We start from the raw sequence: 72,089 nt of genomic DNA, 5'->3' as shown, positions 1-72,089 counted from the left end.
CCTTTGTTGGAATGCCCGGGTGCCTGTCCATGCCTGTCACTGTGTGAGAGAAGGCATTTTTCTGTGTATGGCCTTGTGATTATCGTCCCATGTCCTCCATCACTTGAGCCAAAGACATTATGAATAACCGGACACTGAAGAGGATTTACAGTTTATGATAAGCACGTGTATTTATTAATAACAAATGTGGGTTAGAGATGTCCTCGATTGTTGCTGATCACCTGTACAGGAAGGAACATGTATTAGGAGTACGAGTTGGGAGCGCCGGTAATTGGTGCGTCGCGGAAAGCTTTTGCTGTGCTTCGCCCGTTGTTATAACTCTTTATGTTTGCGTATTTACTGATCAAAAGTAACAAGTGCAATGTGATCATGTTTAACAATCAAAACTTTAAGGCAAAGCTGTAAAAATGTAAATGATTACCTTGTATTTCCCCGTTGATTGAAGCGGGTATCTTTTTTGCACGATTGGTTAGAGCCTGTAAGTAATTATTTCACTGTAAGGTCTACTACACCTGCTGTATTCGGCGCACGTGACAAATAAACTTTGATTTGATCTGTTCGAGTCTAGGTTGAAGATAATCTTTGGTTTCATCTAAAAAAAATGGATTATCTATTATACTAAGATAGTCGAGTGACTGCTCTTGCAATGTAAATACATGTCCTCAAAAGATGGAAGGCAGTGGGAGGAAGAGAAATCTGGAAAATATTTTGGGGTCTTTTTTGTGTGTGAAATATTTTAGAATATCGAACTAATTTCAAGCAATTCTATGTATTTTGCCATGGCTAATGCAGTGTTCCTCTGTTCATAACGCAATCAATGGGCATGTGCTCTGAAGCAACGCTGGCCGTTAGACCGCACTCAACGAGCTGTATAAAGGCCATAAGCAAACAAATAAATGCTCATCCAGAAGCGCTGCGCCGAGTGGCTGGGGACTTGAATGCAGGCAAACTTAAATCTGTTTTACCTAATTTCAACCAGTATGTCACATGTGCATATAGAGGGAAAAAAAGCTCTAGATCACCTTTACTCCACACAGAGACACATAAAAAGCTCTACCTCGCCCTCCATTTGGAAATCTGACCAGAATTCTATCCTCCCGATTCCTGCTTACAAGCAAAAACTGAAGCAGGAAGCACCAGTGACTCAGTAAGGAAGTGGTCAGATGACACGGATGCTACAGGACTGTTTTGCAAGCACAGGAATATGTTCCTGGATTCATCCAATGGCATTGAGTATACCACCTCAGTCATTGGCTTTATCAATAAGTGCATCAACAACCTCGTCACCACAGTGACGATACGTACATATCCCAGAAGCCATGGATTACAGGCAACATCCGCATCGTGCTAAAGACTAGAGCTGTCGCTTTCAAGGAGCAGGACACTAATACGGATGCTTATACGAAATCCCGCTGCCCCTCAGACGAACCATAAAACAGGAAAAGCGTCAATACAGGATTAAGATTGAATCCTACTACGCCGGCAGGGCTTGAAAACTATTATTTATATATAATAATGACAACAATAGTGAATTAACATTTTTATTTTAACCTAATATAATACATTAAATTAATTTGGTCTCAAATAAATAATGAAACATGCTCAATTTGGTTGAAATAATGCGAAAAACAGTGTTGGAGAATAAAGTAAAAGTGCAAAATGTGCCATGTAAAAAAGCTAACGTTTAAGTTCCTTGCTCAGAACATGAGAACAAATGAAAGCTGGTGGTTCAATATTCCCAGTAAAGAAATATTAGGTTGCAGTTATTATAGGAATTATGACGCGTCGACTATTTCTCTCTATACCATTTGTATTTTAAATACCTTTGACTATTGGATGTTCTAATAGGCACTAGTATTGCCAGCCTAATCTCAGGAGTTGATAGGCTGTGATCAAGCATTGCTAAGAGCTGCTGGCAAACGCAGTAAAGTTTGAATGAATGCTTACGAGCCGGCTGCTGCCTACCACCGCTCAGTCAGACTGCTCTATCCAATATCAGATCATAGACTTAATTACAATATAATTATCACAGAAATACGAGCCTTTGTCATTAAAATGGTCAAATCCGGAAACTATAATTTCGAAAACAAAACGTTTATTCTTTCAGTGAAATACGGAACCGTTACGTATTTTATCAAACGGGTGGCAACCCTAAATCTAAATATTGCTGTTACATTGCACAACCTTCAATGTTATGTCATAATTATGTAAAATTCTTGCAAATTAGTTCGCAACGAGCCAGGCAGCCCAAACTGTTGCATATACCCTGACTCTGCGTGCAATGAACGCAGAGAAGTGCCACGATTTCCCTAGTTAATATTACCTGCTAACATTAATTTCTTTTAACTAAATATCTAGGTTTAAAAAAAATATACTTATGTGTATTGATTTAAGAAAGGCAAAAGATGTTTATGGTTAGGTACATTCGTGCAACGATTGTGCTTTTTTCGCAAATGCGCCTTTGTTAAATCATCACCCGTTTGGCGAAGTAGGCTGTGATTCGATGATAAATTAACAGGCACCGCATTGATTATATGCAACGCAGGACAAGCTAGGTAACCTAGTAATATCCTCAACTACGTGTAGTTAACTAGTGATTATGTGAAGATTGATTGTTTATAAGATATGCTAGCTAGCAACTTACCTTGGCTCCTTGCTGCTCTCGCATAACAGGTGGTCAGCCTGCCACGCAGTATCCTAGTGGAATGCAATGTAATCGGCCATAATCGGTGTCCAAAAACGCTGTTTACCGATTGTTATGAAAACTTGAAATCGGCCCTAATTAAATCAGCCATGCCGATTAATTGGTTGACCTCTAATAGAGCTCCATTTTAATGGAATGGTCTGCCTATCCATGTGAGAGACGCAGATTCAGTCTCAACATTTGTCTTTATTGAAGACTCATCTCTTCAGTAGGTCTTATGATTGAGTGTAGTCTGGCCCAGTGGTGTGAAGGTGAACGGAAAGGCAATGGAGAGACGAACCGCCCTTGCGGTCTCTGCCTGGCTGGTTCCCCTCTCTCCACTGGGATTCTCTGCCTCTAACCCTATTATGGGGTCTGAGTCACTGGCTTACTGGTGCTGATGGTTGAAGATATCCCTCTAGTGGTGTGGGGGCTGTGCTTTGGCAAAGTGGGTGCGGTTATATCCTGCCTGGTTGGCACTGTCCGGGGGTATTGTCGGACGGGGCCAGTGACTCCCGACCCCTCCTGTCTCAGCCTCCAGTATTTATGCTGCAATAGTTTGTGTGTCAGGGGGCTATGGTCAGTGTTATATCTGGAGTATTTCTCCTTTCGTATCCGGTGGCCTGTGTGAATTTAAGTATGCTCTCTCTAATTATCTCCCTCTCTCGGAGGACCTGAGCCCTAAGACCATGCCTCAAGAGTACCTGGCCTGATGACTTCTTACTGTCCCCAGTCCAGCTAGTCGTGCTGCTGCTCCAGTTTCAACTGTTCTGCTTGCGGCTATGGAACCCTGCCCTGTTCACCGGACGTGCTACCTTGTCCCGGACCTGCTGTTTTCGACTCTGTCCCTCTACCGCACCTGCTGTCTCTAACTCTGAATGATCGGCTATGAGAAGCCAACTGACATTTACTCCTGAGGTGCTGACCTGTTGCACCCTCTACAACCACTGATTATTATTTGACCCTGCTGGTCATCTATGAACATTTATAACAGTACATGGCCAAGATGTTCAATCTCCACCCGGCACAGCCAGAAGAGGACCTGCCACCCCTCAGAGCCCGGTTCCTCTCTAGGTTCCTACCTAGATTCCTGCCTTCCTAGGGAGTTTTTCCTAGCCACCGTGCTTCTACATCTGCATTGCTTGGTGTTTTAGGCTAGGTTCTGTATAGCACTTTGTGACATCAGCTGATGTAAGAAGGGCTTTATAAATAAATGTGATTGAGTGAGTCCCGCACCTTGAAAGCGGGAGTGCTACCCTTTAGCTCAGTGTGGATGTTGCTTGTAATCCATGGCTTCTGGTTGGGGTATGCATGTACGGTGACTGTGGGGAGGACGTTAATCGATGCACTTATTGATGAAGTGACTGATGTGGTGTACTCCTCAATGCCATTGGAATAATCCCAGAACATATTCCAGTTTGTGCTAGCATAACAGTCCTGTAGCTTAGCATCTGCTTCATATGACCACTTTCTTATTGACCAAGTCACTGGTGCTTCCTGCTTTAGTTTTTGCTTGTAAGCAGGAATCAGCAGGATAGAATTAAGGTCTGATTTGCCAAATGGAGTGCGAGGGAGAGCTTTGTACGCATCTGTGTGTGTGGAGTAAAGGTGGTCTAGAGATTTTTTTCCCCTCTGGTTGTACATTTAACATGCTGATAGAAATGAGGTAAAACTGATTTGAGTTCCCCTGCAATAAAGTCCCTGGCCACTAGGAGCGCCACCTCTGGATGAACATTTTCCTGTTTGCTTATGGCCATATACAGCTCATTGAGTGCGGTCTTAGTGCCAGCGTCGGTCTGCGGTGGTATATCAACAGCTATGAAAACTATTGATGTAAACTCTCTTGGTAAATAGTGTGGTCTACAGCTTATCATGAGATACTCAAGCGAGCAAAACCTCGACTTCCTTAGATTTCGTGCATCAGCTGTTTTTTACAAATATGCATAGGCCGCCGCCCCTTGTCTTAACAGAGGCCGCTGTTCTATCCTGACGAAAAAGCTTAAAACCCGCCAGCTGTATGTTACTCATGTCGTTGTTCTGCCGACTCGGTGAATCATAAGATATTACAGTTAATGTCCCGTTGGTAGGATATACGTGCTCGAAGTTTGTCTATTTTATTACCGATTGATTGTAAATAGACTAATAGGACCTAAATCGGCGACGGATCCTTACAAGGCACCCGGACCTGTGTCCACGATACCTCCGTCTTTTCCTCCTGTGAATGACGGGGATGAGGGCCTTGTCGGGTGTCTGGAGTAAATCCTTCCCATCCGACGAAGAAGAATTCCTCCAGTATGGGGTGAGTAATCGCTGCCCTGATATCAAGAAGCTCTTTTCGGTCATAAGACATGGTGGCAGAAACATCGACAAGTTAAATAACGCAACAACAAAAAAATACAAAATAGCACAATTAGTTATTGGGTCGTAAAACAGCGGCCATCTCTTTCGGCACCATTATCATAAATTATTTATCATTATTATACAGCTCGTTGAGTGCGGTCTTAAGGCCAGCATTGGTTCAGAGCATATGCCATTGATTGTGTTATGAACAGAGGAACACAGCATTAGCCATGGAAAAATACATAGAACATTTCCAGCAATTCTTCAAAACAGCAAAATGTACTTTCAGCTTAATGAAAGTGTTGAATTGCATAAAATTTGCTTTAGAACAGCAAAATTCCCTACGCTGCCAAGATACCTTTCTAACTAATGGACTGTTAGTTTACACTTCATCTTTTAATGAACTGTGGGGAGGTCACAGTAATGAAATATTCTACCAAACCTATTAAATTTAAAATGCTGATTACTTCTACTAGCCATTATCATTCACATGATGACAGAGAAGGCACCACAGGTTCCAAAGTGGTGTGTCAATTTGTACGCATCTTCTGGAGCCTGGAGCTTTTCCTGAAAATCATGACCTGGTCAGGTAAAACTCAGTCCTAATTGTAAGCTTTAACAGGGTCCAACGTAACGTTTTACCTCTCACTGGCCTGGACATGGTGTAGTTTTTAAATGCATTGGGGTCATGCAGAGCCTATAGGATGCCTGCTTTCTCTCCATATGCAGCTATTAATAGGCAATGTTTGGTTATTATATGCATTAAAAAGCTATTTAATATAATTTAGCAATTAAGTCGTTACTATATTCTTTAGAATTGCATTGTATTAATTTCATTTATTTTAGTTTCTAACGTATGTCATTGAGAATTTAAAAAAATTACATCTCAAAATATCACGCTGCCCCTTTAAGACAATTGCTTCGAAATGACATCTACCTGGCTACAGCAGGCTAACCAAGACAAATGCTAGTGCATTTTTGTAGGTTTCTTTTTGCAGACTCAACAGTCACCAGCATATTGATAGAATGTTCACTATTGTAAGTTTACTTTCGTAAAGTCACTTTCCCTAAAATAAATAAGCGAGTAGATTGATGGGGACTTCTGTTTTGCTCAGGACAGCTCGTGTGCGTGCGCAGTGTGAACGTAGCTCTGCTCGAGAAGTTGTGATTTGCTGGAGCATATTGGTGCTTGAATGAACGACCAAAGTGGTGTGCAGATTGAAAAGTAGGTCTACTGGGGCAAATGCTGTCTCGCCACATGTTTTCCGGCGGCTCTGCCTGAATATAAGACAACGTTTGTTGTTTTTTGGTAACATATGATGGGAGAGGGACCCTGGCCAATAACGTTTAAAAACCCTTGCTTTAAAGCGTGTTAGTATTTATATTGTGCAGTCACAGGCTATTATCTTCACTTGCAAATAAAACGCCTCACCCTGGTCAAGAAAAATAAGTCAAGATCTCCTGTTGTCTCACTTGAAATGCAACTGCATGGTCAACTTCACTGGCCTCTAAACTATATTGAGGTAAAGAAAAATACCATGCATAATGTTCTGCAACTATACTGAATGGCCTTGACACTTTTGAAGGGAATCAAGTAGGGCTGGGCGATATCTAATTTAGATTAATTTGAATTCATGTTTTTGCGCAATGTTCCAAAATAATGCTGGTTTTATTATTTGTATGAGTATTTACGGCCGCTTGTTCTCGTGTTGTATTTTTAGTCTCATATCTTTAGCTCCTTCTGTGCTGTGTGCACCTCCACATTTACACCAGAGATCTATATATAAAGAAGAGATGCACATCTCTGCCCAAACAAAGGAAGTTGTTGTCCCAAAGCCGGGTAGGCAGGCGACAAGTTTAGGTCCAAAATAAGCCCATAGAAACACATTGGGCTTATTTTGGACCGATTTTAGCTTGAGGGAGACCTCTCGCTTCATCTTTTCCTCTATGGTTTACACACATCAAGCCCCTCCCCCTGCCTCTCATGCCAACAAAATTGAGAGATTACAATTTCCTCTCTGACAAGCAGTTTCAACTCGCCATCTGCATTTGATGTTCGGTCCAACAGGATCGGTCATATGGACAAACACATTGAGACATTATTTTACTCTAATAGAGAACTTAACTTTTCTAACAAAACCCTTTTTAATGTCTCAACTACTCAAATTGCGTGCAGAGCAGACAACTAAAACGAGAGTATAAATGAATATTCAATCTGGAAAATGAATGCTCAATTTGTCACGCACAGCATTTGGGTACTGCTAGGAGCATTTTAGCCAAAGACTTATACTAGTTGTCTAGTCTTTTATAAAATGTGCAATAAGCATAAAACAATTATATATGGAAATAGAAACTCTCTCATTCTGAGAAATAAGGTAGGCCACTTGATTTCGACATCTGAACAAAGTGGACAGGCTAAGATGCTTTTCAAACAGTTGGAGACAGATTGTTGAGACCTGTGTTAATTTTCTATAGCTTGATGCCTACTACAAGAAGTGAATCAATATTAGTGAATGTGCATTGTTTTACTTAAATTTGTAACAAAAACGGGCATTTTCATAGACTTGAAAGCCAGATCAGTGATTAAGAAAAGTGGATTAAACTATTTTGATAAAATGATTAGTGGGTCTTATGGTTGTGGAAGGCTTATAAACTCAGGAAAAAAGAGAAACGTTCTCACTGTCAACTGTGTTTATTTTCAGCAAACTTAACAGGTGTAAATATTTGTATGAACATAAGATTCAACAGACAAACTGAACAAGTTGTCAGACATCTTTGCTGAAGAAAGTCACCAGGGACAGGTGGCATAATGTCAAATTCGTCTTTGGAACCACTCGATATGATTGGTCATATAAAAACCTTGGGACCCAAATGCATAACGAGTGCTCTCACACCCCCTTGTGGTGGTCTGAAGCAATGAAGCTGTGACGCTGGGTACCTCTAAGTCCGGCGGCGTTAAGCGTGCAAGTTTTAAAGGAGGAACCACTAATATGGTGGTGAGCAACGATTCTTTTCTTAGGCTGTGTTTACACAGGCAGCCTAATTGTTTGTAAATGACTTGATTGTTCAAAAAACAAATAATTGGGGATTTACATTTACATTTACATTTAAGTCATTTAGCAGACGCTCTTATCCAGAGCGACTTACAAATTGACATCGCTACATTTAATAACTTTGCAGATATGAAACAAATAGTAGGCATCCTGTCTACAATATATGACAAAGTGGCACTTTGGTGAACATAAATGGGCTGTATGTTTATATGAATGAATGAAAATGTATTTTCATGTCAAATCACCAGCTGGCAACCTATCCCTTATGGGATTAATTGACACATAAACAAACATTACAATAATTCACTGTGATAATTCAGTGATGATTCTTCTTTGTATTTAATAATGCTCTGAAGTTTAGGCTAGGTTCTCTTCTGTGTTGTGTTTCCTGTGTGCTTGGTTCTGATTGTTGCGTACCACCTGGCTGATACAGTAGTCGCTATCCTGGCCCACCTCTGTCAGGCGGATATCACACTCCACCATGCTGCTGTTGTGACACATGCCCTCCTCCAACACTTTACCACCATCCATACCCAGCCTGTTACAGGACAGGTTGATGCTCCTCAGCGTATTATTCTGGACCAGGACTTGGGAAAGGACCGTGGCTGTGGGCTCTGTCATTTCGTTGCCTCCCAGGTGCAGCCATTTCAGGGTGCGGTTCTTCAGCAGGGCCTGGGCGATGGCCTGGCCCCCCTCGTCCCCCAGCCGGTTCAGACGCAGGTTGAGGGACAGCAGGCTGGAGTTCTTGGCCAGGGCGTAGGCTATAGCCTGGGCCCCCGGCCCCCGAATGTTGTTGTCGTAGACAGTGAGGCTCTCCAGCTTACTCCTGTTGAGCAGCTTGCCGATGGCCCGGGCTCCCCGGTCCCCGATGAGGTTGTGGGAGAGGTTGAGCTCCTTGAGGGACGGGTGGTCCAGGAGGTTGTTCACAAGCTGACGACACTTCTCGTCATCCACTTTGCTTTGGTGGATCCTCAGCACCCTCAAGGTCTTACAGGACTTCAAGGCCTTGGCCAGCGACTCGCAGTCGCGGAAGGTGAACTCAAAGAGGTTCCACTCAAAGTTCATGCCGCATCCCTTGACCCGGTAGACCACGTGAAACTCCTCCAGATGGCTCAGCTTGTCCAGCAGGATGCCAAAGTCAAAGTGGTCCATGGATGGCCCATCCATGCCCATGTCACTGGCCGAGTCAGAGTTGTCGTCGTCCTCTGACTTCTGGGGTTCCTTGATTGGCGGCATCAGCTGTGAGATGTCCAGCCTCTTCACGTAGTTCCGGCACAGAGGCACCATGCCCAGCACCGTCTTGGGGTCAGTGGCATCAGGAATGTAGAGCTCGATGATGTTCTCCAGGTGCCTCTCAAAGAACATGCGTTTCCAGCTGTGGCCATATGAGGAGACGTCACACAGGCCCCAGCGTTGTTTGCAGCAGCGCTTCCAGTAGCCGTCGTCGCTGATCAGGTTGGCAGTGACCTGCAGGGGCAGGGACGGAGAGAGCCTCTCCAGGACATAGTCTTTGTGCCTGGGAAGAAGTTCTTCCAGGATGGGCTTCTCCTCAAAGTTTCTCACTATGTGTTGCAGGCAAAGATTGGATAAAAGGGGCACTACAGTGAGGGACCACTCTGGATCTTCTGCAATGATCCTGCGCATCTTCCTGGGGTCTGCAGCCAAGTTGAGTTTTGCTATTGGGGGATACATGCCAGCCCCAAGAGACTTGGACATTGTTGCAGTCATGCTTGGGAATTTTGGGGGGAATTACCTTGTTTTGCCTTTGTTCGACCGACGTTGCCGGGGATAAGATCAGAATAGGGACGCCTGTGTAAACGCAGCCTTCGAGACAAGAGAAAGTTGTGTAGTTGTACATGGTAACAGGCGTTGTAGAGCGGACAGATATTGAAAGCCTACATTCTCTCCATTACGGTCTTCCCCCCATTTGTCTCATAGCCTAATGAATGTCAGCAGTCCATAAGTTAAATGTACAGTCAGGGGGCCTCCAGTATAGCTGTATTATTTACATTTACATTTAAGTCATTTAGCTGACGCTCTTATCCAGAGCGACTTACAATTTGGAAAGTTCATACATATTCATCCTGGTCCCCCTGTGGGGAATGAACCCACAACCCTGGCGTTGCAAGCGCCATGCTCTACCAACTGAGCCACACGGGGGTATTATCCAGGAGATGATTAGCCTGTTGTAGATGGGAGGGAATTTAACTTACCAGGGAGGCCAGCACTCAAACTAATGGCATAATAAGATTTGTCTGAGGTAGAAAATAGCTTTTGTGTGTGTGTGTGTGTATCAGGGTTTCCTTTAGGAAAATGTGGCGCCGGACAAATTTAACGGACCCATATGCATTGGGTTCGTAACCCATTAGGGCATCCACTCAAGGTGCTCAGCATGACAGAAATCCCATATAGATTATGGTAATTTCTTAACAGAACATGCAATCCTGTAATGAAGCATTTTCAAACACTTGCCAAAAAGCAATTTGCGGAAAACCCTAAACAGCACACTTGATGAGTGGTTCCATATGTGACAAAAATGAAAATCTCTGTTCGAAACTTAAAGGGGGAATCTAAAGATGCAACAACTAGGATGGGTTGCTAATATGACTAGGATAATGCCTTTGGCTTCTGGACAACGGAAGAAAGTTGATATGAAAACCAATAGAACAGGAGAGAAATGGCATATCGGGAACATGCTGACCAAACCAGACGCGTCGCGTGCGCGAGCGTTGCAAAATAAATGTACACTTACACTACCGTTCAAAAATTTGGGGTCACTTAGAAATGTACTTGTTTTTGAAAGAAAAGCACATTTTCTGTCCATTAAAATAACATCAAATTGATCAGAAATACAGTGCAGACATTGTTAATGTTGTAAATGAATATTGTAGCTGGAAATGGCTGATTGTTTATGATGAATGGGAGGCGCGCTCCAATTAGGTTACCAGTTGAGTTGAGAAAATAGTAATAGGCCAAGCTCTTTCTAGTCATGCACCAAAACTGTTAACATGCAATTGCATTTAGAATTGTTGCACAATAAATTGACTTATAGAAGCATGTTTTACTTCAGAAGCAACCAGCAAACATCCCGCTCAAAATAGGCTCTATGATGTGAGTGTGACAGTTGTGTTGGATAAATAAGATGGGTCTCATGATGACTAACAAAAATACCCACACTATATTATGCAAATTAACCTATAGACCAAGAAGAATGATGGTCAAATGCATTTCCGTCAAATGGTATTTGCATCAATGCAAAATGTTTTTTTTAACCATTTCCTACAATTCTACACTTTCTTCACAAAAAACAAATTTTCTTCGGTTCTGCCACAAATTATATGAACTCGAGTAAATCTATTTTTAGAACACAAGGCGAGACAAATATGTGCACATTTATCTAGGCCTACACGCCAACAGTGCCTAATGTACCTCTTCAAATGAGTGGATTTGGCTATTTCAGCCACACCCGTTGCCGACAGGTGTATAAAATTCGAGCACACAGCCATGCAATCTCCATTGACAAACATTGGCAGGAGAATGGCCTTACTGAAGAGCACAGTGACTTTCAACGTGGCACCATCATAGGATTGCACCTTTCCAACAAGTCAGCTCGTCAAATTTCTGCCCTGCTAGAGCTGGCCCGGTCAAATGTAAGTGCTGTTAATGTGAAGTGGAAACGTCTAGGGGCTAGGCCGCAACAAGGGCTCAGCCGCGAAATGGTAGGCCACACAAGCTCACAGAATGGGACCGCCGAGGGCTGAAGCACGTAAAAATAGTCTGTCCACGGTTGCAACACTCACTACAGATTTCCAAACTACCTCTGGAAGCAACGTCAGCACAAGAACTGTTAATCGGGAGCTTCATGAAATGGGTTTCTATGGCCGAGCAGGCGCACAAAAGCCTAAGATCAAAATATGCAATGCTAAGCGTCGGCTGGAGTGGGGTAAAACTCGCTGCCATTGAACTCTGGAGCAGTGGAAACAGGTTCTCTGGAGTGATGATTCACGCTTCACCATCTGGCAGTCCGACAGATCAATCTAGGTTTGGCGGATGCCAAGAGAACACTATCGGCCCGAATGCATAGTTCCACCTGTAAAGTTTGGTGGAGAAGGAATAATGGTCTGGGGCTGTTTTTCATGGTTCGGGGTAGGCCCCTTAGTTCCAGTGAAGGGAAATCTTAACACTACGGCATACAATTACATTCTAGACGATTCTGTGCTTCCAACTTGTGGCAACAGTTTAGGGAAGGCCCTTTCCAGCTTCAGCATGACAATGCCCCCATGCACAAAGCGAGGTCCATACAGAAATGGTTTGTCATAATCGGTGTGGAAGAACTCGTATGGCCTGCACAGAGCCCTGACCTCAACAACAAACACCTTTGGGATGAATTGGAACGCTGACTGTGAGCCAGGCCTAATCATATATCAGTGCCCGACCTCACTAATGCTCGTGGCTGAATGGAAGCAAGTCCCCGCAGCAATGTTACAACATCTAGTGGAAAGCCTTCCCAGAAGAGTGGAGGCTGTTATAGCAGCAAAAGGGGGACCAACTCCATATTAATTCCCATGATTTTGGAATGATACTTTTGTCCATGTAGTGGATCGACTGGTTTATTATATCGTTGAACACAATCTTTAAAAAAGGCAGTAACTTCAGCAGTGGTGCGTTCTTGTAGAAGGCTATGGATATGCAATGGCATATCCTTGTTTTGTTCATTTAGCAGGCAAGACACTCTTATTTCCCAGAGCCCTTATCACAGTCAAGACACCTATTTATAGTAAATAAAACAATAACAGGAATAAAATAGAACAGAATATTTTTCCAAATGAAAAAAGTTTGCAGTGCGAAATTATTCACATCTTGCGTCTGGAACAGTTATTCCCAGAGCGGTCATTTGAAATGTGGCTCAATTTGGCGGGTTGAAAGAAAAACAATGCAGGGTTACAAACCAAAATGTTTTTTCCGATATGCAGACGTTTGATTTCGTATATTATGCCCGTTCTTCAGAATTGAACACGGCATGGTGATGAATTATGGACAACATCTGTTTGGTGAGTAGGCCTAGGCTTAATGATCCTGATAAAAGTATATGCTCTGTGTATTTATCAAGCTTATGTTCTTGCATATTTTGTGTGTGGAACCTGTTTATGTTTAGGGGGCTTAAAGCGTAGCCCTAGGCTAACCAATTATTCCTAATGCTTTGTTTTGGCTGGCGCGTGTGCTCGCATACCTTCGACCTTGGCTTGAAAATACAGTGGGGCAAAAAAGTATTTAGTCAGCCACCAATTGTGCAAGTTCTCCCACTTAAAAGATGAGAGCCCCAAAACATCACTGCTCTAGAGGAGATCTGCATGGAGGAATGGGCCAAAATACCAGCAACAGTGTGTGAAAACCGTGTGAAGACTAACAGAAAACGTTTGACCTCTGTCATTGCCAACAAAGGGTATATAACAAAGTATTGAGAAACTTTTGTTATTGACCAAATACTTATTTTCCACCATAATTTGCAAATAAATTCATAAAAAATCCTACAATGTGATTTTCTGGATTTTTTTTCTAATTTTGTCTGTCATAGTTGAAGTGTACCTATGATGAAAATTACAGGCCTCTCATCTTTTTAAGTGGGAGAACTTGCACAATTGGTGGCTGACTAAATACTTTTTTGACCCACTGTACCTTTGCTTGTCCATCTTGAGACACCATAGCCACTTTCCTCAAAATAGTCAGAATTAATCTAAGATAAGTCAATTAATGACAAATTATTGAGTTTTTGCTCAATAATACATTTAACTAAGATGTTGGTTGCAATATCTCTCAAGTGAAAAATGTGCATGAAAACGAGTCATCTATTGTTGAATGACACTTAATTGACTTATCATTGAAAAAGAAAAATTACCCAATTGATCATGATACTTTTCTGATAAAAAAGTGGGGGTGCTAAAACATGTTTACACCCTGATTTTTGAAAGTGAGGATGCAGCTGCTCCATTGCTCAGGCGCCTGTGTGTGTGTGTGTGTGTGTGTTTTCAATGGTTGAAGTTGCTAAATCATGGCGGTCATGCTTTTAAAAATCGCTGGAACTGTAAATGTGTAAATCTAACCTCAGGCAGAGCAGGAAAGGCTCATTTGTTAAAGAGAAAAGTCGACAGTCTGTGGCAGTGGCAGAGTGTTTTCTCCTGACTCTACTTAAGGGTCGAGAAGGAATGGGGTTTAGGTGAGGAGGAAGTGCAGCTGCTGTGAAGAGGGGAGAGTTCTGGCACTTAGCCCAAACACTGAGATTGCATTCCCAAATGGCACCATATTTGCTATAGTGCACTACTTTCTTTGCACTACCCATAAGGCACTGGTCAAAAGTAGTGCACTATATAGGGAATAGGGTGCCATTTGGGACGTATTCAAACACAGAGGGATAGAAAGACTGAAGACCCCCAGAGATGTATAGGCTATAGAACATCCTCTGTTTAAACAGTGCTGTTGATTAGGGAGTTGTGCATTTGTTTAATTTGCCTCTCACAAGAAAATATATTAGTTTAGGAACTGCCTGCATATTGGGACAGTAAAAACACATATCTAAATATAGGCCCATGTTCCATTAGCAGATCATGATATGCCTTCAGTCTAACTATTGGTTATTACTATATAATTAGGCCTACGTATTAATATATGAGTATACTTTCAAGGACAGAAATAAGGTTTCAGGGGTGAATAAAGGAGGCTGTTGAATAGCTACATCATGTGTGAATATAATACTTTACAATCAGTTACTTTGTGTCTCACTAAGAGAGCCAAACTTGTTACATTGTTGCCAAAAGTTTGCAACATTGCTGCAAGTCAGTCATAGCTAACTAAACTCAACGATTTAAGATGAAGTTGAGCCCCCACTAGTGTGGGCAGACTGGGGTTCTTAAGCCACATGAAATACAAGTATTAAAAACGACGGTTTTCAGCACCCAAAGAATAGCCTGCATTTACACAGGACACTAATGTGTATTTAGCATTAATGCAGGCTGTTCATTGAGTGCTGAAATTCCTCGTTTTTTTTACAAAAACGGTGCTCCAATCCGCCAACACTAATTGTTCACGTGGAGTTGACGGCTACTCAGTGGTGCCTTTTCAGAATGCTCGATTACATTCCGTAGGATGATGCTGGCCCTGGAATTATTAAAGACTAAAAAACGACCTTGTGCCCAAAGTCAGTAGTTTATCGCAGTAAAAACAACATCTCCAGCAATAGTTCCTAGTCAACAGACATGGGACAGTCCTACGTTAAGAAGCAATATCTGAATACCAGTGCCATTTCCTTGTCGAATAATTCAATTCAATTCATGCCTCGTGACAGAAATGTGTTCTGTCCAACATCAATTAGCCTAGGCCATTTAAGGCAAAACATAGCTGGCGTAGCAAACCAGCTTCAAAGCATCATCACATTAACAACCGTCCTTACCCGAAATCCTGATCCATAGATTTGAAGAAAAATTTATAATTCGGCTTGTTCAAAACTTGTTTGAAATCCAAAAGTGTTATGTCTTCAGAAGGAATAGGGATCTTCACCAGATACGGCGTCTCCTCCTCGTCTATGTGGTAGATTATTTTGGTTTCCGCCATTTCACCAGCCTTCTTCGGTCCCTCAGAACTTTACACACCGAGTAGAACAGTACGAGTGGACGAGGTCTGACCGTAAAGTTACCCTCTAAGCAAACTATTCTACTTCTGAAATCGCGACCATTTAAATGCTTCGGTTGGTTGGTTACTTGCAGCTGTCCTTGCATACATTAATTATTCGGTAGCTTTCCAGTTTGTGTTAGATAGTTTAATTCCCTCAGGTACGCTGAAATTCGTACAGTTTCCTAAAACTTTTTAGGCATCAACTGGGTAGGGAAAGAGGGGGCACAAAGCTATCCCTGCACTGCTAGTAGCCAACGCGGCGTGTGACGTTATAGGCTACATAGGCGTATCTTTACGCCCCTACATCCCCTTCCCTGCTCGGGACATCCAATTGAAATCCCAACAGATAGCCTAGTAGTATATAGGCCTACTCATGATAGGACTTTCACATGGTACAATAAAATTGTCTTGTACCTGATGTAAAAAAAAAAAAAAATCCATATTAAAGCTTATCTAATGATCTGACATATAGGATTTGACCCGGCCTGCTTTCACAGATGCACACAATCAGACAAAACAGAATGTTTTAAGACTGATTGGCATCTGTCAATTAGGTCTATCAAAGACAAATCACAGAACATATCACATTAACTCTTTGTGTAATAAGAAATATATATTTTTTAGGCAAAATAATCACAGGACCCAGAGTCACGCTGTCTCAAACCACAGCCTGAAATGGAATACAGGATGCACAATGTTAACAGGGTTGCTTTAGACGAGTGATCCATTGCTTCAAACGGAATAATCTTGGAAACCCAAAACCTTGTGTCAACGAACGATTACAAACTGAAGGACTCGGATGTGTCCTAGCAACAGATTGTATTTTGTAATTTTTTACATGTAGCCTTTATTTAACTAGGCATGTCAGTTAAGAACAAATTCTTATTTACAATGACGGCCTACCCCAGCCAAACCGGGACGACGCTGAACCATTGTGAGCCGCCCAATGGGACTCCCAATCATGGCCGGATGTGAAACAGTCTAGATTCGAACCAGGAACTGTAGTGATGCCTCTTGCACTGAGATGCAGAGCCAGAATAACAACCTATCCCTCAACGTAACCAAGACTAAGGAGATGATTGTGGACTACAGGAAAAGGAGCACTGAGCACGCCCCCATTCTCATCGACTGGGCTGTAGTGGAGCAGGTTGAGAGCTTCAAGTTTCTTGGTGTCCACATCAACAACAAACTAGAATGGTCCAAACACACCAAGACAGTCGTGAAGAGGGCATGACAAAGCCTATTCCCCCTCAGGAAACTAAAAAGATTTGGCATGGGTCCTGAGATCCTCAAAAGGTTCTACAGCTGCAACATCGAGAGCATCCTGACCGGTTGCATCACTGCCTGGTACGGCAATTGCTCGGCCTCCGACCGCAAGGCACTTCAGAGGGAAGTGCGTACGGCCCAGTACATCACTGGGGCAAAGCTGCCTGCCATCCAGGACCTCTACACCAGGCGGTGTCAGAGGAAGGCCCTAAAAATTGTCAAAGACCCCAGCCACCCCAGTCATAGACTGTTCTCTCTACTACCGCATGGCAAGCGGTACCGGAGTGCCAAGTCTAGGACAAAAAGGCTTCTCAACAATTTTTACCCCCAAGCCATAAGACTCCTGAACAGGTAACCAAATGGTTACCCAGACTATTTGCATTGTGTTCCCCCACCCATCCCCCCTTTTACACTGCTGCTACTCTGTTTATCTTATGTGCATAGTCACTTTAACTATACATTCATGTACATACTACCTCAATTGGCCCGACCAACCAGTGCTCCTGCACATTGGCTAACCGGGCTATCTGCATTGTGTCCCACCACCCTACTGCTACTCTCTGTTCATCATATTTGCATAGTAACTTTAACCATACCTACATGTACATACTACCTCAATCAGCCTGACTAACCGATGTCTGTATAAGACTTGCTACTGTTATTTTTCAAATGTCTTTTTACTGTTGTTTTATTTCTTTACTTACCTACACACACACACACACACACACACACACACACACACACACACACACACACACACACACACACACACACACACACACACACACGTAAGTAAGCATTTCACTAAGGTCTACACCTGTTGTATTTGGCGCACGTGACAAATAAACTGATTTCATTTGATTTAGACCGTTGTGTGACTCGGGGGGCCACATAATGTGATTTCACCCCCCCAATTTAAAAAATATATAATTATGATTATACTGGTTACAGGGCCCAGTTTTTCAAATGTTATCTGCTAGGATTTCCCCAACCGGATAGGATATAATGTTTGAAATTGGGTTTTTCAAAACTGAAAAATTAGATTCAGTTCCTCCTGATTGGGTAAAGAATTTGGTCATCCAATGTCACCTTTAAATCAAAAAAAGGTAGTCTTGAAAAAGACACCAGTGATGAAATCTTATTAAGAAGGAAACAGAGGGCAGAAAATCTGACTTGTCTTGCTGAAGAGAAGATCAAGTTGACAATGCTCCAACAAAAAGAGAAAACTGTACCTTCGCTTCCTTCAAGCACGCTTGAAAGATGCCAGGATTACATTTTCAGATGAAGACTTCTGAACAATATCGATTTGTGTTTAGAATTATTGAGTTATCCGCTGAGATGGTACATTTTCTAAAAATATTGAACACTTATTAAGTGTTATATTAAAAGTCATGCTTTACATTTTCTTCAAATATTTAACACTTATTAAGTGTTATATTAAATGTAATGAAATACATTTAAAAATATTTAACACTTAAGTGTTATATTAAAAGTAATGCAATAAAAAAAATATATAACTGTCAAGCAAGCTCGTTTATCTTAGCTATATTCATATAGTTCATCATGCGCCAGTCTTTCAAAAGTTAGCTTATTGGATTTTGGCAATCTGCTAGGATTAAATGTTAGCATTGGGTTTTTCAAAACTGAACATTTTTATTCTGATCCTCTGGAACGAGATAAAAGCCAATTTAAGCTTGATCCGAAAATGTGGTCGGACAATACGTGTGCAGGGTGTGACGCGATTGCGGAACCTCCAGAGGCACGCACAGGCCAAATTGAGGCGCGTACCGCATCGCTGTGGGCCTCCCAATTGTTGTAACAATGCGGAGTGCTCCGCATAGCTCCGCAGTGACATGATTGGTTGACGGTGGGTGTGGGCGGAAGGTCCTCTACAAACACAAACTCACTTCCTTGACAACTTCCTTCACAAAAGCTCTGCTCAACAGTCTGCGCTGCGCCGCGAAACGCAAGAAGTATGAATGCCCCTGACCCCTGCAGAGGCCGTATCACCGTCAATACCGCACGGACAATGCAGACGTAGGACTGACCATGCAGCACGTTTAAGTGTGGCATTTATGGACAAAGGGAAAACCTTTTCATGTGTATCAAATTGTTAAAATTATATTTGACTGATTTCTATCCATTTATGTGCCAGACCACGCCCACGTGGATGTTTTTTGGTCAATAGCGGCCATGTTGTTTTAGGTTGTAGTCTGGAAAATACTGCACTGAGAGACCTTTGTCCATAAGAGAGAGACTCTTTTGGGCAGGTCTCTAAATTGTAATCTATTGGGCGAGTTATGTTACAACATTTTCTTTAGCCAAAAAGACGGCAAAGTTTTTCTGAACTTTGTATCTGGATCAACATAACTCACCCAGTAGATGGCAATATAGAGACCTATCCACAAATCTGAATCTGCATTCTTTGATCTTGATATTGTGGTATCTGGATCAGAACGATCCCATCCGATAAGTCTCAAAAACAGTTAGATCGATCTGATCCTGGATAGCAAAAAAACAGGATTACAGAATCCGGATCCGTCTGATCACCCACAAAAGGTTTTGATAAACCGGCCCCTGGTGATCACAGCATGCCAAAGACAAATTGTAGCAAAAGCCACATTCACATTGCAATAAGTCCAGGTCTAACACATTCTTGTGTGAAAGGTTGTCAAAGTAGCCCTGGGATAATTTTAAAACAGGGTTAAGATGAGCCCTGTGCTAAGATAATGCAGTGTGAAAAGGCATAGAGGCCACAATGTCTTGGTCAGTGACTAGGCTGATGAATCAGACAGCTTCTGGTACAGTCTGAAACTAAACAGTGCAAAAGTCTGGAATGTTTCCTTACAAGCCAGAATGTCGAATAATAATAATACATTTGAACTTACTCTACCAGTAGTCCATTCCTTCTCACTCATCTCCACTCAACACGCCATTAGTTTCAAACAGAACACCCGCTTCTGCCATCTTACCAAACCCAATAAACACCTTCTTTAAATTTGCATTGTTGGATTAGGGCTGGACTACTGCATTTGCCCCACCCCCCCCCCAAAAAAAAATCGTGCTATTCTACACATTTTGTCAGTTTTAAAGCAAATTTCCTGCAATGCTACACATTTAGCTATCATATGCTATTTAGGGGCCCCGAACATGCCCTGCGTACCCATTCGGTAATCCTGCCCTGATAGCAAGCAACTGAAAGGTGCATACACGCCACCAACTGTACTGGATTGTAAGGCTGGTCACGGCCACCCTATTAATCTATTTATCTTATTTTAGCCCTGTGTTTCCACCTACTATTCTGGAGTGTGAATTCCTTACACTCTGTGACACAAAATGGAAGGGGAAAAGGACAGGAAAAGATTATAAAAATTGCCCTACCTTCTAACCCTACAACCATTAAAACCTCACCACCATTCTACATCTGATCGTACACCAGGCCCGCAGCCTGACAAGACCGTTGAACAGACCTTGTAACTCCTCTGTAGTAAAATGTCGTACACCCATGTACTTCTCTGCAGCTGCCACCACGACATATATTTTCTGTGATTTTACGTTCCATTTCTGCAGTACAGTTAATAACCATGGCTACGAATGCTAAGAAGCCAACCTTACTGAAACGTGTTATTTCCGATCACTATTGGCCTCGGCCTACTCCCTCGCCCTGGACCCATCTTCGTCTACTACTTTTCATTGCTTCAGCATACGACACCTTCTGTACTACTCTGATCCTGGCAACCTCAATCTGCCTTTCTATCACCGGACACTTCTGATCTCCAGAACCATGGGTACCACTACAGTTAACACACTCAGCTTTTTCCAAAGATACTACACGTTCCTTTGTCTCATGCCCTAATGCACACTTCTCACACCTAGGAATCTCCCTCCTACACATAGCCATAAGCTTGGAACATAAAACACCATAATGGATTCGGGACAAAAACTCTCACGGGATAACTGACACATCCTAACTTGACTTTGTTGGGTAAAGACTCTGCATCAAAACTCATCAGGACAGACAGTATCCGTTTCACCACGCTCTCCACCGGGTCTGTGTCGCACCAAGCGGCATGAGTCACAAACACCGGGAATCCTCTATTTCTGTTGGTCCTCCTCAACACTTAGCGTCACTCGGGTTATCACTCCTTTCAATGGCGCCCTGCTGCGGAGAGCAAAGAAAGTCACAGTTCTTGGCGTGGAGTGTCGGCTCCCTCTGGATGAAAATCATCATAACTCCACTTAGAGTTACTTTCACCGATTCAACAGGCCAACCACTTCTCCACCAATCCTGACACCACATATGGATCAGCCAGAAGGCAAGGATCCATTCTCCCCAAAAATCTTGCTCCCACTGGGTCAGAATCATCCTTGTAATCATCGGGACGAGGCCCGAAGTCGTCAGTCTTCAACGCACCTGCCACCGCAGATAATTCATCCTAACCCTCTACCTGCCGTCATTACTCCCCAAGGTTTCCTGCCCAGATTCATCGCATGATGCCTTAAAAAAACAAATAATAATAATTAAGACTATGATTGGAAGAATCAGGTGTGTTGCCGATTGGCCTTCATATGCCTACACTGTCCCTAGGGTTCAGGGACTGTATTCACAGGCAGCCCAATTCTGATATTTTTATCACTAATTTGTATTTTGACCAATCACAGATCTTCACATCAGATCTTTTTTTAGGGCTGATCTAATTGGTCAAAATACCAATTAGTGGGGGGGAAACAATTGGGCCGCTTGTCTAAAATGCAGCCACAGTATGAATCGTCACCTGATAATTTTGCATATCTGGCTTGTTCAAATCTGAAGAACAGTTACTGTGGCAGTCTCGTGTGCATTTCTGACAGTAGCAAAGGTAGAGTTCCTGCCCGACTAGATGCGTAGGCATTGCATCAACCAATGGTTGCGTGCCACGTCATCAGACAAACATATCATATGTGTTTAGCTGATATTAACTAGACCTAAGACCCTGTTCCTCATAAGACCCTTTATAACAAGCCCAACATTGCAAGCCCAATTTTCCTAGGAATGCCCTGTAACTTGATTAATCAGGAACCTTGGGACTTGTGATAACCTGATTCACATTAAGCCAAGACTAGCGATAGGTCTGGCTTTGCAAACTCAGGAAACCAAGGCCAAAGAAATCTAGGAATGTTAGGATTTGCAGAAACATGTGAAAAGAGTTGCCATACTTTCTATGTGCAACATTCTTGTTGGTCGAGTCTACGGAATATCCCCTCTGATAATTTGTACATCTGAGTAGGGCTAGAGTTGGACTGAATCTGCCCTCAATTATAATGAAAAAGAATGACATAACTGCCCTGACCATCTTGAACTCATTAGAAACCCCCGTAAAACACTGGAAAGGATATTATCCTAAAGCTCTTAAGTCGGCATTCTTAACAAATAAGGCAATATTTCTGATTACTCTAGCTCAAGGGGAGGGGGCAAAGTATGGCCCGCTGGCCACTTCAATTACCCCTTTTTTTGCCCTAATTTCGTAGTATCCAATTGGTAGTTACAGACTTGTCCCATCGCTGCAACTCCCGTATGGACTCGGGAGAGGCGAAGGTCAAGAGCCATGCGTCCTCCGAAACACGACCCAGCCAAGCAGCACTGCTTCTTGACACAATGCCCGCTTAACCCGGAAGCCAGCCGCACCAACGTGTCAGAGGAAACACCGTACACCTGGCGGCCATGTCAGCATGCGGCCGGCCCGCCACAGGAGTTGCTAGAGCACGATGGGACAAGGAAATCTCGGCCTGCCAAACCCTCTCCTAACCCGGACGACGCTGGGCCAATTGTGCACAGCCTCATGGTTCTCCCAGTCACGGCCAGCTGTGACACAGCCTGGGATCGAACCCGTGTCTGTAGTGACACCTCAAGCACTGCGATACAGTGCCTTAGACCGCTGCTCCACCTGGGAGGTCCCCCAAAAAACGTGGCGCTCTGTTGAATTTAAAAATCCCGATGTGGCCCTTGAGCCAAAAGGTTTTCCCACCCCTGCTCTAGCTATTATGCAGTGCATAATGATAAAGATAGAAACGCATTGTCAAACTATACTGAAAAAATATATAAACGCAACATGTAAAGTGTTGGTCCCGTGTATCATAATCTGAAATATAAGATACCAGACATTTTCAATACGCACAAAGATCTTATTTCTCTCAAATGTTGTGCACCCATTTGTTTACATCCCTGTTAGTGAGCATTTCTTCTTTGCCAAGATAATCCATCCGCCTCACAGGTGTGGCATATCAAGAAGCTGAATAAACAGCATGATCATTACACAGGTGCACATTGTGCTGGGGACAATGAAGGGCCACTCTGACAACACAATTCCACAGCGGTCTCTAGTTTTGAGGGAGGGTGCAATTGGCATGTTGACTGCAGGAATGCCCACCAGAGCTGTTGCCAGAGAATTATGTTTTTTTCTCTACCATAAGCTGCCTCCAATGTCATTTTAGAGAATTTGGTAGTACGTCCAACCAGCCTCACAACCGCAGACCACATGAAACCATGCTGGCCCAGGACCATGATTCATCCGTAAAGGATTTGCACAACCAAAACATTTCTACACAAACTGTCAGAAACCGTCTCAGGTAAACTAATCTGTGTGATCGTCGTCCTCACCAAGGTCTTGACCTGACTGTAGTCTGGTGTCGTAACCAACTTCAGTTTGCAAATCCTCACCTTCGATGGCCACTGGCATGCTGGAGAAGTGTGCTCTTTACGGATGAATCACGGTTTCAACTGTACTGGGCAGATGGTATGACGTCTTGTGGGCGAGCAGTTTGCTGATGTCAATGTTGTGAACAGAGTGCCCCATGGTGGTGGTGGGGTTATGGTATGGGCAGGCATAAGCTACGCCCATTGTCGTGCTATTCATCCAATGGCATCACTGTTTCAGTATCATAATGCATGGCCCCATGTCGCAAGGATCTGTACACAATTCCTGGACGCTAAAATAGTCCCAGTTCTTCCATGGCCTGCATACTCACCAGACATGTTACCCATTGAGCATGTTTGGGATGCTCTGGATCGACGTGTATGACAGCGTGTTCCAGTTCCCGCCAATATCCAGCAACTTTGCACAGCCATTGAAGAGGAGTGGGACAACATTCCACAGGCTACAATTAACAGCCTGATCAACTCTACGCGAAGGAGATGTGTCATGCCTACTAAGGCAAATGGTGGTCACACCAGATACCGACTGGTTTTCTGATTCACGCTCCTACCATTTTTCGTAAGGTATCTGTGACCATCAGATGCATATCTGTATTATCAATAGTGGTTATGATTAGCATGGTGGAACCAACCTGATCGCTGCATTTACCTTTCTATTTCACTTCAGATATCATGATGTGTAGAGAAATAGAATGGTAAACGAAGCGATCAGGCTGGTTCCACCAGGCTAGGTTATGAAGGTGAATTCGGACAAAACACAGAACTGTTTTAACCTTTGACCTGGTAACATTTCACCAACCTGATTCAAGTGTCCTCCCTGTTCCATTTCTAGGAATGCTCACAGCGAAGAAATGTTTGTGTGATGCTGAGGGTCCTTTTACTGGTCTTCTCCATGTTTGGCTGCAAACTGGACATCTCGAACTGCAGCAGCAGCAATCCTCATAAACAATGTATTTCCTCATCTTATGAGGTTGTGTTGACTGGGAGGGCCTGTGACACAATAGGCAGCCAAGTGGTAAATTGCATTTTGTTATAATGGACACATGGCCCTAACAGGTTGTGGCCACCGTTTGCCACCATTATAGTGCAATTAATGTATTGTTTAGTGTTGTTTTGTGTAGTGGCTTTGCTGGCATGCATCTCACTTTTTCTTTTTTTTTGCCATACCAAGATTGACATGCTAAAATCGCCACTGCTTGTGATCCCTACCACACTTTGCACATCTCATTTTACCTTTGCACACATTAGCAAAATGACCCATCCCTTGGCACTTAAAGCACCGAAGTGGAGGCGGCACATACTCTCTGACTGGATAACTGAGTGATCCTAGCTGCACCCTATTCTGCAGGTTCCCTTCAAATTGTAACAGTACAGTTGCAGTGTCTACTCGACTGCACTCTTTTTGCTTTTCACATCAATAACTTTTCTTCCTTTCAGCGAAGCCTTAACTTCTTCCATGATCATTTCCAATGACATCCCAGCAATTACTCCTCTCATTTTAGACATAGGTGAAATGTCACATTCCCGGTGCTAACTCCCATTTGGTGAGTTCAATCTCAAAACTTTCTCCTGCTGAATTTCAATGTTTGCAATGATCACGACCTTCCCATAACCCAGCGGTTTGGCATCCTTAATCACCCCAATCTCTTCCCTAATTGCTTTTGTAAAATGCAATGGCTGAAAGTACTTACTTGCTGTTTCTGGGAACACTACCATAACTGTGGAACTTTCTACTCCAACTCTTTGTCTAAAGTGGTCTTGTGCTTTACAGGTCTACTCTCAACACTACTCATTGTTTCCCCAGCAGTATTCATCCCTCCATCACCCTCATTGCGGTTCTTACTCCAGTTCCTCCGATTTACAACAGGTGTAAATAGCTGATCATCAATAGTTTTATCATCATTATCAATTGCCCTAATGCTACCATCTGACCTATCCGCCATGCCAACCCCAGTCACAGTACAGTTGTGCCAAATAAACATCTTGTTACCATCATGTTTTCTGGACCTTGCATCTGATTGGTCAATATCTTTCATCGTTAGGCAAGTTATCAGTGACGTTCCAGGTTGTCTTTTTTGGAATCGTGTTTGCGCTTTTTTGGAATCGTGTTTGCGAACCACATCCATATGATATAGGAATCTTCTGAGCTGTGCAGCGCGACTGCAATAAAGACAACCTGTAACAGACCTGTGGCTTAAGATAGGTTTGCATTGTAGGAACTAGGATATAATAAATATATATATATATATATATATATAATATAGTAAATATGGAACAATTGCTGCCAGTCAGAACTAGCCGATTGATAAAAACATCCAACTAATCCTTACAGATGTGTAGTGTGAAATATTCAACAACAAAAAAAGTTACATTAAAGTGTTACGAAATCCTTATGTATACTATATTTTACAATAAGACCAGCTTCATAAAACTGTATACCACCATAGATACAAATGTAAAACGCTTCAAAATAGAGGATGTCACTTCATTCACGTAAACATGTTTGAGGACCTTGAAAGGTAAAACAAAATGGCGGATTTTCAGAAAACGGGGTCAGAGCTGCAGACCATAAAGCAGTTAAAATAAACCTACAAATGAATATATACTGCAATGATCTAGATTTGCAAAGAAGCCATTATCGCACATTTTAATAGTATTTGTTTCTTTTTAATTCGTTTAACTTTCTCCTGTTGGTGTTTAACGGCCGTATTTGTAGCTTTACAAAGGTAAGACCGCTATGCTAGGCTAATCAACTTGGCTTTCTAGCATTAGCGAACGTCAGCTAACTGTTATCCAGCTAGTAAATCAACAAAATGCACCAAGTTGTCTGCCTTGCACGCTGTATAGAAATTGTTAACATAACACACTTTGGAGAGTTTGCTGTATGTGTTGCTTTTGGTTCTGATTAGTAGTTCGCTAGCTAATGATCAGACCGTATAAACTGCTGGTAACTACTAACTAGCCAGCAAGTTTACATTTCGATGACTACCGTTTGCTCTCAGAGTTTAAAATAAGAAACGCATATGTTATTACTAGGCTGTTGATCCTATGCTATGGAAAGTAGAAAACACATACGTGTATAGCTTTTGTCCATTCAGACAGAATGAGGGAACATCGGGGTGCATTCATTACCTCTTGCAACGGAAACAGTTCACCGTTCAAGAACGAAACGGAGGGACCTACCGGAATTTGTCCAATTGAAACTCTCCTTTCCGTTGCAAAATGGTTTCCGTTTGAAGTAAACGGTTTCTGTTGCAAAACGTTTGGCAACAATCGGCATAATGAATACGCCCCATCTTACTTGCTTGTTCGTTCAGCCATTCATGGGGGGAAAGAATCGGGTTTTGAGATAAACGCCGAAAATAGGTTTACACAGGTTTAGGAGATCCTACACATTATGTTCTGAGATAATAGCAGTCAGTTAACATGACCTTTATGAATTATGAAGCCTGTGTGCTTTTTCTGATTACATAAATGCTTACATTTACAAAAAGTGACTATCTCATGAAAATGACCATAGCACAAACCGTATAAGATCTCCTAAACTCTCTCCTATCGTGGACGTCATGGTTTCCCCTTGATGCATGTAATCTTACATTTCTCCACTATCCATTCGTGAATTGCCAGAAACCTAACATTAGATACTGGGACATGGCCTGGATTCAGAGGCATGCTTTGTGTTCAAAACAAGATGAGTCGTTTTTGAATGAATTAGAACAGTATGCTTTCTTTATAAGATGCATTTTTAAGTTATTTATAACATAGACATTAGAACTCAAATAGGAAAACAGATAGTTCCCTTTGTTGGTCCTCTGTACAACATAGCTATAGGGAGATTGCACGCTAGCGCCCTCTACTGAGTAACATTAGAATGACACCTGATGTGATTCAATTATATATATATATTATGGTAAATGTAACTTCTGTATAGCACTTTGACATCGGCTGATGTATAAAGGCCTTATAAATACATTTGATTGATTAATTGAAACTTGCATGCTCAGGCTGCTCTGGATTGAACCAGCTCATGCAATGACTGTCACTGGCTGCGTCTAAGCTCTCTCTCTCTCTCGCGCGTGTAACTTTCCTTAGAAGGTTTGGTGAGACAGAAGTTCACTTTCCTCCCGTGGGTGCCTGTACCCTGAGTTGCAGGATACGAGGGTGGATCTGGGTTCATAATCGAATCACATGGAGCTGTACTCCCAGCATGGCGATATAGTGCTGGCTGAAATGTCGGTGTCCTTCAGTGTCACATAGGACTCGTGTAGGATGACGACGTGGTTTCTCTGGCTTGTCAACTTTTTTTTCTGAGACTGTGATGGAGGGTTTGGCTTTGGGGCAGCCACACATCCTTGATACGGATGTAGTAGGGGAATCCCTGGCTTCTAGCGCGCCGCTCATGGAGCTATGTCACCAAGCGGCTGCACGCTTGTCAGTGGAGTGGCCGTCCTCCCCCCACGGCGGAAGGCATTCAGGTTTGTTGGGGAATATCTGCTATCGGTCAAACACTGCTTGCCTCTTTTTCCAGACTTCGTCGATGAGTTTAAGATGACCTGGGCCCAGCCGCATTCAGCCATGCTGATGTTGAATGGGTAGTCCCACTTTATGAATATGGAGGGGGTGGGGCTTGTCCACGTGGCGCCCGTGGATGGGAAGCTAGCTGGCTACTTAGCCCCTTTGGCTAACAAAAGGATGGCTAACCCCAACCCATTTTGCACTAGTTTGCTATCTGTTAGTGCCATTTAGAAATGGTTAGCCTAAGCTATAATCCCCCTAAACATCAGAATCATTAAGCACATTCCTTCTTACCAAACAGATGTTGTGTCCGTGCATCACCATGCCGTGTTCAATGTGGAATTGTTCATCCGTTTATACAATTCTAAAGAACAGGTAGAATAAACGAAATTGAATACTGTGTTCCACAATATAATAGAACAAATTGATATTCCGGTTTCAATAAATTAATCTTAAATGGCACTTGCTTTTTCATTGACTGAATATATGCGCTCTATATGGGGAAATGTAGCAATTAGGATTTATCTGCAATGGTTATAAATTAGGCATTGTTGCAATTTGTTGGCATATAGATAAATGCGGGCATTTGTTTTCCAGTGCTAGCCTTGTGTTCTAAAATTCAAAAAAATACCATTCAAGTACTAATTTTTTTTTTGTGTGACTACTCGAACGATGAAAAAAAATGTAAAATGCTGCCAGATATTCGAAATGTTCTGCAGGACTGACGTCGCTGACGTAGGAATAGACCCGCCGAATAATTGGTTGAGCCTCTGAACTGAGCACAGAAAGTTAAATGTATTGAACTAACTTATTAGAAAAGTAGTTCTTTGCACTCGTTTCTCAATTCCTGAAAAGAATGCATCAGTAAATCGTATTCCTGCAACTATCAGAAGAAGTAATGCCTCTTCTTGTGCGCCTGTGTGTGGTTGTGTAGCCAGTTAGCATGCCTAAACAGTCATTTCTAAAGGCTTTTCCCAAAAACCTTACCAATTAAATGTTGATTGCAAAGTAGACCTACCTGGCAGAATGATATCATGATGATTTGTATCAATCATGTGGGCATTTGTTTTGCAAACTCTCCCATCCTATGAAACACTGCTACAGAAACAGTGCTACCAAACACAACGATCTCTTGCTGGTGCACAATTGACTTATTTGTCACATGTTTGGAGTACAAGTGTAGACTTTACCATGAAATGCTTACTTACGAGCCTTTTCCCAACAATACAATTGAAAAGTAAGAAAATTAACAAATAAAAAAATAGTAACACAATAAAATAACAATGAGGCTTTATACAAGGAATGCCGGTACCAAGTCAGTGTACTCGGGCACGAGGTAGTTGGTGTGATTGAGGTAATATTTGACTAACTTCAGGAAACTAGGCGTATGTTGCTTGTCACTAAAAATCTACACGTGTTTTTTGGCAGAAATGCCTTCTGGAACATGTGAACTTTCATGTGCCTTACTATCAAACTTGTATGCCATCTGTAAATACAATTGTTAAATTACGCGCCTAGTTGGTTTAGCCACAGAAAAAGGAAGGAACCTTCCCGCTAGCCATGATTGGCTGAGATAATGAGTAGGCTGGACATGCCGAGAGATGAGTTTGGATTTGTCTGCCATGTAGCACGCTTCTGTCTATTTGAGCTGGTCAGTATGTGTAGTAGGTAATCCTCTCTAACGTGGCTTTAAAAAAAAAAGTTATCACGTATTAAAACTGCATAAGTGTTGCTCACCACTTTCTGGAGGACTGAGTTTTGAAATCAGTGGAAATAGAGTATGATAGCTAAGGAGATGGAGAAAACCTGTCTCCAGATTACGTCTTCAAACTAAGGGCAACCATGGCATCTGGGGCAGAGGGAGAAGCATCCATTCATGTACGATAGTCTAGCTAGTAGGGGTGGGTGGTATACCGGTATGAACGTGAATACCGGTATGACGTTGTGCCATGATATGGATTTTGTCATATCGTGCATATCATAATAAATTAATAAATGTATGAAATAAGACGTTTTTTGTTTCGTTCAGTCATACAGCCTAGTGGGCTAGTTCAAATGGTTTATCTTTCACTAAAAACAATGCCTTCTTTAGCAAATAAAAAAAACTAGAAGCATGGACGTTACACACAATCTGCCTGCCAATCAAAGTCAACAAACAAGCATGCGCAACTGCAGAGTAAGCAAACATCTAGTGAAGTAAACTCCTTTCGTTAGCAAAAGTGTCCAAAAATCAAGCGCTAAAGTGTAAGCAAGCATTGAGGATGACTGAAGACAAGGAAAATAACGCTATTGAGGTTGATTTGCAGGACGAAGAATTGGTTCGTTTGGAACTGGTTTGGCTTTAAGATATCCGACCTCGACCAACAAACAGTACTGTGTAAGTTGTCAGAGCATTGTGCTAGGCAAAGGTGGAAACACCAGCAATCTTTTTCACCACCTGAAAACCCTGCATGTGCACGAATATGAAGAATCTACCAGAATGCGTGCAACAAATCCCCGGAGCAAGTCCCAAGATATCTTCAAGCCAAACCCACACTCAGCTATCACTCAAGGCATCATTCGTTAGTGGTACTCCCTATGACAAGAAGAGCAAGAAGTGGAATGAGATAACGAGTGCAATTATGTATCACATAGCGATAGACATGGAACCAATTCAAACTGTGGAGAAAGACGGTTTCAGAAAGTTGATTCGAACTCTAGACCCAAGATACGAGATCCCGAGCCGTAAATACTTCAGCAAAACATGTCTGCCAGAATGCTACACAGAATGTCGGGACAGAGTTGCCAATTAAATTCGTAACGCTGCATTCTTCTCTACCACTGCCGAATTATGGTCATGCCGGACCACAGATCCATATATTAGCCTCACAATTCATTACATTGACGACAACTGGAAGCTGCAAAGCAAATGCCTTCAGACCTCTTATTTCCCAGACCGACACATCAGAGAAATAATTGCAGCTGGGCTGAGGGAGGCACTTTCATCCTGGGGCTTGAAAGAGTCGCGTCAAGTATGTATGACTACCGACAGCGAATCGAACATGGTCACAGCATTGAAGCTGAACAAATGCACAAGACTAGGTTTTTTCGGACACAGGCTACACATTGCTATTGGTAAGTTTCCACGTCCAAAACACACAGAGCTAGGTAGAAAAATAACGTAACTTAAAAACAACAACTTAAGGAATACAATAGCTTTCTGCATTTTATCTCCTCTGTTTAAAGTTATAGACTAAACCGCCTGATCCTTCTTATACTTTAAGCCGAATATATACAGCTATGCAAATCTATCATATTTGTAAATGTGTGCAATATCCAAACATTACATTGGTTTTATTTCTAATTGATACATTAGCCTGTGGTTTCAAGATATGAATCTATCTTCTCTCTTTTAATAATAAATAGCCTACTCAATAAATGATCCCGTTTTCGAAAGCAACATAGCTCTCTTAATCACGACAGTTGTATGTACATCTATAGATGGATTACATTTGTAATCATGTCCAGTGTCCATGCTGCAAATTGATGTAATTACAGCAGATGCAATGTTATTTCTATTGAATAATTGTGATTCATATGTAATTATTTTTCACCTTTTTATTTTTCAGAGAAGAGTGTCCAAAATGAACCTCTGGTTTCCCAGTATGCAAGAAAGTGGTCAGCACATTTTCCTATAGTTGAAAGCAGAAGGCACAGGATAAACTGAGTCTGCCCCTCCACAAGCTCATCACGGAATCCCTGACAAGGTGGGGATCTCGACTGCAGATGATGGAAGGAGTCCTGGAGCAGGAAAAGGCCATCACACAAGTCCTGGCCGCAGACAAAAAAACACGGCACCTTGCACCCTCCTGGCAAGACATTGAGGTCTTTGAATCTATCACGGCAGCACTTAAGCCCCTCCAGGAGAGACATACGTGAGTGTGTCCTATCTGAAGCCGGTCCTCCATTTGTTCAAGATGGAGGTTCGGAAATTAAATGATGGCGAAGCCAACCTGACCCGAGAGATTAAGATGAGTGTCCTCAATTACCTGAATGACAAATACACCGACCCTGAAACAGATGAGCTGCTCACCATGGCTACCTTTCTGGACTCAAGGTTCAAGACCACCTACATGACCACTGAGAAGCTGGTGAAGGTGAGAGCTGCCTCCGAGACAGAAGCCCTCCTGGTATGGGAACACAGCCGTGGGAGACTTCTCTCTTGAAGAGGACTAGAGTGCGAGAGAGAAGCAAGCTGCCACTGCTCCACAATCCGCAAAGAAGTCCAAGAAGAGCCTTGGGAGCTTCTTTAAGAAAAGCAGTAGTGCACCTGCCTTAAGAACCCAGAGACAGGTCATGGAGCGAGAGCTGGACAGCTACACTCTGATGATGGCAGCAGACAGTCAGGCTGATCCTTTGGAGTGGTGGCGAGTTCACACTTCCCACAAGTGAGTTGTCTGGCAAAGGAATACTTATACATCCCTGACACAAGTTTGCCCTTTGAGATGGCATTTAGCAGTGGGGGCAATGTGGTCACATGCCACAGGGCAACTTTGAAGCCAGAAACTGTCAATAGGCTGGTGTTCCTGGCACGGAACTTGTGAAGAGGGAGGCAGTGAATTGTTACACGTTATTGCTTATTGCTTGAAGAAGTTCGTTTGAAAAGGTTTACAACTTGAATTCATAATGACCAGTGTTATGCTGAAAAAAGACAGCACTTCTTATATTTGTCAGGAAAAAGTAAAAAAGTAAATAAAAAGGTTTTACTTTTTTTAAGTTACATTTTACTGCATATTTATTTAACTCATATAGCTTTGTTTATGTTTCATGTTGGCACAGGTTTACCACAGAAGTAAAAAAGAAAAATGTGTAATGCCCCCTTTCTGTTTCTCTAAGTTTAAAAGCAATATTTTGTAATATATTAACTTTGAAGGGCTTAAAATATAAAATAAATAAATAACAGTATATTGTGATATTATATCGTTATCGTCTGGACAGTGGAAAATATCGTGATATACATTTTTGTTCAAATCACCCACCCCTACTAGCTAGCTATATTTTCAGATATTGCACGTTTATAATTTAGTCAGTCATTTTCATTTCAAGTTAAAGTGTGCTGTTAGCTAGCTAACGTTACGTGTATGATCTGTGTAGTAATATTACTCGTATCTCAGAGCCATTTGGTTAGCTACCTGCAGATTCATGCAGGGTAGTAATGTCATGAGTTGGGATTATGGTTCATTGTTTAGCTAGCTAGCTAGCTACATGTCTTAACAAAATACTCCACAATGCGAGCAACCATTTCAATAATATGTTCATGATGTCACTGCAACAACTGTTGATAGATGTAGCTGGTAAATTCGCTCTGGCTATCTACTCCGATTTCAGAGCACTCTCGTCTGAGTGTGCCAGAGCACAGAATAACTGACGAATTTACGAACGCTCAACACCCATTGAATATGTCCCTTGTCAGTAAGAGCGTGGGCCAAAAAGCGTAATTCAATTGTTGCCAGCAGCACAGTTGCAGTCACCAACGCTCTGGATAACATAACTGCTTAACCAGCTCTGCTAGGGCGAATTCAATGGTCAGAGTGAGCTGTTCTCTCATTTGTCTGGAAATAGCTAGCAAGCTAGCCAACTTTAGCCAGTTAGCTTGGGTGCTTGACTGCTGTTGTTAGGACAGAACGATCGGATCAACCCTACTCCTCGTCCAGAGTGTACAGTGTGTGCTCGGAGCGCTCCTTAACCTCACTGTTGTAGGGGGCAGTATTTTAGACTAGAATTAGAAAATTAGGGGGTAGAAATGTTATGCTCTTAGTGTAACCTTTATTTAACTAGGCAAGTCAGTTAAAACAAATTATTATTTACAAAGACAGCCTACTCCTTCCTCCCCATCAGGGAATTGAACCCCGGTCTCCCACACGACACAGGGATGCTTTAGTTAAATAGCCCAGTACTGTAGCCTACTCCCGATCATCACGTTGTACAGCGCCATATTTTCCTAACGGAAACCCAGAGGGTTTTAATTTTTCTTGGAATAGAAACACCATAATATTCATCAAATTAAGCAAAATTTCTTAAAATCAGTCCCATATACTATGTTATTACAAAAAAAGGTTTTATATTCTCTAGTACAGCCACTATTGAAGGCTATCAAATGCTTCTCAAAGATGCCCTCTGGTGATCAAACTGTAAAATGTAAATGTAAAATCAAACTAGCACTAACTAGCGTTAATGGTACCAGTGGTTCACACTTAAATAACGTGCCATAAAATTCTGCGGCACCATGCAAGCTGCGCCGCAGTACGCTGCAACTTTTAAAGGACGAACCACTGTAATGGTAATCTGGTGCGTACCAAATGGCACCTAACTTTTTAGTTAAAATGTAATTTCAGCAATTACATGTGGAAAAACATATGAGTGAACATTAGCAAGCCAGCAGCAGATGAAACCAGGGGTTGGAAGGGAAATCATTTTAGTTTTGAACAGAACAATAATTTTTCCCCATTCCGTTCCACTGTTCCGACCCAGCAAAATTAAAGTTCTAAACCGGTTCAAAACAAAAGTAACTGTTTATATTGTTCCTTTCTATTCCTTTTTAAATGTCTGAAATCAGTTTAGCTCGACATTAAATGACTTCATCAATGGATAGAGCAGCTTGGTATGGAGCGGGCAAGCTATGTACATGCATTGGACAGACAAGTGTAGTGTAGGTGGTGACATGCGATTGAAATTTTGCAGGTGAGGAGGGCATCATCTGAATTAAGCCCACAGAATTATACCTAAGGAGGAGCGGCTTTTGTGAAGGAACTTTGAATGTCTTTGAACTTCAGAGAATTGGCTTAACTGCCGTTGGACCAGAGCTAGCCCTTGATCATGACTCAGTTCCATTACATTACATATAATGCTGCTTAGAGTTTTTGAGAGCTAGACTAGAGCTAGCTAACACACTTATGTGTAGTTAATAAGTCCATTGTGAAACGTGATAACTAACTAGCATTGAAAAAGTTAGTCCATTGTTCTCTAATTAATCACACACAAACTGGCAAAGATTTTAATCTGGCAGGCAGACACTGGAATAAGTTTCTGAGTAACAGAGAGGGCTTTGCATAGGCACTTTGTTGCGTTTTTTGTGGGACTGTAAAAAAATGCCTAGAACGTAAAATAACGGTATTAACTGGTTCCCATGGTTTTAAAAGAACGGTTCTGCTCTGGAACATTATTGATCACTTTTGTTCTCGGTTCTGGCTCTGTTCCTCAAACCAGTTTTTGGTCGTGTTCCCTGAACCAGTTACAACCCCTGGATGAAACAGAAAGTTAATTTTCTCCTCCCTCTCCCCGTTTTTAGTTTGCAGCTATCCCTGTCTAGGTTTAGGATATTTAGTAGCCCATACCAGTGACAAACTTGTGTTATCGACATATGGCAGTACACAAATAAAAATCTAGCTCACTTATTTTGCCGGCTAGAAAGAAATAGCCACAGATTCATTCAGTAATGGGGGAAGAGGCCTTAGCAAGGTAACATTATCTGCTGCATCTTCAACAAGAAGCAACTGACCTACCTAGAGCTGACACCAATTAGTCGACTGTTCGATTGTTTGGTCGATAGGCTGTTGGTCGACCAATATTTATTTTTGTCGAGCAGTAGCAAATATTATATATATATCTTTTTATGGCACACAAGACACCTGTCTTTTTTGCGCCCATCTGTGAACTAATTCATTGCAGAAGCCGAGAATAATCCATTGCGGAGGCCTCAGTGATGGCACAGTCCAAGAAGAAGGTGTGTGTGGCTAAGATGCTCAATGCACATCTCTCTCCAGAATGCTCGCTCCTGCCAATTTGTGCACATTCATTGTTTCATAACTGAATTGTTTGCGTTTGATTGTTAGTGTCTATTACACATTTCCATTACACATCACCAGTAGTAAATGTACCGTTAATTCCAATAATTTCTATTAATGCATTCAATATATTATTACAATCTTTTATCATTGTCAGAGTGGACACGTTGTTTGTAGAGCGCACAACCTATGCTACACTTGTGAGGAACAAGTTTTGGTTTATTTTATTCCATTTTCGAGTTTTGCCAATTTAGTCATTGTCTTGCGTGCTCCTGTCAATGTTGAGTATGTACGCACACCTGATTATGCATAGAAGTAGGACTATAGGCTACATGGCACATATAAATGTGCCCATTTGGGGATCTGATAGTATTTCTGATTGGCTTGACGCACCACCACTAATGAGCTGTGGAGCTTCTTAAAGTAATGTTTTCTTCACCTCAAACAGCAAGCAAACGACGTTTGTTTTTACATCCATTGATAATGACAATAATTCCTCAATGCATTTGAAAAATCTTTCCAGCTCTCTCCCTTTCCATAATCACACAGCGTGAAAGGTAAAAATGTCATGCTCTGATCAAGTGGAAACGTCATAAAATAGGCCTACCTGGTTACTTCTTATCCCTTGTGAATATAGCCTACAGCTGTGTCTGTCCCGAGCTCACTGGGGTGGGACTTTTTTTTAGTAAGTTTGCTAGTACAAGCTTCAGGCCTGACCCAAGTTAGTAGTTGATACAATGTTTCAAGTTTGTTGCAGGCAGGCCATGTGTAGTCAATATTTTCTACCTGCAGGCTTCAATGTTTTTATTTGTTGGCTTTATGTAAGCTATTTTTACATAGTTGGCAATGTCAATATAAGTTAATTTTTACATTTGTACCATATTCATTTGGATTTAATTTTGATTAACCACATGACAATGATTGAGATACAAATTACATTTTTATAAATTAAGTTAAACTGTTCCACGAAAATATGCATATGAAAACCATAACTGGCATGCAGATCAGTAAAATTGGCTAGATACATTGGAATTCCACATGAGAAAGTTTGCCAACTATTCAGTGTAGCCTATTACCGGCAACATCAGGAGAGTACTGGCAGAGAAAGCCAGCAGAAGCATGGTCAGGTTAAGGTTTTTTTCTTCAGGTTATCTTGATCTTTGGCTCCTTCTTGAGTAATTTGTCTTATTTCATCATTCAGTGAGCTTAAAGCATCAAACAAGCTCAATGCATATACATTTCTTTTTACAGTCGATTGGTCAAAAGAACAGACGACTTTCGGTTGACCAACATTTTTTTTTTAGCCGGGGACAGCCCTACTTGATCCAAAAAGAAACTTTTCTATGGACCAAAATCTACATTCCAACATTCCAAAAAAAGCATGGCTAACACGGAACCCAAACCGGCTGCCCGTGTGCGCCATCGTGCATACATTTATTTTGTCCAAGCTTGCACTTGCTAGCTAATTTGTCCTATTTAGCTAGCTTACTTTTGCTAGCTAATTTGTTCTAGGATATAAACATGGAGTTGTTATTTTACCTGAAATGCACAAGGTCCTCTACTCCGCCAATTAATCCACACCTAAAATGGTCACTCGAATCGTTTCTAGTCATCTCTCTTCCTTCCAGGCCTTTTCTTCTCTTGACTTTATATTGCGATTGGCAACTTTCATAAATTAGGTGCCTTACCGCCACTGACCTCATTCGTCTTTCAGTCACCTACGTGGGTATAACCAATGAGGAGATGGCACGTTGGTACCTGCTTCTATAAACCAATGAGGAGATGGGAGAGGCAGGACTTGCAGCGTGATCTGTGTCAGAAATAGAACTGATTTCTATTTTAGCCCTTGGCAACGCAGACGCACGTTGGCACGCGCAATAATTGAATAACATGGATTTCAACATTTATTTTGCAACGCTCACACACATTACGCGAGCGGTGTAGTCAGCCTGTTAGGGGCTTCTGCGAAATCCATGGCCAAAGTGTTGCAGTTCAGTTTAGCCCGCACTCGGCAAGCCTGCCTTGAAAACATCTCTTTCCCAAAGGCTTGTACTATCTATGACAGCATCAGCAGTTAGCTACCAACAGCTGGCAGACATGTTTACATTTGGTTTGTTTTATAAGTGCTTTAAGATGGAAGAAGTCAGCTAAATGTGGTCGCTCTATAGCTAGCTAACATTAGCATAGAGGTAGCAAGCAAGCTAGCTCTTTCACTTACCCGATTCATTTCCATGCCATTGATAATGCTTGCGGTCTCTGCTGGTGCCGCTGTCTGTTTTTAGATGCTTTAGAAGCCACGTTAATGGTTGTGATAGCATCCACTTTGAGAAGCAACTTCTTGCTGAATCCCTCCAACCATTGTTGATAGCTGTGGAAGTTCTTGGATGAAATGTGCCCCACCGAAGTTAGAGCTGATTTGGAGAACCTCAAACCCAACTTTTAGAACAACATTATACTATTATAACAATTGATTTAAGAGTTTGTAATTTGAGAATGTTTTCTTGAGGTGCTGTAAGTTACTATTATATGAGTTTCTGGCATTGAGAAATAGGTGTTACACTTTCTTTTATAAGGTGTGCCCCATCTCAGGCCGGTTTGTAAACCTATTGCGCCCACTTGGGCTTCGGATGTGCTGTGTGAGAACCCTTTTAAACTGATGGATTCTGTGGATCTGAAGATCCTCTTCTACAAGACCACCCTGCTTGTGGCTTTGGCCTCGGCTAAACGCTTTGGAGATCTCCACGCCTTATACCTTGACTACACCGCTCGCGTCGCATGTGCGAGCGTTGCAAAATATATGTTGAAATCCATGTTATTCAATTATTGCACCCACACTGCTCGCGCGTGTCAACGAGCGTGTGCGTTGCCAAGGGCTAAAATAGAATTCCTTTCTATTTCTGAAGCAAATCGCACTGCAAGTTCTGCCTCTCCCATCTCCTCATTGTTTTATAGAAGCAGGTACCCTCGTGCCATCTCCTCATTGGTTATACCCACGTGGGTGATTGAAAGATGAACTGTGTTGCCGGTCGTCATGGTAACACTATGAAAGTTTAGATGCCAATCTCCATATAAGTTCAAAGATGAAAAAGCCTGGAAGGAGGAGAGATGACTAGAAACGATTCGGTTGACCGTTTTATGTGTGGATTAATTGGTGTGCAGGCTTTTATTCCTGTCCACCTCTAAAGGTGTCAGCATGCTTCAGTTCAGATGGTGCCTAGCTGAACTCGGCTAGCCGAACTGAACACGTGTACTTGCATACTCCCTTAAACGACCTTAGCTTGAAAAACGAGAAAAAAGCGTCAATAGTACTGTTTGTCCATTTTGAAAACGCATAGCCAGTACACATTACCTCAAAATAGTCCGAATGAATCAAAGACAAAATCTGTCATTAATTTTGCCAAGGAGATCTTAGTCGTGCAATTTTACATCTAACTAAGATATTTGGTGCTGTATATCTCCATGAAAAAAATGTGCATGAAAATGAGTCGTCTCTTGTTGAATGACAACAAAGATTTTATTGAAGAGTCCCTACTGTTGACCAATCACCGACGAAGGATCATAGACTTCGACCCCCGAATCCAGCTTGCCGCCAGAATTTTTTTTGCGTGCACTCACCGAAGTCCAAAACGAACAAAAGCGCCACATAATGTCATGCTAGTATATGCACCAACTCTGCCGAACTGTTTAGGCTGGGAAGCATGCGGATGCCTTAGCAACCCACATTTAACTGTCTCTGATGTGTTTGAGCAGGGCTTGATGAAAAGCCTGCACACCCAGTAGCTCTCCAGACTGAGGGTTTACCACATGCGTTTTATACAGTTGCCTAACAGGTATTCATTCTACTTTGTGGAATGAAGTGCCTTGCTCAATGACAGGAGACGGTACATGGGATCAGAGAGCAGCCTCCCAGTGTTGATACCACATTACGCTTACTTTTGTATATAGAAACACAACCAATTGTTGGTCATAGAAATTTGGTTAAAAGTTATGGGAAAATCATGAAATTCCATCTGTCCAAATGTGTATGAACCCTGTTACTAGCATAGGGCGCCTAAATATTTTGCTGTGTGACCCGAACTGGGATTTTAATTTAGGAGCACCAGTGAACCTAGAAAAAGAAAGCGTTAGGACCTCAAAATGTTTAATTGGGCGCCTAAATTTCTTTGTGTGCATCTACATTTGTCAACTTAGGCACACATGTTCTCATTGTAAAAAAAAAAGTTGACTCTAAGGTGACGTTGCGTTCTAATGCATCTTTTGCCCTTAAAGTCATGGATGTCCTACAGGTCTCTAGCTTTTGAGCTTTTTCCCCTTTTTGCCGCCTCTGTTTGCTTCTGAGGAGCAGCGGCTGTTACATGTCCGGAACGAACGTTACGCGTGTACATTGAGCATTTCTAAACGGCGTCTCTCCCACTGGATTGTGGAGTCTATTTCTCTGGCATATGACAGCAGAAGGCAGGAATTACCTAATGGTGTACACGCGTACACTGTGCTTACGGCTGGAGAGGGAGAGGGTAATTTGGCAGTGTGTAGATTGTGCAATACCTGGGTACCGCACATTTTCCTGTTGGGTTGTAACTCTGGGTAGACTGCCGTGGACCATTTCATTTGGTGTCCACTGGGGTCGTCTTGGGCGTGATTTTGTATCCCCATAGCTGTGTTGAACCGAGTTGATCGACTAAAAGGGAACGTACAGATGACTATAACTACTGTTTACTGATGGAGGGAAACAACGTACAACACCTGTTCGGCCCGCACCGCCCAGTTCTGGACTCGGTGAAGCTCGGTACTGAATTGAAGGAATTCATCCGGGCTTCGGGTTATCACCTGTGGAAGGCGGCCTTATCAGGCGTGATTCTAATTGTCTTCAGTAGAAGGCGCAATCATGCAAACTCCCCATAACTGTGTTTTACCTCGTTTCCTTTCTTCAGGAAACAGTAGTTATAGTCATAAGTAACTGTACGTTTTCTTTCAGCTTGACATGCCTCCTCGTTGACCTCTGCGCTATCTCTCTTATCCAACAGCCACCATGGCTGAGGAGCGGAGGCCGAAGCAGTGCACTGTGGTTCTGCCCACGGAGTCAATGAAGGCCATGGCAGAGTCCATAGGAGTGGGGCAGCTACAGGAGGAGAGCTGTGCCGCCCTGAGCGATGAGGTCAGCTACAGAATAAAGGAGATCGCCCAGGTAAGAACAGGGCCGTGTTCCGTAGGGCACACAGTAGCAAAATGATTTGCAACAGAGAATGATAAACGGTGATCTTATTGGACGACTCATTCTGACATGTCGCACCTCAGTTCATATCAATACCAATGAACACAGGGTAATTGTGTTATGAAATGTGCTCAAATGTGCTCATCCTTTGCTCATATCTTCTGTTTTCCCCCTCCCTTTGTCTTCCAGGATGCGTTGAAGTTTATGCACCACGGAAAGAGATGTAAACTGACGACCAGCGACATAGATCACGCTCTTAAACTGAAGAATGTAGAGGTGAGGGGGACTATACTACGCCATCATGGAGAAATGGTTCTTTCTTTGGAGAACTTTTTGCAGGACCTCAATTACATTTACATTTACATTTAAGTCATTTAGCAGACGCTCTTATCCAGAGCGACTTACAAATTGGTGCATTCACCTTATGATATCCAGTGGAACAACCACTTTACAATAGTGCATCTAACTCTTTTAAGGGGGGGGGGGGGGGTTAGAAGGATTACTTTATCCTATCCTAGGTATTCCTTAAAGAGGTGGGGTTTCAGGTGTTTCCGGAAGGTGGTGATTGACTCCGCTGACCTGGCGTCGTGAGGGAGTTTGTTCCACCATTGGGGTGCCAGAGCAGCGAACAGTTTTGACTGGGCTGAGCGGGAACTGTACTTCCTCAGAGGTAGGGAGGCGAGCAGGCCAGAGGTGGATGAACGCAGTGCCCTTGTTTGGGTGTAGGGCCTGATCAGAGCCTGAAGGTACGGAGGTGCCGTTCCCCTCACAGCTCCGTAGGCAAGCACCATGGTCTTGTAGCGGATGCGAGCTTCAACTGGAAGCCAGTGGAGAGAGCGGAGGAGCGGGGTGACGTGAGAGAACTTGGGAAGGTTGAACACCAGACGGGCTGCGGCGTTCTGGATGAGTTGTAGGGGTTTAATGGCACAGGCAGGGAGCCCAGCCAACAGCGAGTTGCAGTAATCCAGAAGGGAGATGACAAGTGCCTGGATTAGGACCTGCGCCGCTTCCTGCGTGAGGCAGGGTCGTACTCTGCGAATGTTGTAGAGCATGAACCTACAGGAACGGGTCACCGCCTTGATGTTAGTTGAGAACGACAGGGTGTTGTCCAGGATCACGCCAAGGTTCTTAGCACTCTGGGAGGAGGACACAATGGAGTTGTCAACCGTGATGGCGAGATCATGGAACGGGCAGTCCTTCCCCGGGAGGAAGAGCAGCTCCGTCTTGCCGAGGTTCAGCTTGAGGTGGTGATCCGTCATCCACACTGATATGTCTGCCAGACATGCAGAGATGCGATTCACCACCTGGTTATCAGAGGGGGGAAAGGAGAAGATTAATTGTGTGTCGTCTGCATAGCAATGATAGGAGAGACCATGTGAGGATATGACAGAGCCAAGTGATTTGGTGTATAGTGAGAATAGGAGAGGGCCTAGAACAGAGCCCTGGGGGACACCAGTGGTGAGAGCACGTGGTGCGGAGACAGATTCTCGCCACGCCACCTGGTAGGAGCGACCTGTCAGGTAGGACGCAATCCAAGCGTGGGCCGCGCCGGAGATGCCCAGCTCGGAGAGGGTGGAGAGGAGGATCTGATGGTTCACAGTATCAAAGGCAACCGATAGGTCTAGAAGGATGAGAGCAGAGGAGAGAGAGTTAGCTTTAGCAGTGCGGAGCGCCTCCGTGACACAGAGAAGAGCAGTCTCAGTTGAATGACTAGTCTTGAAACCTGACTGATTTGGATCAAGAAGGTCATTCTGAGAGAGATAGCAGGAGAGCTGGCCAAGGACGGCACGTTCAAGAGTTTTGGAGAGAAAAGAAAGAAGGGATACTGGTCTGTAGTTGTACTCAATGAAGTACAGTATATAGGCTATATTGAAAGGAGCATTTCAGGTTTAATTTGCATAAGCAGACTTGTCAATTTAATGATATCAATCAATTGGTGGTATACTGTGCCTTTGGAAAACATTCAGACCCCCTTGACTTTTTCCACATTTTGTTACGTTACAGCCTTATTCTAAAATGGATAAAATGGTCAGCAATCTACACACAATACCCCATAATGCGAAAACAGTTTTTTAAACGTTTTTGCAAAAACAACAGATAACATATTTACATCAGTATTCAGACACTTTGCTCTGAGACACGTAATTGAGGTCAAGTGCATCTTGTTTCCATTGATCATCCTTGAGCTGTTTATACAACTTGATTGTAGTCCCCCTGTGGCAAATTCAATTGATTGGACATGATTTGGAAAGGCACACACCTGTCTATATAAGGTCCCACAGTTGACAGTGTATGTCAAAGCAAAAACCAAGCCATGAGGTCGAAGGAATTATCTGTAGAGCTCCGAGACAGGATTGTGTCGAAGCACAGATCTGGGTCCCCAAGAACACAGTGGCCTCCATCATTCTTAAATGGAAAAAGTTTGGAACCACCAAGACTCTTCCTAGAGCTGGCTGCCCGGCCAAACTGAGCAATCTGAGGAAAAGGGCCTTGGTCAGCGATTGTCACTTTGACAGAGCTCTAGAGTGTCTCTGTGGAGATGGGACAATCTTCTAGAAGGACAACCATCTCTGCAGCACTCCACCAATCAGGCCTTTATGGTAGAGTGGCCAGACGGAAGCCACTCCTCAGTAAAAGGCACATGACAGCCCACTTGGAGTTTGCCAAAAGGCATTAAAGACCCTCAGACCATGAGAAACAAGATTCTTTAGTCTGATGAAACCAAGATTGAACTTTTTGGCCTGAATGCCAAGTGTCACGTCTGGGGGGAACCCGGCACCATCCCTTCAGTGAAGCATGGTGGTGGCAGCATCATGCTGTGGATATGTTTTTCAGGGACTGGGAGACTAGTCAGGATCAAGGCAAAGATGAACAGAGCAAAGTACAGAGAGATCCTTGATGAAAACCTGCTCCAGAGCACTCAGGACCTCAGACTGGGGTGAAGGTTCGCCTTCCAACAGGACAATGACCTTAAGCACACAGCCAAGACAACGCAGGAGTGGCTTCGGGACAAGTCTCTGAATATCTTTGAGTGGCCCAGCCAGAGCCCGGACTTGAACCCGATCGAACATCTCTGGAGAGACCTGAAAATACCTGTGCAGCATCGCTCCCCATCCAACCTGACAGAGCTTGATAGGATCTGCAGAGAAGAATGGATGAAAATCCCCAAATACATGTGTGCCAAGCTTGTAGCATCCTACCCAAGAAGACTCAAGGCTGTAATTGCTGCCAAAGGTGCTTCAACAAAGTACTGAGTAAAGAGTTTGAATTCTTACGTAAATGTGATATTTCATATATATATTTTTTTTTTATACATTTGCTTACATTTCTAAAAACCTGTTTTTGCTTTGTCATTATGGGGTATTGTGTGTCGATTGAGGGGAGGGGAAACGATTAAATACATTTTAGAATACATTTTTAACCTAACAAAATGTGGAAAAAGTCAAGGGGTCTGAATACTTTCCGAAGGCATTGTAGTTATTGATGGAAGTCACTACACTGGTCCCTGCACCATTTCAGTTTGTCTGTATCTATACAGCCATCACAATATTAGTCATCCCAGTGCTTGGGTTCATAGCGGCCGCCTCTCTGTCCTCTCTCCTCCACAGCCTCTCTATGGCTTCCAGTCGCAGGAATTCATCCCGTTCCGCTTCGCCAGTGGAGGAGGGAGAGAGCTTCACTTCTACGAGGAGAATGAGGTGGACCTCAGTGACATCATCAACACACCCCTCCCTAGAGTCCCCCTTGACGTTTCTCTCAAAGGTATTATTATTGTGTTTTTTGGGGGGGGGGGTTATAAAAACGCAACTAATATAGATATATATAGAGAGAGATTTATATATATATATCTCTATCTTAAACTATTTCAAAGGTATACCTTTACTGATGTTGATTGCATTGAGTAAGAAGATTCACGTGTACTGTGTTATCTACACGTCCTATGACAGTTTTTGATTTTGTTGATCATACAAGCTCTTGTAACTCTCCTCTCTCTTGTTTTCTGTTCCTCAGCTCACTGGTTAAGTATTGAAGGTGTCCAGCCTGCTATACCAGAGAACCCACCCCCAGGTGAGACGTCTGTTTGTCTGTCTGTGTTTGTCTATGTCCGTCTTTCTCTATCATCTACTTGAGAAAAGCAGCATCATTCTTCAAACAACCACATTTGCAGTATGTGTATATTTACACTATGTATACAGTGCCTTCGGAAAGTATTCAGACCCCTTGACTTTTTCCACATTTTGTTAAGGTACAGCCTTATTCTAAAATGGATTAAATAATAAATAAAAAATTCCTCGGCAATCTACACACAATACTCCATAATGAAAAGTGAAAACAGTCCCCCCCCCCGAATATGTATTACCAATAAAAAACAGATACCTTATTTACATAAGTATTCAGACCCATTTGAAATTGAACTCAGGTGCATCCTGTTTTCATTGATCATCCTTGAGATGTTTCTACAACTTGATTGGAGTTCACCTGTAGTACATTCAATGGATTGGACATGATTTGGAAAGGGACACACCTGTCCCACAGTTGACAGTGCATGTCAGAGCAAAAACCAGGCCATGAGGTCGAAGGAATTGTCTGTAGAGCTCCGAGACCGGATTGTGTCGAAGCACAGATCTGGGGAAGGGTACCAAAAATATTCTTCAGCATTGAAGGTCCCCAAGAACACAGTGGTCTCCATCATTCTTAAATGGAAAAAGTTTGGAACCACCAAGACTCTTGCTAGAGCTGGCTGCCCGTCCTAACTGAGCAATCGGGGGAGAAGGGCCTTGTTCAGGGAGGTGACCAAGAACCCGATGGTCACTCTGACAGAGCTCTAGAGTTCCTCTGTGGAGATGGGAGAACCTTCCAGAAGTACAACCATCTCTGCAGCACTCCACCAATCAGGTCTTTATGGTAGTTTGGCAAGACGGAAGCCACTCCTCAGTAAAAGGTACATGACAGCCCGCTTGGAGTTTGCCAAAAGGCACCTAAAGGACTCAGACCATGCGAAACAATATTCTCTGGTCTGATGAAACCAAGATTTAACTTTTTGGCCTGAATGCCAAGTGTCACGTCTGGGGGAAACCTTGCACCATCCCTACGGGGAAGCATGATGGTGGCAGCATCATGCTGTGGAGATGTTTTTCAGGGACTGGGAGACTAGTCAGGATCAAGGCAAAGATGAACGGAGCAAAGTACAGAGAGATCCTTGATGAAAACCTGCTCCAGAGCACTCAGGACCTCAGACTGGGGCGAAGGTTCACTTTCCAACAGGACAACGACCCTAAGCACACAGCCAAGACAACACAGGAATGGCTGAATGTTCTTGAGTGGCCCAGCCAGAACCCGGACTTGAACTCGATCGAACATCTCTGGAGAGACCTGAAAATAGCTGTGCAGCGACGCTCCCCATCCAACCGGACAGAGCTTGAGAGGATCTGCAGAGAATAATGGGAAAGAATCCCCAAATACCGGTGTGCCAAGCTTGTAGCGTCATACCCAAGAAGACTCGAGGCTGTAATCGCTGCCAAAGGTGCTTAAACAAAGGACTGAGTAAAGAGTCTGAATACTTTGTCATTATGGGGTATTGTGTTTAGATTGATGAGGGAAAAAAACGATTTAATCAATTTTAGAATAAGGCTGTAACGTAACAAAATATGGAAAAAGTGAAGGGGTCTGAATGCTTTCCGAATGCACTGTATACCATCACCCTTCTGTCCCCTTCTCTTTCCCTCAGCCCCCAAAGAGCAGCAGAAGACTGAATCTACAGAGCCTCTCAAAGCGGTCAAGCCTGGTCAGGAGGAGGAGGGCTCCATCCAGAAGGGCCAGGGAGCTACATCTGCAGAGGCTAAAGGTCAGTGTATTCTCTGTTTGTAATGTCTACTGTCTCTCTATCCGTCTGTCTGTGTGTCGGTACTGTATGCCATCTTAAAATTGTACGTGCACAAGTAGATTTGGATTATTTGCTCTAAAATATGAAATAGAGATTTATTTAATTTTATGTGTGGGACAAAACAAACCATGTCAATGACATTCAAGATATTCTTCAGTATTTAAACGCATTCTTCAAGTGGCAATCAGCATTTTAAACAATAACAAAGTGTGCTCCCCGTTATGGTTAGGTGATGTCAACCTTTGTCCTATCGTGATTATGTACTCATAAAGCGTTGTGATATATACGATGGTATCGCCCCCTATTGGCCAACCTCAAACATAAAAATAATAATACAAAAACACAGTTGGGCCGAAACCACCTATATAGTACGAAATTGTATGCTACATCTGGACGAATCATGATGAAAGATAATGTTGTTGAAAGCTAGCCAGAGGCTAAGTACAGACAAATCTTTTCTCATATTCCTTTCTGGTGGGGCTTCATTATAGAAGTGTGTGTGTGTGTGTGTGTGGCGCAACTGATGAGGAACGGGCTGTCTTACCGTAAGTGGATTCATTTATAAATCATGGACTGGATAGAAGCAAAGTCTACCGTCTTCAGAACTGGATAATAATTGCTTTGTCTCATCCTACTCTCTTCATAGGCTGTTTGTTCTCTCTCCCATGAAGCTGTGATTGAGAATAGCCTATAGACTTCGACTTTCATTCTCGTTCTTTTTGAAAGTGGCAACTTTAGGGCAACCGTATTAGAATATTTGGGAAATAGGCTACTATTCACAACTTAAATTTGTCTTAAAGCTTGTATGATAGACCTAGTAGGAGGATAGGTTATTGGCCATTTGGTTTTCAACCTCAAATGGAGAGATTTGTCCGCCTCGCACAGATCATACATTTTTTTATAAGCTTAAACTAGATTGTTCTGTACGCCATTGATATTGTTTGTTCTGTCTCATTATTAGTCCCCTGGCTACCTTACGTTTTTAGGCTATTCAAACAACTTTTTGAGATGGACTCCAGCCACCCTTGTCATAGACTGTTCTCTCTGCTACCGCACGGCAAGCGGTACCGGAGCGCCAAGTCTAGGTCCAAAAGACTTCTTAACAGCTTCTACCCCCAAGCCATAAGACTCCTGAACAGCTAATCAAATGGCTACCCAGACTATTTGCATTGCCCCCCCCACCCCATATTCTACGCTGCTACTCTCTGTTTATTATCTATGCATAGTCACTAACTCTACCTACATGTACATATTACTTAAGTAAGCATTTCACTGTAAGGTCTACCTACACCTGTTGTATTTGGCGCAAGTGTCAAATGAAATTTGATTTGATATGGATGCATGACCATCTAAGATATCAACATTTTAACCATGTTTTGAGGCTATTATACAGTGTTTTATTTTTTACATTTACTTTGGCGTAAAACAAGCTTATATGTTGGGTTGTTATAGGCTTTGGTTTTTACATTTGTTTTGAGATTGGACTTTAGCACGTATAGCTTGTTAGCACAAAGGGCGCACCGATAGTCAGTATGCGTTACATCTGTGCTGTTTGCCATCTCGTTAGTGGGAAGGTATTTCACCTGTGCTGTCCCAGGTGCTATTTAAGAGTGGCTGGCCAAGTGCTCCAGTGGTTTTAATAGATGCAGAGGGTTAATACCTTTAGTTGGCTCTCCCTATTTTGATTTCTAGACCAACAATCCTTGAACTGATTTCCCCGATTTCATTTTGCTCCACCTTTTTGGTTTGCTTCCTGGTGTAGGTTTTTCTTTTGTTTGCCTCTTGTTGGGCAAATTTAGTGTGCGCTCATGGTGGGTGTCTATTAAGTTGCTGTTGCTAGTCAACTTTCAGTGGACACTGAAAGTTGACTAGCACTGAATTTTTCAGTACATATGTGGCAATTATTTATTTCAGAAGGAGCCAGCAAAACTAGTGCACTCTATATGTGCTCTGGGTCATTAGACACCATTAGACATGAACCTGTCTGGGGGTTGGACACGACTGGTTATTCCTGTAACTGTGTTATGGCCTACTATGTACTGTTGCTGTGGTTACACATCTTGGGTCTTTTCCAGAACAAAGGTGTCCCTTTCAGAGGAGTTAGCAGGATGACATGTATGGTTATTCCTGTAGAGTGCCAAGGTCTGTTACTATGGTCCTACATGCATGAACCTGGCTTAAGGCGAGTGCAGGTCTATTTGTGTCTTTCTGTGGCTCTACGGGTTCCATGTCCTAATATGAAGGCAATATGATAACGGTGGCTAAATGCCAGAGGTGATTGAGCCATTAAGAGGAGTTACTATGAGTGTGACATAAGGAGGACAAATGTATAAGTAGTCTGTGCCAAGACTGGAAGGCAGTTGTATTCATGAACCAGCTCGGCTTTTGTTATGAAGTAATGAAAAGTCTATTTGAACTCACAGGCTCCGGTATTTGTGAAATATGATTGACCAAATATTTCCACGACAACACTGCCATGAGTGTCTTTCAGAACCCCTCCTAATACCCCACCTGTTTTGGATGTTGGTCAGTGACTCTTTGTTAGTTCCCCTTTCTGTTTGAGCGACTTGGGTTTCTTGTTGGGGAACGTAACAGGGTTCTGATGGGGTACAACAGTTGAACTAAGCTCATGAGGCATTTCTAAGTTATATTCTTCAAGAATCAATGGGTACATATCATTAACTTATAAGTCCAACAATTGATGTAGCAGCTGCAGATAGCCCCATTTTAAGGAAAAGCAATTCCTAATTAATAAACGTTTGTTTGCATCTCTCTCTCTTTCCCTGTGTGTTTTTTTACGCCCCGTTCCCAGGTAAGAAGGATGGTCTGATGAGGATGAAGCCCCGCAGTACTCACGAGCTCTCAGTGGAACAGCAGCTCTACTACAAGGAGATCACGGAGGCCTGCGTCGGGTCCTGTGAGGCCAAGAGAGCTGTGAGTCAACTGTTTATCGAGTGTGCATTTGTGTGTGTGTGTATGTGCGCGTGCATGTAAGAAAGAGTTGTGTGTGTGTATATGTGTCTCCTCCAAAATGATTGGCACACTTGATAAAGATGAGCAAAAGACTGTGAAATAAACAATACAAATAGAATAGCTACACCACATGGCTTAATTAGTGGATTTGGCTATTTCAGACACACTTGTTGCTGACAGGTGTATAAAATTGAGCACACAGCCATTGCAATCTCCATAGGAAAACATTGGCAGTAGAATGGCCCATATTGAAGAGCTCGGTCACTTTCAACGTGCCACATTCATAGGACGCCACCTTTCCAACAAGTCAATTGGTCAAATTTCTGCCCTGCTAGAGGTTCCCTGGTCAACTGTAAGTGCTGTTATTGTGAAGTGGACAGGTCTAGGAGCAACAACGGCTCAGCCGCGAATTGGTAGGCCACACAAGCTCACAGAACTGGACTGCCAAGTGCTGAAGCGAGTAGCGTGTAAATATTCTGTCCTCGGTTGCAACACTCACTACAGAGTTCCAAACTACCTCTGGAAGCAACTTCAGCGCAAGAACTGTTCGTCAGGAGCTTCATGAAATGGGTTTCCATGGCCGAGCAGCCGCACACAAGCCTAAGATCACCATGCGCAATGCCAAGCGTCGGCTGACGCCATTGGACTCTGGAGCAGTGGAAACACTTTCTCTGGAATGATGAATCATGCTTTACCATCTGGCAGTCCGACGGATGAATCTGGGATTGGCGGATGCCCGGAGAACGCTACCTGCCCAAATGCATAGTGCCAACTGTAAAGTTTGGTGTAGGAGGAATAATGGTCCGGGGCTATTTTTCATGGTTCGGGCTAGGCCCCTTAGTTCCAGTGAAGGTAAATCTTAACACTACAGCATACAATAACATTCTAGACGATTCTGTGCTTCCAACTTTGTGGCAACAGTTTAGGGAAGGATCTTTCCAGTTTCAGCATGACAATGCCCCCGTGCACGAAGCGAGGTCCATGCAGAAATGATTTGTCGAAATTGATGTGGAAGAACTTGACTGGCCCTGACCTCAACTCCATCGAACACCTTTGGAATGAATTGGAACGCGGACTGTGAGCCAGGCCTAATCGCCCAACATCTGTGCCCAACCTCACTTATGCTCTTGTGGCTGAATGGAAGCAAGTCCCCGCAGTGTCAGAATGAAAAAAAACAAAAGCAATGTATTTGGTTCAAAGTGCCTCCACTCTTCTGAGAAGGCTTTCCACTACATGTTTCAACATCCAGAAGAGTGGAGGCTGTTATAGCAGCAAAGGGGGGACCAACTCCATTTTAATGCCCATGCTTTTGGAATGAGATGTTTGAGCACCCATGTTGGACTGTGTCTACATACTTTTGGGCATGCAGTGTACCTCTCCCCATCTTCACAACTTTGCAATACAGTCTGCTACCATTTTCAATAGTCTCCCATCTAGGTTTTCTATACCTGGTGGCTTATCATTATTGATGGATAACAACCGTTTTTCCGCTTCTTCCACACAAACTAGACCAAATTCAAAACGGCAATCCTTCTCTTTCATTAGTAGATCTTCAGTCCAAAAATATCATGGTTCACCATTCAAATCAAGTCAAAATCTAATTTTATTTGTCACATACACATGGTTAGCAGATGTTAATGCGAGTGTAGCGAAATGCTTGTGCTTCTAGTTCCGACCATGCAGTAACATCTAACAAGTAATCTAACAATTTCACAACAACTGCCTTATACACACAAGTGTAAAGGAATGAATAACAATATGTACATATAAATATATGGATGAGTGATGGCCGAACTGAATAGGCAAGATGCAGCAGATGGTATAGAGTACAGTATATACATATGAGATGAGTAATGTAGGTTATGTAAACATTATATAAAGTGGCATTGTTTAAAGTGACTACTGATACATTTATTACATCCAATTTTTTATTATTAAAGTGGCTAGAGTTGAGTCAGTATGTTGGCAGCAGCCACTCAATGTTAGTGATGGCTGTTTAACAGTCTGATGGCCTTGAGATAGAAGCTGTTTTTCAGTCTCTCGGTCCCAGCATTGATGCACCTGTACTGACCTCGCCTTCTGGATGATACCGGGGTGAACAGGCAGTGGCTTGGGTGGTTGTTGTCCTTGATGATCTTTTTGGCCTTCCTGTGACATCGGGTGGTCACGACGCTGTTGTGTGGGAGGACTTTTTCAGTTTGTCCGTGATGTGTACGCCGAGGAACTTAACTTTCCACCTTCACTACTGTCCCGTCGATGTGGATAGGGGGCTGCTCCCTCTGCTGTTTCCTGAAGTCCACAATCATCTCCTTTGTTTTGTTGACATTGAGTGTGTGGTTATTTTCCTGACACCACACTCCGAGGGCCCTCACCTCCTCCCTGTAGGCCGTCTCGTCGTTGTTGGTAATAATTCCTACCACTGTTGTGTTGTCTGCAAACTTGATGATTGAGTTGGGGGCGTGCATAGCCACGCAGTCATGGGTGAACAAGAGAGTACAGGAGAGGGCTGAGAACGCACCCTTGTGGGGCCCCAGTGTTGAGGATCAGCGGGGTGGAGATGTTATTTCCTACCCTCACCACCTGGGGGCGGCCCGTCAGGAAGTCCAGGACCCAGTTGCACAGGGCTGGGTCGAGACCCAGGGTCAGAGTTTGGAGGGTACTATGGTGTTAAATGCTGAGCTGTAGTCGATGAACAGCATTCTTACATAGGTATTCCTCTTGTCCAGATGGGTTAGGGCAGTGTGATTGTGATTGCGTCGTCTGTGGACCTATTGGAGTGGGTCTAGGGTGTCAGGTAGGGTGGAGGTGATATGGTCATTGACTAGTCTCTCAAAGCACTTCATGATGGCGGAAGTGAGTGCTACGGAGCGGTAGTCGTTACCTTAGCTTTCTTGGGAACAGGAACAATGGTGGCCCTCTTGAAGCATGTGGTAACAGCATACTGGGATAAGGATTGATTGAATATGTCCGTAAACACACCAGCCAGCTGGTCTGCACATGCTCTGAGGACGCGGCTAAGGATGCCGTCTGGGCCGGCAGCCTTGTGAGCGTTAATCACGTTTAAATGATTTACTCACGTTCGCTGCAGTGAAGGAGAGCCCGCAGGTTTTGGTAGCGGGCGGTGTCGGTGGCACTGTATTGTCCTCAAAGCGAGCAAAGAAGTTGTTTAGTTTGTCTGGGAGCAAGACATCTTGGTCCGCGACAGGGCTGGTTTTCTTTTTGTGGTCCGTGATTGACTGTAGACCCTGCCACATACCTCTCGTGTCTGAGCCGTTGAATTGCGACTCTACTTTGTCTCTATACTGACGCTTAGCTTGTTTGATTGCCTTGCGGAGGGAATAGCTACACTGTTTGTATTCGGTCATGTTTCCGTTCGCCTTGCCCTGATTAAAAGCAGTGATTCGCGCTTTCAGTGCACGAATGCTGCCATCAATCCACGGTTTCTGGTTGGGGAAGGTTTTAAAAGTCGCTCTTCTAGCCATGGTAGCCTAAATAATGGTCAACTGGGCATTTGTATGTCCCTAAGCATGATAGGATGTTACTTGCTTAACCACACCTGTGTGGAATCTAGAGGTCGACCGATTAATCGGAATGGCCGATTAATTAGGGCCGATTTTCAAGTTTTCATAACAATCGGAAATCTGTGTTTTTGGACACCGATTTGGCAGATTAAAAAAAATAATAATAAAAATTCTCCACCTTTATTTAACTAGCCAAGTCTTATTTTCAATGACGGCCTAACTGCCTCGGTTAACTGCCTCGTTCAGGGGCAGAATGACAGATTTTTACCTTGTCAGCTCGGGGGATTCAATCTTGCAACCTTACAGTTAACTTGTCCAACGCTTTAACCACCTGATTACATTGCACTCCACGAGGAGACTGCCTGTTACGCGAATGCAGTAAGCCAAGGTAAGTTGCTAGCTAGAATTAAACTTATCTTATAAAAAAAACAATCAATCAATCATAATCACTAGTTAACTACACATGGTTGATGATATTACTAGTTTATCTAGCGTGCCCTGCGTTGCATATAATCGATGCGGTGCGTATCGTTGCTCCAATGTGTACCTAACCATAAACATCAATGCCTTTCTTAAAATCAATACACAGAAGTATATATTTTTAAACCTGCATATTTAGCTAAAAGAAATCCAGGTTAGCAGGCAATATTAACCAGGTGAAATTGTCACTTCTCTTGCGTTCATTGCACACATAGTCAGTGTATATGCAACAGTTTGGGCCGCCTAATTTGCCAGAATTTTACGTAATTATGACATAACATTGAAGGTTGTGCAATGTAACAGGAATATTTAGACTTATGGATGCCACCCGTTAGATAAAATACGGAACGGTTCCGTATTTTACTGAAAGAATAAACGTCTTGTTTTCGAGATGATAGTTTCCGGATTCAACCATATTAATGACCTAAGGCTCGTATTTCTGTGTGTTATCATGTTATAACTAAGTCTATGATTTGATAGAGCAGTCTGACTGAGCGATGGTAGGCAGCAGCAGGCACGTAAGCATTCATTCAAACAGCACTTTTGTGCGTTTGCCAGCAGCTGTTTATGACTTCAAGCCTATCAACTCCCGAGATTAGGCTCGTGTAACCGATATGAAATGGCTAGCTAGTTAGCGGGGTGGTCAACATTTTCCTGTGTGTATCAAGTATAGTCCACCACCCAAAGGACATCCAGCCAACTTGACACAACTGTGAAAAGCATTGGAGTCAAAATAGGCCAGCATCGCTGTGTAATGCTTTCAACACCTTGTAGAGTCCATGCCCCGACGAATTGAGGCTGTTCTGAGGGCAAAAGGGGGTGCAACTCAGTATTAGGAAGGTGTTCCTAATGTTTTGTGCTCTGTGTCCCTCATTTGCACTAGTGTTTCATTTATTTTGGCAGTTACCTGTTATGTACACTACCGTTCAAACGTTTGGGGTCACTTAGAAATGTCCTTGTTTTTGAAATAACATCAAATTGATCAGAAATACAGTGTAGACATTGTTAATGTTGTAAATGACTATTGTAGCTGGAAATGGCAGATTTTTTATGGAATATCTACATAGGCGTACAGAGGCCCATTATCAGCAACCATCACTCCTGTGTTCCAATGGCACGTTGTGTTAGCTAATGAAAGTTTATAAGTTTAAAAGGCTAATTGATCATTAGAAAAACCTTTTGCAATTATGTTAGCACAGCTGAAAACCATTTTGCTGATTAAAGAAGCAATAAAACTGTCCGCTTTTAGACTAGTTGAGTATCTGGAGCATCAGCATTTCTGGGTTCGATTACAGTCAAAATGGCCAGAAACCAATAACTTTCTTCTGAAACTCGTCAGTCTTTTCTTGTTCTCAGAAATGAAGGCTATTCCATGCGAGAAATTGCCAAGAAACTGAAGATCTCGTACAACGCTGTGTACTACTCCTCTTCTAGGCAGAGTTGCAAAGAGAAAGTCTTATCTCAGACTGGCCAATAAAAAGAAAAGATTAAGATGGGCAAAAGAACAGACACTGGACAGGGGAACTCTGCCTAGAAAGCCAGCATCCATGAGTCGCCTCTTCACTGTTGACGTTGAGACTGGTGTTTTGCAGGTACTATTTAATCAAGCTGCCAGTTGAGGACTTGTGAGGCGTCTGTTTCTCAAACAAGACACTCTAACCCAAACTTTTTGAACGGTAGTGTATGTGTGCGTGCGTGTGTGGTTTTCTTATTTTCGCATCACATCATCTCTCTGACCCAGTATGTCTCTCCTCTCCTTCAGGAGGCTCTACAGAGTATCGCCACAGACCCCGGGCTCTACCAGATGCTTCCCAGATTCAGCACTTTTATTTCTGAAGGGGTGAGCTGTTTTTCCTGTCAATTACTCTCACCCAGGGCTCTAAGGTGCAACCAATTTGGTCGCATATGAAACAAAGTATTTAGCTGTGCAACCAGGAGTTTTATTTTGGGAGCACTTTTGTGACTAGTACTGTGAGGAGCAAAATTCCTCTCAAGAGAATTAACATTACGGTTACACCAACTGGTAGGTTAATCACACAATTGTACAAAATGGTAAGAGAACTGGTGAAGAAAGTTACCCCTCTACATGCACATTTCTTTACCAGAATCTCTAAATGGAAATACTGGCAGATCCATAAAATGTCCTTTGACAGTAGTAGATCTAATTACATTTAGAGGATTCTAAATTCATATCTAAGGTGCTTTTATACAATTATAATGCAGGGTTTAAAAAAACTGTTTTAGAAGGTTTATGTTTACTAAGTAGTCTTGCTTGTCTCAGCAGCACGAAACGGTGCTGAAATAGTTGACCACACGCGGGTAGTCTTGCTTGTTGGGGGGGATTTTCACACGGTAGCCAGGCTATTAAACTAATTGTTGGATAACAGATCAGAACTCCTTAACACGCGTTACTGTATGTGTTTCGATTTTCTCTCGCTCTCTCTCTCACGCACTTGCTGTCTTGACCTCTGAATGCTCGGCTATGAAAAGACAACTGACATTTGCTCCTACACTCTAAAAAGAAAAGGTTCCTGGAGTATCCTATAAGGGATCTTCAAATTGAAACTGTGGGGGAACCCCTATAAGTTCTTCGATGAACCCTTGAAAAAGGTTATTCAAAGAACCCCTTATAATGGTTCCTTGAAGAACCTTTTGGGGTTCATTTTTTTAACTCCCTGTCCACCCTCCCTTAATAATAATAACAATATTGAAAATTATTGATTTAAATAATTCATTGTTTATTTAGTGGCACCATAAATGTGAATTAATATTTACCAAACAAAACGCATTACAAAATTTCACCATTTCTGCAGACATGTCAGACCATAATAAATACAACATTTACTTTGTATAATGCTTTTCATTACAATTTCCATCAAGACTATTCCAGCTATCGACTCACTGATGGTTGAAGATGATGGGCGATCGGCAAAGGCCATCTGGAATCTGCTGGCATCACGGAACAACATCAACATCGCTCTAATCACAGTCAGAAGACAGTTGAAGGAACTTGAGTGGACTTATGGAAAGGCTCTGTAAGACATATTTTATATAAACTCAGCAAAAAAAGAAACGTCCTCTCACTGTCAACTGAGTTTATTTTCAGCAAATTTAACATGTGTAAATATTTGTATGAACATAACAAGATTAAACAACTGAGGCATGAACTGAACAAGTTCCACAGACATGTGACTAACAGAAATTGAATAATGTGTCCCTGAACAAAGGAGGGGTCAAAATCAAAAGTAACAGTACGTATCTGGTGTGGCCACCAGCTGCATTAAGTACTCCAATGCAGCTCCTCCTCATGGACTGCACTAGATTTGCCAGTTCTTGCTGTGAGATGTTACCCCACTCTTCCACCAAGGCACCTGCAAGTTTCCAGACATTTCTGGGGGGAATGGCCCTAGCCCTCACACTCTGATCCAACAGGTCCCAGACGAGCTCAAAGGGATTGAGATCCAGGCTCTTCGCTGGCCATGGCAGAACACTGACATTCCTGTCTTGCAGGAAATCATGCACAGAACGAGCAGTATGGCATTGTCATGCTGGAGGGTCATGTCAGGATGAGCCTGCAGGAAGGGTACCACATGAGGGAGGAGGATGTCTTCCCTGTAACGCACAGCGTTGAGATTGCCTGCAATGACAACAAGCTCAGTCCGATGATGCTGTGATACACCGCCCCAGAACATGACGGACCCTCCACCTCCAAATCGATCCCGCTCCAGAGCACAGGCCTCGGTGTAACTTTCATTCCTTCAACGATAAACGCGAATCCGACCATCACCCCTGGTGAGACAAAACCGCAACTCGTCAGTGAAGAGCACTTTTTGCCAGTCCTTTCTGGTTCAGCGACGGTGGGTTTGTGCCCATAGGCGACGTTGTTGCCAGTGATGTCTGGTGAGGACCTGCCTAACAACAGGGCTACAGGCCCTCAGTCCAGCCTCTCTCAACCTATTGGGGACAGTCCGAGTACTGATGGAGGGATTGTGGGTTCCTGGTGTAACTCGGGCAGTTGTTGTTGCCATCCTGTACCTGTCCCGCAGGTGTGATGTTCGGATGTACCGATCCTGTGCAGGTGTTGTTACACGTGGTCTGCCACTGCGAGGGCGATCAGCTGTCCGTCCTGTTTCCCTGTAGCGCTGTCTTAGGCATCTCACAGTACGGACATTGCAATTTATTGCCCTGGCCACATCTACAGTCCTCATGCCTCCTTGCAGCATGCCTAAGGCATGTTCACGCAGATGAGCAGGGACCCTGGGCTTCTTTCTTTTGGTGTTTTTCAGAGTCAGTAGAAAGGCCTCTTTAGTGTCCTAAGTTTTCATAACTGTGACCTTAATTGCCTACCGTCTGTAAGCTGTTAGTGTCTTAACGACCGTTCCACAGGTGCATGTCATTAATTGTTTATGGTTCATTGGACAAGGATGGGAACCAGTGTTTAAACCCTTTACAATGAAGTTATTTGGATTTTTACAAATGATCTTTGAAAGACAGGATCCTGAAAAGGGGACGTTTCTTTTTTTGCTGCGTTTATATATTTATTTATTATTTAACCTTTATTTAACTAGGCAAGTCAGTTAAGAACAAATTCTTATTTACAACATAAAGATGTTGATGAAGAAGCAACATTTGCCTCGGGATCCATCTCTGTTCAGTTTCAAGTCCTTTGGTGGTTACAGTCCTAACACACTGCCGCCCGTGTTTGCATTGCAAATGAGGGCATAAACTGGGTCAAGACGCCAGCAGAATAAGAAGACCTTTATGTAGTAAAATAAATAAAAAGACCTACAGTATATCTAAAACATATATTTTTCATCTCTTCATGTAGGTCTCCTGATTTAAGCCCAATCGAACTTGTTTGGCATCAACTGAAAACATAACTCCGTAATGATACAATTCTCCCACTACCCTCCTTGGCAAGAGTCTTTTGTCCTGCTAATAGCCCATTATGGGTGGATGGATTATTTATTTATTTATTCTCGGACTGGAAACGTTGTTTGCAGAGTTCACAATCTCATTTTCAAGTCCTTGTTTAAAAAATAACTATCTTTTTGAGATTATTTCGTTTTCCAAAAAAACAAAAGTGAGAGGTTGTAATCTGAATAAAGGGATGAAGGCCATTCTTGAACATGGGGTGAGACAATAGGCCCTTTTTAATTTTGGCTGGCTTGCCATTCCAAATCAAATTGAATATTTTTTCCTCATATCTTTTAAACAGGTCGCTCTCCACCTGACTCTCCACCAATGCCGCCTGGCAATCAACCAAAAACACAGCATCTACAGTGGTATTCCATTTCCAGCGAGACTATTCAAGCCATCGACTCCCTGATGGTTGAAGATGATGAGCGATCGGAAAAGGCATTCTGGGATCTTTTGTATGACTAACGCCTTTAGTGAGAAGGTCTAACGCTTTAATATTTAATAATTTCTGCCCTCCGAATTCATATAAATAGGCCCATGCGCATCTTCATCAGATGAACCGCAACATGTCAGCTAAAGTGATCTAATTCATGAATTCATAAAATCATGTGTGTGCAGGACAGAGGAATAGCAATTCTTACACTATTGTTCTAAATTCAATCACCTTCTTCATCCTCATTATTCAGCTCATCGAAATTCCAATTTGAAGTCGTGCACAATTATCAGTTTCTATTTGGTTTATATCGCCCATTGAAGCAGTGACACAGGGTACCATACTAAACCACAAATGACCTCTGAATCCCGCTGCATAATCTCATTTTTTTTTGTTGAGCAACCACTGTACATTAATGTGGATGCTACCATCATTACAGATAGTATTGAATGAGTCATGTAGAATAGTAGTGAAGACATCAAAGCTATGAAATAACACATGGAATCATGTAGTAACCAAAAAAGTGTTAAACAAATCAAAATATATTTTATATTTGAGATTCTTCAAAGTAGCCACCCTTTACGTTGATGACAGCTTTACACACTCTTGGCATTCTCTCAACCAGCTTCACCTGGAATGCTTTCCCAGTGTTCTTGAAGGAGTTCCCACATATGCTGAGCACATGTTGGCTGCTTTTTCTTCACTCTGCAGTCCAACTCATCCCAAACCATCTCAATTTGGTTGAGGTCGGGTGATTGTGGACGCCAGGTCATCTGATGCAGCACTCCATCACTCTCCTTGGTCAAATAGCCCTTACACAACCTGGAGGTGTGTTTTCGGTCATTGTCCTGTTAAAAACAAACGATAGTCCCACTAAGCGCAAACCAGATGGGATGTTGTATCGCTGCAGAATGCTGTAGTAACCATGCTGGTTGTGTGCCTTGAATTCTAAATAAATAACAGACAGTGTCACCAGCAAAGCACCATCACACCACCTCCTCCATGCTTCACGGTGGGAACCACATAGACACGGCGGTTGGAACCAAAAATCTCAAATTTGGACTCATCAGATCAAAGGACAGATTTCCACCGTTCTAATGTCCATTCCTCGTGTTTCTTGGCCCAAGCAAGTCTCTTCTTTCTGTTGGTATCCTTTAGTAGTGGTTTCTTTGCAGCAATTCGACCATGAAGGAGTTCTGAACAGTTGATGTTGAGGTGTGTCTGTTACTTGAATTCTGTGAAGTATTTATTTGGGCTGCAATGTCTGAGGCTGGTAACTCTAATGAACGTATCCTCAGCAGAGGTAACTCTCGGTTTTCCTTTCCTGTGGCGTTCCTCATGAGAGAGTTTCATCATAGAGCTTGATGGTTTTTGCGACTGCACCTGAAATGTTCCGGATTGACTGACCTTCATGTCTTGAAGTAATGGACTGTCATTTCTTTTTGCTTATTTGAGCTGTTCTTGCCATAATATGGACTTGGTCTTTTATCAAATAGGGCTATATTCTGTATACCATCCCTATCTTGTCACAACACAACTGATCGGCTCAAAGGCATAAATTTTTTTTTACTTAGGCACACCTATTAATTGAAATTCATTCCAGATGATTACCTCATGAAGCTGGTTGAGAGAATGCCAAGTGTGCAAAGCTGTCATCACGGCAAAATGTGGCTACTTTGAAGAAAAATATTTTTTGATTTGTTTAACACTTTTTTTGGTTACTACATGATTCCATATGTGTTATTTCATAGTTTTGATGTCTTCACTATTTTTCTACAACGTAGAAATTAGTTTTTTTTTTTAAATAGAAAAACCCTGGAATGTGTACAGTCGTGGCCAAAAGTTTTGAGAATGACACATTAATTTCCACAAAGTTTGCTGCTTCAGTGTCTTTAGATATTTTTGTCAGATATTACTATGGAATACTGAAGTATAATTACAAGCATTTCATAAGTGTCAAAAGCTTTTATTGACAATTACATGAAGTTGATGCAAAGAGTCAATATTTGCAGTGTTGACCCTTCTTTTTCAAGACCTCTGCAATCCGCCCTGGCATGCTGTCAATTAACTTCTGGGCCACATCCTGACCGAAGGCAGCCCATTCTTGCAATATCAATGCTTGGAGTTTGTCAGAATTTGTGGGTTTTTGTTTGTCCACCCGCCTCTTGAGGATTGACCACAAGTTCTCAATGGGATTAAGGTCTGGGGAGTTTCCTGGCCATGGACCCAAAATATCGATGTTTTGTTCCCCGAGCCACTTAGTTATCACTTTTGCCTTATGGCAAGGTGTTCCATCATGCTGGAAAAGGCATTGTTCGTCACCAAACTGTTCCTGGATGGTTGGGAGAAGTTGCTCTCGGAGGATGTGTTATACCATTCTTTATTCATGGCTGTGTTCTTAGGCAAAATTGTGAGTGAGCCCCCACTCCCTTGGCTGAGAAGCAACTCCACACATGAATGGTCTCAGGATGCTTTACTGTTGGCATGACACAGGACTGATGGTAGCGCTCACCTTGTCTTCTCCGGACAAGCTTTTTTTCCGGATGCCCCAAACAATCAGAAAGAGGATTCATCAGAGAAAATGACTTTACCCCAGTCCAATCCTTATACCTTTTGCAGAATATCAGTCTGTCCATGATGTTTTTCCTGGAGAGAAGTGGCTTCTAGCTGCCCTTCTTGACACCAGGCCATCCTCCAAAAGTCTTCACCTCACTGTGCGTGCAGATGCAGTCACACCTGCCTGCTGCCATTCCTGAGCAAGCTCTGGTGGTGCCCCAATCCCGCAGCTGAATCAACTTTAGGAGACGGTCCTGGCGCTTGCTGGACTTTCTTGGGCGCCCTGAAGCCTTCTTCACAACAATTGAACCCCTCTCTTTGAAGTTCTTGATGATGCGATAAATGGTTGATTTAGGTGCAATCTTACTGGCAGCAATATCCTTGCCTGTGAAGCCCTTTTTGTGCAAAGCAATGACGGCACGTGTTTCCTTGCAGATAACCATGTTTGACAGAGGAAGAACAATGATTCCAAGCACCACCCTCCTTTTGGAGCTTCCAGTCTGTTATTCAAACTCAATCAGCATGACAGCGTGATCTCCAGCCTTGTCCTCGTCAACACTCACACCTGTGTTAACAAGAGAATCACTGACATGTCAGCTGGTCCTTTTGCTGAAATGCAGTCAAAATGTTTTTGGGGATTCAGTTCATTTGCATGGCAAAGAGGGACTTTGCAATTTATCTGATCACTCTTCATAACATTCTGGAGTATATGCAAATTGCCATCATACAAACTGAGGCAGCAGACTTTGTGAAAATTAATATTTGTGTCATTCTCAAAACTTTTGGCCACGACTGGTACTGTACTTTTAAAAAAGCAAGCGTAATATTGACACTGGGATGCTGCTCTCGGATCCCATGTCCTGTCATAGAGTAAGACACCCACCCAAAGTAGAATACCTCTTAGGCAACTGTATGAAACGTGATCAACCCTCAGTCTGGAGACCTACTGGGTGCGCAAGCTTTTGATCAAGCAATGCTCAACACATCAGAGACACTTTATCAATATCCGGTGAGCAGCTCATTTCTAAAATGTGACCCGTTTCAGAAAACTAGGCGTATGTCGCAAGTCACAACATTTTTTAAATGTGTTGCGTATTAAAACTTAACAAAAATCTCCAGTATGCAAGTATCTATTTCAATAGAACATCACTGCAACAACTGTTTCAGATCACTCCCCTCTAAGTGTACCAGAGTGCAGAATAACTGATGAATTTACGAATGCTCAACACCGGTTGAATATGGTTGAATATGTCAACACCGGTTGAATATGTCAGTAAAGTCGTCAAAATAGCGTAATTAAATTGTTGCCAGGAGCACAGTTAGTCACCAACGCTCTGGATAACATAAACGGCCTAGCCAGCTCTGTTAGGGCGAGTAAAATGGTCAGAGTTTGGGTGGGGGCTAAAGCTTAAGATGCGTCTTAAGGCATTGCACACGGTCAGTGTGAACCATTGCAACAAAAACAGTGGGCCAAGCAAGCTGTACGTACAAAACAGAAATGACACAGGACGTCTTATTTAATGAAAGGGGTTGCAGTCTGCCGTGAAGCTTTCATCCATGTATACGGGTAAGAGTCTAGTTACTGTTTGATATCATACATTTCTAATTTTGTCAAAGTTGTTTTCATTGCAAGTTAAAGCTTGCTGTTACCTAGCTAGCTGAAGTTCGATGGCTGGCTTGCTAGCTAACAGTGAACCTATTTGGCTAGCTATGAAAATTGGTTTGTATTGCTATTACTCTATTGTTTGGGATGATAGTTCAATGTTTAGCTAGCTAACATTACATGTCTACTGTTAAAGAAAAGACCCCAAGTTAAAGCTTGCTGTTAGCTAGCTAACGTTAGCTGAGGTTAGATAGTTGGCATGCCAGCTAACATTAACATGCGTGTATGAACTGTGTGTAACGTTAGTGATGTTGGACTGGATGATGATACGGTGCTGGTGGAAAGCTATGACTGGCAACAACACCTGACTCTGTACTTTTTGAGAAGATATATGAAACGTATTTAATCTTATTAGTTCTTAAACTTCTGAGAAAGAGACTAAACATTTTTCCAATGAATATTTCTTTAAAAGGCCATTCCAGAAAGATACTTTGTGACATATGGGACTGAAACATATTTAAATAATTGTTGTTAAAAACAGTAGGAGAGAAACATATCTTGCCCACTGGTGAGTCAGCTGGATCAAGAGATGGTAAAGAAGCGGGCATAGATCTGGCCACATCCTTAAAAAGTACAATAAGTCCAGAGGGGATTGCATCAATAATGATCGTAGCAATGCATGACAAATCTCTTGCATTTCATCATCACAAACCTGACATTTTTAAAGAGACAGTGTACAATTTTCAATGTAATGCATCCCAATAGGAAAATAGTGCTTTTACACAATGTAGAAACCTAATATTTCACAAATGACTTTATTTATTTATTTATTTATAATAAACGTGTCTTAACAGTGTTACATATTAGTTTCTAGAGCACAACATGTGCTTCAAAAGTAGCTGGAATTTATATAGGCTTTTTCTCAGTCAATAAAACAAAAACATTTTCTGGTGCTCCTAACTTTAAGTTATCAGTGAAAATGTTTTATTTAGCCCTGTTCTGCTGGGTTGTGTTCATTAGAGCACGCAATATAAAAGGTTACATTACATTCAATAAATTTTTTTCAACAAAAACCTCACATATTGTTACCAACTAGTGCCTCCTTGTTTCAATACATCTTTATTCTGCTTGGTATCTAATGAATACAATCCTGGTGATGCTGAGGTGTCTCGGTGCAGTCGGGATCATGACCCCGTGACCTCTAACTTGTTTTTCTCTTACGTCTTTCTCTTGTCCCGTAGGTCCGTGTGAACGTGGTGCAGAACAACCTGGCCCTGCTCATCTACCTGATGAGGATGGTCAAGGCCCTCATGGACAACCCCACGCTCTACCTAGAGAAATATGTGAGAGCCGCCGCCATGACTGCGATTCTGTCAAATTCTAACACAGCTAAAAGTCATACAAAGTCAACTGAAAATGAAATCAAAACGCATTAAACCGAACTGACGCAGATCAATATTACACACAAACTGAAAACCAAATCCTAATATAATCCTAATAAATAATATAATCATATAATCATAATAAACTTTATAGAGTATTTCAACACAGACAGTTCTCAACTCAGTGCTGATCATAACACATTGATGTGTCCCTCTCTTGGTTCCCTGGTCGTGGTCTAGCTGCACGAGTTGATCCCAGCGGTGGTGACGTGCATAGTGAGTAAGCAGCTGTGCTTGCGGCCTGACGTGGACAACCACTGGGCTCTGAGGGACTTCGCTGCCCGTCTGATGGCCCAGAGCTGTAAGACCTTCAGCACCACCACCAACAACATCCAGTCACGCATCACCAAGACCTTCACCAAGGTATGTGGAGGTGCATCCGATTGATCAACTTCTACTAATAAGGGTGTGTGTGTGTGTGTGTGTGTGTGTGTGTGTGTGTGTGTGTGTGTGTGTGTGTGTGTGTGTGTGTGTGTGTGTGTGTGTGTGACTTTTGTAAAAAAAATAATAATAATAAAAAAAAACATTGAACACCATTTCATTAAACATATAATACTGGGATTGAGACAATAAGGGGTGGTATTATTATTAGCTATGAACATCACCTTCCATCTCTTCCTCTCAGAGCTGGTTGGATGACAAGACTCAGTGGACGACACGCTACGGATGTATCGCTGGACTGTCTGAACTAGGACCTGACGTGAGTTGTGCCTTTTGTCTCTTGCACACTTGAAGAAATGTTCTCACCCCATAGTGTTTTCTCTCTCTTTCTCTCTCTTCAATTCAAAGTGCCTTATTGGCATGGGAAACATGCAAAAGTATGTAGACACCCTTTCAAATTACTGGATTTGTCTATTTCAGCCTGACGGGTGTATAAAATCGAGCCCACAGCCATGCAATCTCCATATCTAGACATTGGCAGTTGAATGGCATTACTTAAGAGCTCAGTGACTTTCAACGTGGCACCGTCATAGGATGCCACCTTTCTAACAAGTCAGCTTGTCAAATTTCTGCCCTGCTAGAGCTGCCCTGGTCAACTGTAAGTGCTGTTATTGTGAAGTGGAAACAGTGTGTAACACGATAAAATCGTCTTTCCTCGGTTGCAACACTCAATACCGAGTTCCAAACTACCTCGGGAAGCAACGTCAGCACAAGAACTGTTAGTCGGGAGCTTCCTGAAATGGGTTTCCATGGCCAAGCAGCCACACACAAGCCTAAGACCACCATGCGCAATGACAAGCGTCGGCTGGAGTGGTGTAAAGCTCGCCGCCATTGGACAGTAAACATTACAAATGTCATATTGTGGCTACATACACTGTTGTAACGATGTGCAAATAGTTAAAGTAAATAAATAAACATGTTCTTCACTGGTTGCCCTTTTCTTGTGGCAACAGGTCAGAAATCTTGGTGCTGTGGTATTTTTTTATTTAACCTTCATTTAACTAGGCAAGTCAGTTACGAACAAATTCTTATTTACAATGATGGCTGAGGAAGAGTGGGTTAACTGCCTTGTTCAGGGGCAGAACAACAGATTTTTACCTTGCTAGATCGAATTCCGAGCTGACAACCTTTCGGTTACTGGCCCAACGCTCGAACCACTAGGCTACCCTACCGCCCCATATTTCACCCAAATTGGATTTATTTTTTAATTCTTTGTGGGTCTTTGTAAATCTGAGGGAAATATGTTTCTCGAATATGGTCATACATTTGGCAAAGGTTAGGAAGTGCAGCTCAGTTTCCACCTCATTTTGTGGGCAGTGTGCACACAGCCTGTCTTCTCTTGAGAGCCAGGTCTGCCTACGGCGGCCTCTCTCAATAGCAAGGCTATGCTCGCTGAGTCTGTACATAGTCAAAGCTTTCCTTAAGTTTGGGTCAGTCACAGTGGTCAGGTATCCTGCCAATGTGTACTCTCTATTTAGAACCAAATAGCATTCCAGTTTGCTCTGTTTTTTGGTAAATTCTTTCCAATGTGTCAAGTAATTATCTTTTTGTTTTCTCATGATTTGGTTAGGTCTAATTGTGTTGCTGTCCTGGGGCTCTGTGGGGTCTGTTTGTGTTTGTGAACAGAGCCGCAGGACCAGCTTGCTTAGGGGACTCTTCTCCGGGTTCATCTCTGTAGGTGATGGCTTTGTTATGTAAGGTTTGGGAATCGCTTCCTTTTAGGTGGTTATAGAATTTAATGGCTCTTTTCTGGATTTTGATAATTAGCGGGTATCTGCCTAATTCTGCTCTGCATGCATTATTTGGTGTTTTACATTGTACACAGAGGATATTTTTACAGAATTCTGCATGCAAAGTGTCAATTTGGTGTTTGTCCCATTTTGGGAATTCTTGGTTGGTGAGCGGATCCCAGACCTCACAACCATAAAAGGCAGTGGGTTCTACAACTGATTCAAGTATTTTTAGCCAGATCCTAATCAGTTATAGAACCCATTGCCCTTTATGTTTGTGAGGTCTGGGATCCGCTCACCAACCAAGAATTCACAAAATGTTATGTCGAATTTTATGTTCCCCTCTCTTTCTATCTACCTCCCTCTTCTTACTCTCTCCAGGTGATCAAGACGTTGATCCTGCCCAGGCTCACTGTAGAAGGAGCTCGTATCAAAGCAGTGTCTGATGGACCTGTTGTCTCCAACATTGATAAGATAGGAGCAGACCACGTCCAAAGCCTTTTACTGGTGAGGAGCCAAACGTATTGTTCTCTACTCATTATTGATAACTCAAATTGTAATACTCAATGCCTCTTTATGATAGAACATGTTTGTTTTATTCTCATGTACCTGATTGTTAACACAAATAAGACCATAGACCACATACAGTATTATAGACACCTCTTCATACAGTACATTTAGGCCAGTTTCCCAGACACAGAGGAAACCTAGTTCTGGACATGCTTCTTAATCTGTGTCCGGGAAACTGGCCTTTTTTAAAGTCACATACCCATCTGTGAGAGATACTTGACTAATATCCTCTTCTCTCTCAGAAACACTGTGCCAGCGTCATCGCTAAAACCCGTCCCCTGCCTGACAACGTGGAGCAGTACCGGGCAGACTACGGTTACCTTGGGCCCATGATGTGTTCTCATGTGGTCAAGGCCAGGGCCCAGGCAGCACTACAGGCCCAGCAGGTCAACAGAACCACACTCACCATCACACAGGTAGGGCACATGGACGTCAAACATCTATTGACCCGGCTTAGTGTTAGGTAAACATGACATTTTATGTAAATGTCGGTGTAAAAAATATGTAAATTCAGTCAGCTTAAATTCCAATTCTCTTCATTGAAAGACAAAGTTGGAATTGACTTCAATGCTGATATTGACTGGCAATATCAGCAACTTCATCCTGTTAGTGTAAAGTAACATAACAAAACCCAATCTGAAGATCTACTGTATCTGTTTCTGTGTTGCAGCCTCGGCCCACCCTAACTGTGTCTCAGAGCGGAATAGGAGGGTCAGGGGGGTCCCGTACCCCCAGCATCATCAAGGTACCCAGCTCCCTCACCCTCATGTCCACCCGACCAGGCACCCCAACACAGCCATCGCCCCCGGCAACCAAGTACATCGTCATGGCAACCAGCTCAGGGGCATCTTCCACCCAGCAGGTACTGTGGACGGCAGTTTTGTTGTTTTTGTTTTCTTTGAAATAGTAACAAAGACTATTGTATTTAAGAGCATAAATAGTATTCACTCTGTCCTCCTAGATTCACATATAGTACCAGTCAAAAGTTTGGACACACCTACTCATTTAAGGCTTTTTATTTTTAATATTTTCTACATTGTAGAATAATAGTGAAGACATCAAACCTATGAACTAACACATATGGAATCATGTAGTAACCAAAAAAGTGTTAAACAAATCAACATATTTTATATTTGAGATTCTTCAAAGTAGCCACCCTTTGCCTTGATGACAGGTTTGCACACTAATGGCGTTCTCTCAACCAGCTTCATGAGGTAGTCACCTGGAATGCATTTCAATTAACAGGTGTGCTTTGTTAAGTTAATTTCTTTCCTTCTTATTGAGTTTGAGCCAATCAATTGTGTTATGACAAGGTAGGGGTGGTATACAGAAGATAGCCCTATTTGGTAAAAGACCAAGTCCATATTATGGCAAGAACAACTCAAATAAACAAAGACAAATTACAGTCCGTCATTACTATAAAACATGAAGGTCAGTCAATCCGGAAAATTTCAAGAACTTTTAAAAAGTGCAGTCGCTATGATGAAACTGGCTCTCATGAGTACCGCCACAGGAAAGGGAGACCCAGAGTTACCTCTGCTGCAGAGGATAAGTTCATTAGAGTTACCAGCATCAGAAATTGCAGCCCAAATAAATGCTTAAACAGAGTTCAAGTAACAGACACATCTCAACTTCAACTGTTCAGAGGAGACTGTGTGAATCAGGCCATTATGGTTGAATTACTGCAAAGAAACCACTACTAAAGGACACCAGTAATAAGAAGAGACTTGCTTGGGCCAAGAAACATGAGCAATGGACATTAGACCGGTGGAAATCTGTCCTTTGGTCTGATGAGTCAAAATGTGAGATTTTTGGTTCCAACTGCCGTGTCTTGATGCGGAGTAGGGGAACGGTTTATCTCAGCATGTGTTGTTCCCACCGTGAAGCATGGAGGAGGAGGTGTGATGGTGCTTTGCTGGTGACACTGTCTGTGATTTATTTAGAATTCAAGGCACACTTAACCAGCATGGCTACCACAGCATTCTGCAGCGATACTCTATCCCATCTGGTTTGCGCTTAGTCCCACTATCATTTGTTTTTCAACAGGACAATGACCCAACATACCCCCAGGCTGTGTAAAGGCTATTTGACCAAGAAGGAGAGTGATGGAGTGCTGCATCAGATGACCTGGCCTCCACAGTCACTCGACCTCAACCGAATTGAGATGGTTTGGGATGAGTTGGACCGCAGAGTGAAGGAAAAGCAGCCAACAAGTGCTCAGCATATGTGGGAAGTCCTTCAAATCTGTTGGAAAAGCATTCCAGGTGACTACCTCATGAAGCTGGTTGAGAGAATACAAAGCTGTCATCAAGGGAAGGGTGGCTACTTTGAAGAATCTCAAATATATTTTGATTTGTTTAACACTTTTTTGGTTACTACATGATTCCATGCTATTTCATAGTTTTGATGTGTTCACTATTATTCTACAATGTAGAAAATAGTTTTTTTTTCATAAAAAAATCCTGGAATGAGGTGTGTCCAAAACTTTTGACTGGTGCTGTATAAGGTGTGGTCGTAAATAAACATTTAAGTTTCTATAAAAAAAAGTCATTATCTAGATGCCCTAGTAGTGGCGATGTGTAATGTAATATTCCCCTCTCCTTTACTTCAGGTGATCACTCGGACTTCCTCCTCAGTGACCAGCACGGTCGCCAGCGCTACCTCCACGCTGCAGCCTCTGGTCAAGCTGGAGTCTGGAGGGCCCGGGTCACGACCCCTCCAGAAGTACATTGTGGTGTCCCTCCCCTCATCCTCCTCTCTGGAAAGTAAGAGTGGCGTGCTCCCTCCCTCTTCTTCTTCCGCCTCCCCCATCTTACTGGAAGCCGGGATGAAGATGGATTGCTCAGACTCCCCCGGCGCCAGCACACAGTCCCCGCGCTGAGACTGTGTGTGTCCCAAATGGCAAACAATTCCCTTTATAGTGCACTACTGTTGACCAGGGGCCATAGGGCTCTGGTCAAAAGTAGTGTGCTATGTAAGGAATAGGGTGCCGTTTGACACAGACACTGGCTTGTAATTGGCTGAGTGGGGTGAGACAGCCATCTGATGGTAATAACAGAGACCTCTACTTCTGATTGGACAGAGACTAGGTGCCTGGGAGCGAGGACTTTTGGTGCAGGTGTGGAAACTAGCAAAGGAATTGTCAGAATTGTCAGAAAACGGGGGATATTACAGTGGCAAGGAAAAGTATGTGAATCCTTTGGAAATACCTGGATTTCTGCATAAATTGGTCATAAAATTTGATCTGATCTTCATCTAGGTCACAACAATAGACAAACACAATCTGCTTAAATTAATAACACACAAATTATTGTATTTTTCTTGTCTATATTGAATACATAATTTAAACATTCACAGTGTAGGTTGGAAGATCAGATCCAATTTGATGACCAATTTTGCAGAAATCCAGGTAATTCCAAAGGGTTCACATACTTTTGCTTTGTATGTGAAAATATGATGGATATTGTACATATAGTCACACTCACCTAAAGCTGTGTGGGCATTTATAATGGTTCAACCAACATTCTAATTGATTTAATGTTCCTTTTTTACACCCTATAATAAAACTGATTTTGTAATGATTCTATGGCGACTGCTTTGTTTTTTCCATTATAAGAGGGCAATGATACGGTTGACGGCTGATGATCGCAGTAGCACAAACACTGGTAGCCTAAAGGCCTACATTCTTGCATTCGTGGGAAAGAATTCAGTAGCAGGTTATTTTGCTGACACTCAAATGGAAGAGTTGGGAAAGGAATGGTGCCAAACACATTTGCCGTACATAAGTTCTGTTGAACTACTTCAGTTATTCTCTCATTCTTGACAAGGAGCCGTTGTCTGAGTTGATGTAACATGTCAGTCATGCAGCATCACTTCTATTGATGAGTAGCATGCAGAGCTGTGCCTGCCCTAGCTCTGATCCAGGGCGTTAGTGCGAGTTCCTCCACTAATGTTATTTAGTCCTAACGCACGCCCTCATGAAAGAGTACTACTTAATCACTACTACACAAGATCTATACAAACCTACTGGTGTTTTAAACTAATTGCATTTTTAACTGAAGATCATGATTAGATGATTATTGGAGACAGGTGTGTTAGCTGGGGCTGGGGAAAAAGTCACCAATCAAGCCCCTGAGGACTGGAGTTGCCCAGGTCTGACTTAAAACCTTCACATACCAACAAAATTCCTACATGTTCACTATTGATTTATTACGTAATGCCTACACCTTACTGCTGTATGCCTACTCAATCTCTATTGAATTTATACTGCCATTTGTGTGGGTAGTGT

General features: G+C 42.7%; 3 protein-coding genes across 6 annotated transcripts in view; 1 reads left to right on the top strand and 2 right to left on the bottom strand.

Annotated features, from left to right (window-relative positions):
* Positions 1–15,994, bottom strand: part of LOC139536791 (segment polarity protein dishevelled homolog DVL-2-like) — a 37,503-nt gene extending 21,509 nt beyond the window's left edge. For both annotated transcript variants that reach the window (XM_071337414.1, XM_071337415.1), the window contains exon 1: positions 15,521–15,994. In XM_071337414.1, the coding sequence (XP_071193515.1) occupies positions 15,521–15,681 (161 nt within the window). In that variant the 5' untranslated portion in view covers positions 15,682–15,994. The remainder of the gene's footprint in view (positions 1–15,520) is intronic.
* On the bottom strand, positions 8,395–9,855 carry LOC139536792 (dynein regulatory complex subunit 5-like). The gene has a single exon (XM_071337416.1). The coding sequence runs from the start codon at positions 9,802–9,804 to the stop codon at positions 8,434–8,436; it is 1,371 nt and encodes a 456-aa protein (XP_071193517.1). The 5' UTR covers positions 9,805–9,855; the 3' UTR covers positions 8,395–8,433.
* A 10,241-nt stretch (positions 15,995–26,235) lies between the features above and the next one.
* LOC139536790 (transcription initiation factor TFIID subunit 6-like) lies at positions 26,236–71,383 on the top strand. Of its 3 annotated transcripts, none has more exons than XR_011667396.1 (16): positions 26,236–26,424; positions 41,061–41,221; positions 41,438–41,524; positions 44,857–45,010; positions 45,260–45,316; positions 46,977–47,093; positions 49,945–50,066; positions 55,869–55,946; positions 64,860–64,961; positions 65,241–65,423; positions 65,686–65,760; positions 67,613–67,738; positions 68,044–68,217; positions 68,472–68,663; positions 69,848–70,065; positions 70,413–70,546. XR_011667396.1 is itself a non-coding variant. In XM_071337413.1 (16 exons), exons 3-16 carry the CDS (start codon positions 41,066–41,068, stop codon positions 70,680–70,682), a joined length of 1,893 nt encoding a protein of 630 aa, XP_071193514.1. In that variant the 5' UTR covers positions 26,236–26,424; positions 31,822–32,640; positions 41,061–41,065; the 3' UTR covers positions 70,683–71,383. The 3 variants fall into 3 exon arrangements, 2 of the variants coding, with proteins under 2 accessions (XP_071193514.1, XP_071193512.1); XM_071337413.1 differs by lacking the exon at positions 69,848–70,065 and adding an exon at positions 31,822–32,640 and having other exon boundaries at positions 70,413–71,383; XM_071337411.1 differs by lacking the exon at positions 69,848–70,065 and having other exon boundaries at positions 70,413–71,383.
* Positions 71,384–72,089: the final 706 nt, after the last annotated feature.

This window comes from Salvelinus alpinus, chromosome 13 (assembly GCF_045679555.1).
Source record: "Salvelinus alpinus chromosome 13, SLU_Salpinus.1, whole genome shotgun sequence".
In the NCBI taxonomy this organism is placed as follows: domain Eukaryota; kingdom Metazoa; phylum Chordata; class Actinopteri; order Salmoniformes; family Salmonidae; genus Salvelinus; species Salvelinus alpinus.
This window is presented reverse-complemented; position numbering and strand designations above follow the sequence as displayed.

What these genes read in the sequence shown, in the direction of transcription:
- LOC139536790 (XM_071337411.1), top strand. Translation starts at nt 41,066, where the DNA reads ATGGCTGAGGAGCGGAGGCCGAAGCAGTGCACTGTGGTTCTGCCCACG. An exon ending in CCTTGACGTTTCTCTCAAAG is followed by an intron (nt 45,011 to 45,259) that starts GTATTATTATTG and finishes TCTGTTCCTCAG; the next exon opens with CTCACTGGTTAAGTATTGAA. An exon ending in TACATCTGCAGAGGCTAAAG is followed by an intron (nt 47,094 to 49,944) that starts GTCAGTGTATTC and finishes CCCCGTTCCCAG; the next exon opens with GTAAGAAGGATGGTCTGATG.
- LOC139536792 (XM_071337416.1), bottom strand. Translation starts at nt 9,804, where the DNA reads ATGACTGCAACAATGTCCAAGTCTCTTGGGGCTGGCATGTATCCCCCA.